The following is a 72,089-nucleotide window of genomic DNA, read 5'->3' as shown; positions in this document are numbered from 1 at the left end:
GTCTCAAATCAAGGTTTCGGATGTGATTTGATGCAACGTAAAAAGGTCAATGCATATGCATCTAGACAGTTGAAGAAACATGAGAAGAACTATACCACACATGACCTGGAATTAGGAGCCGTGGTATTTGCATTGAAGATGTGGAGACATTACCTTTATGGGGTTAAATTCATAGTATTTACCGATCATAAAAGTCTTCAACATATCTTTGACCATAAGCAATTAAACATGAGACAAAGGCGTTGGGTCGAGTTATTAAATGACTATGACTGTGAGCTTAAATATCACCCTGGTAAGGCGAACGTAGTTGCTGATGCCCTTAGTAGAAAGGATCGTGCCAAACCGATCCGAGTCCGAGCTTTAAATATACATATTCATACGAATCTTACATCTCAAATCCGAGAAGCACACTTGAGGCATTGAAGGAGGAAAATGAACAACTCGAGGGACTTAAAGGTCTCGAAAAGCAACTTGAACTCAAGGGAAACGGAACAAGGTATTTCAATAATCGAATATGGGTCCCAATCTCCGAAAATCTTCGAGAACTAGTCTTGGATGAAGCTCATAAGACTAGGTAATCTAACCACCCAGGCTCTAATAAAATGTATCACGATGTGAAGATGTTTTATTGGTGGCCTAATCTGAAATCTGATATTGCCGATTATGTGAGCAAGTGCCTTACTTCTTTGAAAGTTAAGGCCAAGCATCAAAAGCCGGCTGTTTTACTTCAACAGCAAGACATTCCGCAGTGGAAGTGGGAATGTATCACTATGGATTGCCCAAGACTTCTAGTGGCAACGATTCCATTTGGTCATAGTGGATCGTCTTACTAAATCTGCACATTTCTTACTAATTAAAGAAACCGACAAAATGGAGAAATTGTCATAACGTTACCTCAAAAAGATTGTCACACGTCATGGAGTCCCTATCCCTATCATTTCTGATCGCGACAGTCAATTTACTTCTAGATTTTGGAAATCTCTGCAATCTGCTCTTGAAACTCAACTCGACATGAGTACTGCTTATCATCCGCAAACTGATGGTCAAAGTGAGCGAATCATTTAAACATTGGAAGATATGCTTCGTGCTTATGTTATCGATTTTGGCAAAGGATGGGATAGACATTTGTCGTTAGCTGAATTCTCATACAACAATAGTTATCACACTAGTATTAAGGCTGCACCATTTGAGGCCTTATACGGATGAAAGTGTAGATCTCCATTGTGCTGGGATGAAATAGAGAACAGGCAGTTAACTGGTCCTGAAATCATTCATGAAACTACCTAAAAGATCGTTCAATTTAAGAAACGGTTGGAAACTGCTCATAGCCGATAGAAGAGCTATGCTGATAATCACCGAAAACCCTTAGAATTTCAAGTTGGTGATAAAGTTATGTTGAAAGTATCTCCTTGGAAAGGTGTCATTCGTTTTGGTAAGTGAAGCAAGTTAAGTCCGCGTTTCGTTGGACCTTTCAAGATTACTGAAAGGATTGGTCCTGTAGCATATCGATTAGAATTACCTTCTGAGTTTAGTAATATACACGACGTATTTCATATTTCGAATCTTAAAAAGTGTCTTGCTGATGACACACTCGTTGTTCCGTTGGACGATATTCGCATTGATGATAAAATGCATTTCGTAGAAGAACCGATAGAGGTTATGGATCGTGAGATCAAGCGTTTAAAGTAAAGTGATATTCCTATTGTTAAGATCTGTTGGAATTTACAAAGAGGCCCCGAGTATACATGGGAGCGTGAAGACCAAATGAAACGAAAATATCCTCATCTTTTCCCAACCGGTGATGCATCAAGTCTTCCTGAAACTTCGGGAAGAAGTTTAAATTAACGGGGAGGTACTATAACAACCCTCATTTTTCCATTATGAAATGACCAAATTGCCCTTAGGGTTTTCATTTGTCCTTCTGTGTATTCGATTTAGGGTTGTTATCCATTTACGATTAACGAACTATAATTAATACTTGTATTAAATGATCATAATTATTACTCTAACCCTAACCCTAAATATTAAATATAAACCCTAATTCTAATAATATTATTATAATTATTAAATGTATATATTATGTATTAATATGTAGATAATATATATATTAATATAAATAAAATGTAAATTAATATATAATTATGTGTATATATATAAAATGTATAAGTAATGTGTAATAAGTATAAAATTTATAAAATATATACTTGTACTTATATATGCCGAATATATATATATATATATATATATATATATATATATATATATATATATATATATAATAAAAAGATAGCAAAATGCAAAACCATTCTAGAATGTTCCAAAATAATTTTTATAAAAATATATATATATATATATATATATATATATATATATATATATATATATATATATATATATATATATATATATATATATATATATATATATATATATATATATATATATATGGGGAGGAGGAGTCGGTCGAAAAAGAGAAAAAAATTAAATTTGTATTTTTAAAAGGAATGTAATTTCTTGTTCACCAAGTATTTTCAAGTATAAATACTCCCCTAAAGCTCATAGTTTTCATTCACAAAATTTGAGAGCTCATTTTCTTCTCCCAAAAAATACCTTTGTAAGTTTTTTTTTATTTTTATTTTTTTCGGTTCTTTCTTTCTCTTTTTATTTATTTAACCGATTTATTTAGTTATTTATTTAATAATTTGGTTAGAATAATAATAATAATAATAATAATAATAATAATAATAATAATAATAATAAGTAATACTAGTATATGTATATATATGTATTATAATTATATAAAGTATATATATGTATATAAAACCGATCGAATATATATATATATATATATATATATATATATATATATATATATATATATATATATATATATATATATATATATAATCAAATTAAATAGCTATAATACATGAAAATTTGTAAAAATAATTTTTACAGAACCTATTACTCTTTTATATATTATATAAGTTGAGATATTAGTTTATAAGATGTATTGAGTATTTGTTTTCAATTAATATTATCGGTATATGTATATATGTGGGCAAAAATAAAATAAAATAGCTATGAACTATATAAATTCGTTGAAACAATTTTTCCAGAACCTAATAATGTTATAAAGATGATCTAAGTCAAAAACTATATTTTTATGATGAATTATATATTTATTCTAATTATATTTATCGGCTAGGGTTTATATAAGCTAAAATTAATAAAAAATAGCAAACGACTTCAAAAATTGAAACAAAAATTTTTGTAACTTCTTTTTGATGTATAAAGAGTTTTTGAATCAAAAACTTAATTTATATACTATCCTACATAATTATTATGTATTTAGTGTGGAAATCAATATACATATATGTAAAATATAGTAATAATTCGTTTAAAATTATAAGAACAGTAGGTTTTACATGAAAATTACTTAGAACAGGTAAGGAATGTGCAAAAATAATTTTTGGAAGTTTTGGAGTATTATTATTAATTATATTCGAATTATATGGTTAAACAATGCAAAATTCATAATAAATATTTTTAACAGAGAATAAAATATATATATATATATATATATATATATATATATAATTTTTCTGAGTTAATAAAATATGTAGGAATCGGTAAAAAATATAAAACTTAATATTTGAGTCGAATTGGTATTTAATCCATAATTAAACTCCTATTACATACTTACCAAAAATAAATACAAGATATATATTAAATAAATATAGGATGAAGATAAATAATTTTTGTAAAATTTTAATAAAGTTATACTAATTATAAAAGGTCTGTAAAAATTATAATTTTATTTATTTAATAATTATTTGATTAATTATGAATTTTGTGTAATATATATGTATAACTAATACCATGAATGTATAATACTAATTAAATATAATGTATAATATATTATATATGTATAACAATGATACTTATATACTAATATAATATCATAAAAGAAAGAGGTAATTAATAATTAAATACTTAATGTATTATAACTAATAATAAATAATACAAATTAATTAATATATAATATATAATGCAAATAATTAAATAATATTTATATATATATATATAATACTTATTATATGTATAACATGTATAAATTATATGTACAAGTAATCTATTAAGTGTTGTATTCCTATACACACATATAACTAGTGAATACTATAATCATAACGATAAACATACAACTTATACAAGCTTCCCCGATACCTACGGGCGTAAGAGAATGATGTCTAGGTTGCCATTATAGGATAAGGTTGTGGATCTCGAATGTCATGACTTAGTTTCTAATCAAGAGTCCTGGCCCTCGGTTACATCTGGTCATTCCAGACTTATCTGATAGCATCGTGGTTTGCTTAAGTTGTACAAGGTCTAAACTTGATTATGGTAGACATGCAACCACTTGTAAAACACTCTTAAGTTCATTTTGGGTTTTCATTGTCATTTGGACAATTTCTGATTAAGTCTATATATCTCTAGGTTGAAGACCTGATCATATACTCTAGTTCTTTTCATTCGTGGAATTATCTTCATCTTCGATTTAAGGTGAACTTCATAGCCCCGCTTTTACATATTTTAATGTATTTTATAAATCTTGGAGTGAGACACATGTTTGCTTTTGAAATGATTTACAATTTAGACACAAGTGTCTAAACTTTTTGATATGCAACTTCGTGAGACTTTTGTTATCTTGTATTCTTACATGCAAATCCCCACCATAATATCGTTAATTGCTGGAATTGAAATGTTACAAGTTTTATTGTGAGTAGGCCTATTAAGAGTGACGTCTCTACCCATTGACCGATCGTCAAGGGGGTACATAATAATGATTGCCGAAACACGCGCAGTGTCAGGGGTTTATGTTTAGCTCGATATTATAACTCATGGCATATTGATATTTTGATGTTTTGAACTAAATCTTGTGGTCTAAAAATTTATTATTGATTATTAAACCTATGTTGTTCACTCAACCATTGTGTTGATATTTTTAAGCATGTTTTGTCTCAGGTAATGATTAGCTTATGTGCTGATGATGATTGCTATATGTGTGCTGCCTTACATTGGAGTCTCGCATATTACATTTAATTACTTATTAAACATTTGACATTTACTCTTGGATTATGATGTAAAACTTTAATTCTTTTCCGCTGTAATACAAATCTCGTTTTTATAAAATGTCTCATATAGAGTCGTTCTCTTTATATACTTGTGTTGTGATATTGAAATGTCATATTTAGCCTCGGCCCTATTTGGGGGTGTGACATAAAATAATCTAGACCCATGGTATACATATTGTTTAGAATCAACCACGACCCATTGTATACATGTTTTAGACTCAATCATAACCCATGGTATACATATCGTTTTAAAATCAACCACAACCCATCGTATACATGTTATCTCGGAATTAACCAAGGCATTTTATATACATGGTGTCTTATGGTTAATCAAAACCTATATACATGTTGTCTTACGATTTATCAAGACTATAATATATTGTCTTAGAATCAACCAAGACTACTATATATTGTAGATTTACAAGGAAATAGTCATGACATGTTTAAATACATGTAGGATATAGGAAAATTTAGTTAGAATATGGTTAGTATAGATTTTATCAAATCAAAACCGTAGCTAAAACTAGCTATTTCTAACCAATATTGTTTTGCCCATAATTTCTTCGTTACAAATCGGATTTGAGTGAATCGAATTGCTATGGTTTTGTAATGAACTTAAATTTCCAAAACTAAGCTGTAAAAGTATAGGTTTTAAATCAAGGTTACAGGTTACATATCAATTTAAAAGAAGGTGGTCTTATCCGTCGCAAGAACGACATCTTGATGACCATTTTGATAAGCATACTTTCACTTTGAGTTTAACCATGATTATTGGATATGTTATCATGTCCATATGAAATAAATTTTTTCCAGAATATGAACTTCCAATTCAAAGTTTAAGATAGGTTTTAAATATCCAACTCAAAACAGTCCCCGATTTCTCTACGACAGCGTATGTTCATTTTAAGGTGTTCTTCATATATGCAAGTTATATATCTTTATGTTAGCATATAATACTGTCATAATAGATATATTTAAGTGTTTTAAGAGTTAATATAGAAGGATTAACTTTGTTTGCAAACAAGTTTAGAATTAACTAAACTATGTTCTAGTTGTTATAAGTTATATACTCCAAATAAGATAGCTATATAGATATGAATCGAACGAGATTATGAACAAGGCTATTACCTCAAGCTTATAAAGTAAAGCTACTGGAAAAGATAAGAAATAATCTTAAGCTTGAAGGTATCCTTGATAGCTTGGAAATCTTGAAGTAGAAGCATGGAATGAACAAAAGTTCAAGTAAGAATTTTATTTTGATTTAAAATAGTTATGATTATAGGGATTTAACCACAGTTTGAATATGATTATTACCTTGATAAAAAGGAGTAGAGTTGATGAGTTAACAAGGTGTTCTTGAAGCTAGTTTATGATCTTATTGATGAAGATTTGCTAGTACTTGAAATATGTGTTTAAAAAGAGTTTAAAGAGTAAGAAATGGAGAGAATGCTTATAGTTCTGGTGTGTGTGTGTATTACGAGAGTGAATTGTAAATAAAATTGAATTAAAATGAGTAAGAATGATGGTAGTAGTCGTGGTCTTTTATGGCTAAAAGATGATTAATAAGTTTTTGTAATGTTATGTAATAATTCATGATAAAATGGATGATTAATAAATTTTGTAATCTTGCTAATTAATTGATACTGGATTACAAAATGGTTTCCACATGTTTAAACATGTTTAGTAGTTAAATATGGCTGATCATTGGTATTTTCTATTGGTATATACCAATAGTAAATTCGTATAGAAGCTGTGTATTATACATGTATAAATACCGTATAAATACGAGTGGAATTTTTGATGAAATCGAATGCGAATACGAGTAGAGCTATCTTTATTGAGTATAAGTATGTTAACTTAAGTATTTAAGTCTGTTAAGTATATGTATTAATACTTCTTAATACAATACATATATATATTCATTTTAACTTAAGAGTTATTACGTCGTTAAACGTTACACACACCTATAAGTATTTAAGCATACTTTCACTTTGAGTTTAACCATGATTATTGGATATGTTATCATGTCCATATGAAATAAATTTTTTCCAGAATATGAACTTCCAATTCAAAGTTTAAGATAGGTTTTAAATATCCAACTCAAAACAGTCCCCGATTTCTCTACGACAGCGTATGTTCATTTTAAGGTGTTCTTCATATATGCAAGTTATATATCTTTATGTTAGCATATAATACTGTCATAATAGATATATTTAAGTGTTTTAAGAGTTAATATAGAAGGATTAACTTTGTTTGCAAACAAGTTTAGAATTAACTAAACTATGTTCTAGTTGTTATAAGTTATATACTCCAAATAAGATAGCTATATAGATATGAATCGAACGAGATTATGAACAAGGCTATTACCTCAAGCTTATAAAGTAAAGCTACTGGAAAAGATAAGAAATAATCTTAAGCTTGAAGGTATCCTTGATAGCTTGGAAATCTTGAAGTAGAAGCATGGAATGAACAAAAGTTCAAGTAAGAATTTTATTTTGATTTAAAATAGTTATGATTATAGGGATTTAACCACAGTTTGAATATGATTATTACCTTGATAAAAAGGAGTAGAGTTGATGAGTTAACAAGGTGTTCTTGAAGCTAGTTTATGATCTTATTGATGAAGATTTGCTAGTACTTGAAATATGTGTTTAAAAAGAGTTTAAAGAGTAAGAAATGGAGAGAATGCTTATAGTTCTGGTGTGTGTGTGTGTATTACGAGAGTGAATTGTAAATAAAATTGAATTAAAATGAGTAAGAATGATGGTAGTAGTCGTGGTCTTTTATGGCTAAAAGATGATTAATAAGTTTTTGTAATGTTATGTAATAATTCATGATAAAATGGATGATTAATAAATTTTGTAATCTTGCTAATTAATTGATACTGGATTACAAAATGGTTTCCACATGTTTAAACATGTTTAGTAGTTAAATATGGCTGATCATTGGTATTTTCTATTGGTATATACCAATAGTAAATTCGTATAGAAGCTGTGTATTATACATGTATAAATACCGTATAAATACGAGTGGAATTTTTGATGAAATCGAATGCGAATACGAGTAGAGCTATCTTTATTGAGTATAAGTATGTTAACTTAAGTATTTAAGTCTGTTAAGTATATGTATTAATACTTCTTAATACAATACATATATATATTCATTTTAACTTAAGAGTTATTACGTCGTTAAACGTTACACACACCTATATATATATATATATATATATATATATATATATATATATATATATATATATATATATATATATATAATTATTACAAGTTATGATTGATCAAGCATAGAATAATCGGGTCGGGTTCGATCCATGCTTGACATCAATGAAGAGGGATTTAAGGGTCAACTGATTTTAACTCTCTGGTCCGGAGTACCTTGAATAACCCCCTGCGAGATGAGGATCTCAGCGGGGGTGGTTAAACATAGACCCACCATCGGCGGGTAGTCCGGTTAGCGATGGCTCGCGCTAAGTCGTAGGGTTCGTGTTCATAGAACGTTACCTGTATATCAAGAATGTCTAGTGAAATGCTATAAGTCCGGTAGCACGGGTGTAATTGCGTTATGTGCTGCTGTTGTTAGAGTATATGTGTGTGAAGTGAATTCTGGATCCCTCAATGTTGTGGATGAAGTCCTTTATTTATAGGGCAGCCCTTCTTGTCTTTTATCGCCACATAATAAGGTTAAAAGGATCGTGGCCTGCCAATAGTACATCTTTGAGTAAGCTGGGCCGACAAAAGCAAAAAGTGTTCTTGTCGGACTTGATCTTTTGTCTGCCAGATGTCCTCTTTCAGCTACATCATCGCCTGACATGTGTATTCCACCACCGCGCATGTATGGGATTGGCGCCATGGCTGTTACTATAATGCTATATGCCTTAGCGCACGCCCTGGAATCCTTGTGGCGGTGTTGTTTGATGCTTTACACTAGCTGATCGGGTATGCGTATCATTAAGTCCCCCCAGTTCAATGGTATACGCAGGAACTACGCATGGTGTTGAACTCAACTTGTAACCACCGTCCATCCATTCTTTTTACACGCGCCTTCACTTTCTTCTACTTGTTTTCGAACAAAATTTTTTTGTCCTGCTGCATTAAATGCAAGGAAATCGAGGCGACGTTTGTCAGTTGCTACAGTTATCATTCTGCCATTTTCGCCGCCCTGGTTTACCTCGCACTTCTTCCTTTCCTGCTTTTGACACGTGGCTCCATCTCTGCCTTTCATATTTTAACCGCCCTTTTTCAACTTCTCTTGAGGCCTCTTCTGTGTTTTTACTTCCCTATAAATACCTCATAATCATCTCTTTCACTTTTTACTTCATCTGTGCTCTCTAATCCTGCGCAAATCTTCTCAGCTTATTACTTCGACCTCGTCTTTTTAGCTTTTTCAGGTTAGCGCACGTTTAGTCTCTTTTCTTACGATCTTTTTAATTATTTGTTAATAGATGGCATCTTCTTCGTCTACTTCTGAGCCTCCAAATTGCGAGGTTATTAGGTCTGTTATGACAAGGTGCAAAATCGCGATGTTGGTGGACTGGTACCCACCTTTAGTCGATTTGAATCCTATAGCACCCCTACCTTATCAGCACGCAGATGATGTTATTGAAGGTAAGGTCACTGTATATCGACAAGTCATGGTAGAAGGGAATGTGTGCTATCCTCTCACTTCTTTCTTCATGGAGGTTCTTAGCCATTTCAATATCGGTATTGGCCAGCTGCACCCGTATAGCGCGTATCGCGTTACCGTCTTTGAGATGATTTGCCGCCACTATCAATTTCCTCCATCGCAGGATTTGTTTAAGAACGTATTTTCCTACCGTAAAAACCAACAAAGTTGGTATTCTTTTAACGACAGGATTAACTTTGTGAAGCACCTGAAAGCCGGGGTCCGCAAGAAGTGGAAGAACTCGTTCTTCTACATCGATGATTATTTTATCCCTCTTGTGTATAGAAATATTTGCGCATGGCACACAAAAGCTACAAATGCGCGGCTAAACGTTAGGTCTCCCCTTTCCCCAGATGATCAGCGGAGACTCAAGCATTTTTACAACCGCGAACTCCCCATCCGCCAATATAGCTCGGATGTTTTATGGATTGCTAATATGTGCCCCTATCCGCCTGCCCTGCCAATTATCAAAGATGCCGATGATAATGGTAGGCGGCAGATGGGCGTTATTTTTTGTACTTGTTTTCTTTTCATTACTTTCGTCTAACTTAACTTGTTAAATTTGAAGAGATGCGTCTAGACAGGCTCCTTGCTTCTCGCGATATCGAGGGTGTTTACACCGAGACGCCCGAAGTGGAGAACGAGGGCGAGCAGGGTTAGGACGCTGATGCCCTAGCTCAGGGTGATGCTGCTGTCGGTGCCGGTGGTTCCGGTGACGCCGACCAATGCGAGGGTCATACAGGTGACGACTCTCACCAAGCGGATGCCGAGGGGGCAAAGGTGACTGAGGCCCCAACTGAGAGTGGGAATAAGCATAAGCGCCCTAGAAGGGCAAAAGGTAGTTTCATTTTTATTTAAGTGTTGGACGATCGCGCTACCTATTATGTTACTTAATCAGTTATCTTCTCGTTTGCAGAGGCTCGTCTACAATTTTACGGTATGAATGATTTGATGTCGATACCGGAGGCCACAACGACTTTCCAATCCAATTTTCTAGAGAGTATCAAACTCCCCAATTACTTCACGCATATATCACCGGAGGCGGAATGGTGCTTTCATGTTCAGCTAGCTATGTTGAACTTGATGTGTTCCCAGTTTTGCCAGCGTCGCGAAAGGGCTCGTCTGGACGGCGCTGGATCTTCTACTCCGGGCTCGCTGACCGCTGATCAGATGTATGACCGCAATGTTCACCTGAACTCACTGCTCGAGGAGTCAGAAAAGGCGCACAAGGAGGCAATTAGCGCTTCGTCTGCTCTAGCCGCGGAGAAGACGTCTTTAGTTTCTCAGGTTGAGGGTTTGACCGAAAAGGTCAAGTCCCTTGAGTCTGAAAAGAGTTCTCTGGTAAAAGAGCACGAAGATCTGGCTGGCTGTTTGTCTACTTGTAAGGTCAATCGTGATGTGGTTGTGCACCAATTCGAGACCCTGAAGTAGGGTCTTCCTGTGCTAGTTGCTCGTGCTTGCGATTCCAAATATGTGAGCGATCTGCTTGTTGATGCCATTCTTGCCTTTAAGGGGGAAGATAAGCTTTCTTTCTGGAAGAAGATCCAACATCACGTTCAATCTTCTGAGGCTCTAGATGCAATTGTTACTAAGGAAGTAGACCCTCTTGTAGTGCAAAAGAGCAAGGTGGTAGCGCCGACGCTGGTGAACATCATGGTCCCTTCGTTGGTAGCTTTGTCCAATGACCCTACTGCTGATGTGCACTGCTTGTTAAACGAACAATTGTAATTTGTAATTTCCTTCACGTATGTAATGACTTTGATGGAAATAAAATATTTATCTTATTTCCTTTTCTTTGTTGTGGATAACGTTTATGTTATAAAGTTTATGAATGTGCGCTAATGATTGGCACTTTGGGCAGATTTTATCATTGTTAGTCATAGATGATATACGTGCGCTAGATATGATCCTACCCTTTGTGATTTGCATGTTTTTGTTCAATCGCCGGTTGCTAAGTATTTGTATGACCAGATACATGGGTTTTGCTCGTAGTTATGGTGTGATCCTGCGCGTAAGATCGTTTGTAAACACATTTCTTTCGGCTAAGTTCTAGTTGATTTTAATCGTAATTATACTCGAGGCATGTCAACATTTAACTTATCACATATATTGTTGTGAACACAATATATGCTTAAGTTAAGCATCCGTGTGTGCACATCGGGAGTCTTCTAAGTGCGCCAACACTTAAGATTAAGGTCAGGCGCGACCAACACCTTTGTTTATAGTCATGACTTGCAGATCTCGAGTTCTGCGCGGGTAGGTGAGGTCAATCCAATGACGCTTAACCGTCCGGTTATAATATACTAGCTCGTCACCAAACGAGCTTCTGCCGCACGGGTGCCGGAGAAATTAACCCTTCAAAGGCAAGAGTGCGCTGCCTAAAAGATTGTACGTACCATTTTCAAGTTATAGAACTACTTTACATATAATGGTACAAAGATAATTGTAGACAATAACTTGGAGACAATAATTAAGCATGGATAGATAATGTGCGTAAAGCGCTTAGAGATTGTCATCATTACAGATTTCAAATACGTGCTAAACAGGACACGCGTAAAAACTTCCAATCATTTCAATAACAAAACATAGGAATAACCACCCTGATCACAACCGTACTACCACGACCTCTCCCTCAACTTCTCATCCTTGTATTCTTTGAACTCGTAGTTCACGCCGGCAATTTCATCTCCCTCATCATTTCCAGCTCCTGAAGAACTGGCCCCATCTTTCTTTGCCTTTGCTGCAGCTTGAATACTTCGGATCTGTGGATACCAGTCAAATAGTGTTACAAATCAACGAATGCGCGAGTATGTGTGCAAACGCACTCTAATATGCGTCTTATGTTTTAGATTATGTAAGATTGTGCTCATTTTAATGCGGTAAGCGCACAGACTGGTTGCGAGTTTGTTGCATTCCATCCGGTTAAGTATGCATTTACCGATTTTATTGTTACGTGGTTGCGCGTGATCCGTAGTTTTAATTTGCGTTTCACGATTAGTTATATATGTTTACGTGTACCTATTGAAGTCGATAGTCCTCCGCTGTCACTTTGGACTTGAGCGTGGCTTTCCCTAGTGGGTTAGGTAGCGTTATGATGCCTTGATAAAGGCAGGTGCTGATAGAGAAGTGTGACAGCTCCAGTTGCCCAAGGATAGCGTCGTATTCCAATTTCGCGCGTATCACTTTGAAGTCAACCATCAGCGTGTGCTCCCTTTCCCTGTCGTGATCATCCCGTAAGGTCAGCGTTGCTCCTAGTATCCTTTTTGACCATGCGGGGTCACCACTAATTCCTCTAAACTGTTGCTTCACCTCCCTTATGATGCACTTCATTCTGTAGGACAAGTCATCAAAGCAGTGAAAGAACATAACATTAACGCAGCTGGCAGTGTCGATAAGAATATTGTTAATGTATTGACCGCACTCAGGCAATTAACCCTCCACGACCAGTGGAGCACATTTCCTTTCGTAAATAGGCTCGCATGGAAGGTGCGCCTTGAGGGTTTCATATGGCAGCAATGGTTCTTTCTCGATTTCTTTCCTCCTCTCCCACGAAAAGACATAGATAACCTTGTCCTTCTCACCTCCTTCATTCTCCTTCTTGTATCCACCCGACTCATCCTTCCCTGGCTTCAAGTGTTTCAGCTCTCCTCGCTTGAGGCAAACGACCACCTTATCAACCAGTGCTTTTGCAGCGATTGGTCTCATGTCCGAAATCATCGTGAAAGTCGAAAAATTTAGACTTATCACGTCGCGCATACTCGGACATGCGCGCGGGTTTCTCAAACATTTTTGAGATGGGCTCAGTTACGTAAATCTCCTTTGGGCTCTTGGTGAGGCTTCTGGTCAAGGCTTGCTTGTTTTCCCTCGTGTCGCTATCCCTATTCCAATGATGTTGCTGGTTGTTGTTGTTGTTCCCTTGATGTTTTCATTGGTGCTTCCTATCACTGTGATGATTGTTACCATGGTGGTGGTAGGGGCTGAAGTCTTGCGGGTTTCTCCCAAAACTGCCCGACTGGCACCCACCCCTTGGCGAATCGTAACCGTTGCGCCGACCATTTCCCGAACCTCTGTAACCCGAGCACCTGGTGGTGTATTCTTCAATGCGCATGTGTTCGTGCACTTCTCTTATTGCTTCTGCTAGTGTCTCGGGAGGGCGCTTTCTAAGTTTCTGCCATAATGTTAGGTGGCGCTCTCGACAGATTCCATGTATGAAACCGGATACCTTCAATGATTCGGCGTAGTTAGGGATTCTGGCTACCTCTTGGTAGTATCTATCGATGAACTGTCCCAAGGATTCTCCTCGCTCATGCTTGATGTCATGACACTCGACATGCGTCCTTCTAGTTGCATGCATGTTAAGGAAGTTAAGCAGGAAACGTGTTCGGAGGTCATCATAACAGCTTATAACGGGCACCGGAAGGTTGTTGAACCACTGCCGAGCCACACCTTCAAGCAGCGAAGGAAACTCCGTGCATTTTGTCTTATCAGCCCAGCGCTGGTTTCGCGGTATTCCTTCATACTTCTGTAAAAAGTCATCAGGGTCCGAGAATCCGTCGTAATACCCCACGGTTAGCGGTATCACGGGCAGTGGCGTCAAGACGTGATTCAGTATGTGCACTGAGAACTTTTCTCCCGTAGGAGCAGTTTCGAAATAGGGTTTGACGGGTACTCCTTTCATTCCTGCGTACAGGTTTTTGATCATAAGTTCAGCCTTTCTGGGCTGTTCAAATTCATGCACCATGTCGTCTGGCGCGGCATTAATCAAAGCATAGATTAGATTGGCTTGGCTGAGAGCGCGTTGCTCGTGCATTCGAGTCGATGATTCGGTGGGGGCGCTCCTTCCTGCAGGAAAAGTTCCTTATGCGAAAGTAGTAGCGCTAGATTCGGGAGTCGTTGGAGATGCATCCCTTCGCGGTGAAGGCAAACGACTTGCACTTTGTGAGCCGGAAGGGCAGCTAGAGTGACTAGGGCTATTGCGTATGGCTTCTAAAATTGGGTAGATGGGGGTGAACCCCGTGCTTATGGTGTTCGAGGCCCAGGGTATCGGCCTGATTGCTTCCGGGGTCTTGAAAGATGACGTGGGCGCACCAGGGGGAGGTATCTGGGTAGCTCTTGGTGGCGCATTGTCGGAGGTTCCTGCAGGTCCTTTGATGGATGGCTTAGGTCCTGTGGGCGAGGTAGCTCGCGCTTGTTCAGCTTTAGGTAGTTCTTGCTTGCTAGTCATTTTAACACAAGTTACTGTATCAAAAAGAAACAAGCGAGTCGTTTGATCAATCCATAATTAATGAGTTACTTAATTAAGGATTGAGTGCAATGAGATTAAGATGGAGGATGAGATGTTTGATGATTATTTTGGGCCATGATGATCGTCTTTCACTTTAACAATCAAGTGATCAACCATCCCGACCCGGTCTTGATTGTTAATTAGCATGATTCACCTTAACACAATGTAAAATTCCTTGGGCAAGATCACAAGAGAAAATTGCAAAGGTCCAGGCAAATGGCAGAGAATCAACAACCCATAAATGATAGGCCAAGCTCTCTATTTATAGTATCCGAAATATTCGCAGTCTGCGGATTGTCTAATCATCCGCGCAATCTTAGCGAAATAACACGCAATCTTTTATTAATGCGGCAACTGATCCGCTATCTTTATTTTTAGCGAATACTTCAAACCTCTTGAATACACTTTGCGTAACTTCTGGTTCTAACCTTTAATAAATAAAATATACATATACAATGCTATGTATATGATCAAGTCCCCCCAGTTTATTATGATACATTTTACAAAGTAAATGTATCATGATAAACTCTAAAAAGTTTGCAGTTATTCATGACCGCTATCGGCATTATAACATTTTCGCTATGCCTTTGTTACCGTTACATCAAACAAAGTTCCTGTTTTTATCCGTTGGCGAAAATATTACCGTTTAAATGGAATTGATTAGCACTCTTACTTTCCCTATATATATACCGGTGTCCACAATCATAAAATTCCTACTCGCAATTCAGAACATCTTACAATTAATCGAATATTCAATCAACCTTTGCAACCACTTTCTTACTCACAACTTCTTTTCAATTAATAATGAGGATCGACGAAGTTGACAGCAAGGTTAACCCAAAAACCTTAATTACCAAGTTATTAACAAGCCCTGAATCCAAATCGACAGCGTCATCTGGAAAAGAAAAACGATCAATTCCAGTTGTTGATTTAACTTCCAAATCTCCTCCTACTAAACCGAGCCCCGCCAAACGACCAAACCAGACGCCGCCATCGTCGCAGAGCAAAAAGCTGAAACAACGCAACTCTACCCTTTATGATAACCCGATCATATCCGATTATGAGGGTGATCAACAAATGGGTAAGTCCTGAATATTATTTCATAAATACAACATTTGCGATGCTTATATTTCTCCGCTAATTTATAAATTGCGTCTCTTTGTAGGCGAATCAACCGGTGATCCAATTTTTCCCAGCTCGAACACTGTTGACCAAATAACTGAGTTTTTTCGCACTCCACCCGACTCTTATGGGGTGAAAGTTGACGGTTTATCGGGATATACTTGTGCTACTTCTTCTGTGGTGCTAGATCAACGCCACCAGATGAAGCTGGCAATCCCAAACGAGCTTCGCCGTGAGTTCTTGAAGCTTTCTGCACTTGATGCACATAACAGCTTCGTGCAGAATTTTTATATGGCATCTAATACTGCATACGACATGATTTACCGCCAAGAACAATTCTTCAATGTTCTTGAGGCTGAAAAAGCCAAATATTTGACTGAGAAAGCCAAGGCTGCAGACAGCGAAAAGCGCTGTGTTGATCTATCTTATGAGCTCACCGCAGCAAAAACCGTCATTGATGATTTAAAATAACAAGTTTCTACTGTGGCTGATAAAGAAAATAACCTTCAAGCAACTGTTAAGTCGCTAACAGAGGAGGTTACAAAGCTGACTGCAGAGTGAGACAATGTTCTAACTGCTAAAGCTTCTGCAGAGCTTGAGTTTACAAAGCTTCGCCAACATTTACCAGAGTTGGCTAGAAAAATTCTCAACTTGCAACCTGTTTCCGCACTATTTTCCACGTATGCTGCTGCACTACAACTGCGCGAAAGAGTGAAATTCATGGATCAGATCGCCACCCACTGCCCTCTACCAGAGCCACTGCCATCTGCAATAGATGGCCGTTTATGTTCTTTAACAGACGCTCAAAATGCGTTTGCTACTGCAAAAGAGAACATAGCAGATATTCCTATTCTAAAAATTACAGCAATAAGCGAGCAGGATGATGCTACTGCAGATGACATCATCAAGCTTGATTTATCTAAGTAATAAATGTACAGTGTAAAATTAGCATGCAGCTATCTTTGCGCTGTCATTAATAAAATTTTCGCATATTCGCATATTCTGCAAGTACTTTTATTTATATAGCACTTTTTATCAGTAATATTCATAACACAGACTTGTCCTCTGCAATTTTCAACTTTTATTATTGTGCACATAATAAGTATGTACTTTTACGAAACAATATGTATGCACGCATATTTATACGTTATGAATCTTCTAAGTCCGCCAAAACGATCCTTAGGCAATCAATTAGCACCGCGAAGCATCTAAGTATGGCAAAATCAAATACTTAGGAAATTAAATTCCTTTCGCGATAATTAGTTTCTGCGTAAGTGGGCAATTTCATTACTACACGACGTAGCCTTTGCGAATCATACCAGTATTATAAAACACAAATATTATAGAATATTTCATAAAGTCTAAGCATTCCACAAAGTATGATTATGTTTGTCAATACAAACAAACTTTTTCGCATATTCTTACAAGTGTTTGCTTTTCATATTCTTACAAGTTTGATCAAGACTTGTAAAAATAAAAATGAAAACACATTGAAAAATACCAAACATAGGCTTCTCATCTCATTTTACACTTTGAATACGCATGCGAATTGGCCAACACTTTATTTTTACTGAGTTATGCATAATATCACTTTAATAAAGCAGCATGCCACGCATTAGGGAGAGTTCGCCCTTCTATGTCTGCAAGTTTATATGATCATGCTGCATTAATTGCCTTGATAAGTGAAATGTCCCGTTCTTATTGATTAAAAACGTTCCATATTAATTGATTTCGTTGCGAGGTTTTGACCTCTATATGAGACGTTTTTCAAAGACTGCATTCATTTTAAAACAAACCATAACCTTTATTTCATCAATAAAGGTTTAAAAAACTTTACGTAGATTATCAAATAATGATAATCTAAAATATCCTGTTTACACACGACCATTACATAATGGTTTACAATACAAATATGTTACAACAAAATAAGTTTCTTGAATGCAGTTTTTACACAATATCATACAAGCATGGACTCCAAATCTCGTCCTTATTTAAGTATGCGACAGCGGAAGCTCTTAATAATCACCTGAGAATAAACATGTTAAAAACGTCAACAAAAATGTTGGTGAGTTATAGGTTTAACCTATATATATCAAATCATAATAATAGACCACAAGATTTCATATTTCAATACACATCCCATACATAGAGATAAAAATTATTCATATGGTGAACACCTGGTAACCAACATTAACAAGATGCATATATAAGAATATCCCCATCATTCCGGGACACCCTTCGGATATGATATAAATTTCGAAGTACTAAAGCATCCGGTACTTTGGATGGGGCTTGTTGGGCCCGATAGATCTATCTTTAGGATTCGCGTCAATTAGGGTGTCTGTTCCCTAATTCTTAGATTACCAGACTTAATAAAAAGGGGCATATTCGATTTCGATAATTCAACCATAGAATGTAGTTTCACGTACTTGTGTCTATTTTGTAAATCATTTATAAAACCTGCATGTATTCTCATCCCAAAAATATTAGATTTTAAAAGTGGGACTATAACTCACTTTCACAGATTTTTACTTCGTCGGGAAGTAAGACTTGGCCACTGGTTGATTCACGAACCTATAACAATATATACATATATATCAAAGTATGTTCAAAATATATTTACAACACTTTTAATATATTTTGATGTTTTAAGTTTATTAAGTCAGCTGCCCTCGTTAGTAACCTACAACTAGTTGTCCACAATTAGATGTACAGAAATAAATCGATAAATATTATCTTGAATCAATCCACGACCCAGTGTATACGTATCTCAGTATTGATCACAACTCAAACTATATATATTTTGGAATCAACCTCAACCCTGTATAGCTAACTCCAACATTCACATATAGAGTGTCTATGGTTGTTCCGAAATATATATAGATGTGTCGACATGATAGGTCGAAACATTGTATACGTGTCTATGGTATCTCAAGATTACATAATATACAATACAAGTTGATTAACTTATGGTTGGAATAGATTTGTTACCAATTTTCACGTAGCTAAAATGAGAAAAATTATCCAATCTTGTTTTACCCATAACTTCTTTATTTTAAATCCGTTTTGAGTGAATCAAATTGCTATGGTTTCATTTTGAACTCTATTTTATGAATCTAAACAGAAAAAGTATAGGTTTATAGTCGGAAAAATAAGTTACAAGTCGTTTTTGTAAAGGTAGTCATTTCAGTCGAAAGAACGACGTCTAGATGACCATTTTAGAAAACATACTTCCACTTTGAGTTTAACCATAATTTTTGGATATAGTTTCATGTTCATAATAAAAATTATTTTCTCAGAATAACAATTTTTAAATCAAAGTTTATCATAGTTTTTAATTAACTAACCCAAAACAGCCCGCGGTGTTACTACGACGGCGTAAATCCGGTTTTACGGTGTTTTTCGTGTTTCCAGGTTTTAAATCATTAAGTTAGCATATCATATAGATATAGAACATGTGTTTAGTTGATTTTAAAAGTCAAGTTAGAAGGATTAACTTTTGTTTGCGAACAAGTTTAGAATTAACTAAACTATGTTCTAGTGATTACAAGTTTAAACCTTCGAATAAGATAGCTTTATATGTATGAATCGAATGATGTTATGAACATCATTACTACCTTAATTTCCTTGGATAAACCTACTGGAAGAGAGAAAAATGGATCTAGCTTCAATAGATCCTTGGATGGCTCGAAGTTCTTGAAGCAGAATCATGACACGAAAACAAGTTCAAGTAAGATCATCACTTGAAATAAGATTGTTATAGTTATAGAAATTGAACCAAAGTTTGAATATGATTATTACCTTGTATTAGAATGATAACCTACTGTAAGAAATAAAGATTTCTTGAGGTTGGATGATCACCTTACAAGATTGGAAGTGAGCTAGCAAACTTGAAAGTATTCTTGAGTTTATGAAACTAGAACTTTTGGAATTTATGAAGAACACTTAGAACTTGAAGATAGAACTTGAGAGAGATCAATTAGATGAAGAAAATTGAAGAATGAAAGTGTTTGTAGGTGTTTTTGGTCGTTGGTGTATGGATTAGATATAAAGGATATGTAATTTTGTTTTCATGTAAATAAGTCATGAATGATTACTCATATTTTTGTAATTTTATGAGATATTTCATGCTAGTTGCCAAATGATGGTTCCCACATGTGTTAGGTGACTCACATGGGCTGCTAAGAGCTGATCATTGGAGTGTATATACCAATAGTACATACATCTAAAAGCTGTGTATTGTACGAGTACGAATACGGGTGCATACGAGTAGAATTGTTGATGAAACTGAACGAGGATGTAATTGTAAGCATTTTTGTTAAGTAGAAGTATTTTGATAAGTGTCTTGAAGTCTTTCAAAAGTGTATAAATACATATTAAAACACTACATGTATATACATTTTAACTGAGTCGTTAAGTTATCGTTAGTCGTTACATGTAAGTGTTGTTTTGAAACCTTTAGGTTAACGATCTTGTTAAATGTTGTTAACCCAATGTTTATAATATCAAATGAGATTTTAAATTATTATATTATCATGATATTATCATGTATGAATATCTCTTAATATGATATATATATACATTAAATGTCTTTACAACGATAATCGTTACATATATGTCTCGATTAAAAATCATTAAGTTAATAGTCTTGTTTTTACATATGTAGTTCATTGTTAATATACTTAATGATATGTTTACTTATCATAATATCATGTTAACTATATATATATCCATATATATGTCATCATATAGTTTTTACAAGTTTTAACGTTCGTGAATCACCGGTCAACTTGGGTGGTCAATTGTCTATATGAAACATATTTCAATTAATCAAGTCTTAACAAGTTTGATTGCTTAACATGTTGGAAACATTTAATCATGTAAATATCAATCTCAATTAATATATATTAACATGAAAAAGTTCGGGTCACTACAGTACCTACCCGTTAAATAAATTTCGTCCTGAAATTTTAAGCTGTTGAAGGTGTTGACGAATCTTCTGGAAATAGATGCGGGTATTTCTTCTTCATCTGATCTTCATGCTCCCAGGTGAACTCGGGTCCTCTACGAGCATTCCATCGAACCTTAACAATTGGTATCTTGTTTTGCTTAAGTCTTTTAACCTCACGATCCATTATTTCGACGGGTTCTTCGATGAATTGAAGTTTTTCGTTGATTTGGATTTCATCTAACGGAATAGTGAGATCTTCTTTAGCAAAACATTTCTTCAAATTCGAGACGTGGAAAGTGTTATGTACAGCCGCGAGTTGTTGAGGTAACTCAAGTCGGTAAGCTACTGGTCCGACACGATCAATAATCTTGAATGGTCCAATATACCTTGGATTTAATTTCCCTCGTTTACCAAATCGAACAACGCCTTTCCAAGGTGCAACTTTAAGCATGACCATCTCTCCAATTTCAAATTCTATATCTTTTCTTTTAATGTCAGCGTAGCTCTTTTATCGACTTTGGGCGGTTTTCAACCGTTGTTGAATTTGGATGATCTTCTCGGTAGTTTCTTGTATAATCTCCGGACCCGTAATCTGTCTATCCCCCACTTCACTCCAACAAATCGGAGACCCGCACTTTCTACCATAAAGTGCTTCAAACGGCGCCATCTCAATGCTTGAATGGTAGCTGTTGTTGTAGGAAAATTCTGCTAATGGTAGATGTCGATCCCAACTGTTTTCGAAATCAATAACACATGCTCGTAGCATGTCTTCAAGCGTTTGTATCGTCCTTTCACTCTGCCCATCAGTTTGTGGATGATAGGCAGTACTCATGTCTAGACGAGTTCCTAATGCTTGCTGTAATGTCTGCCAGAATCTTGAAATAAATCTGCCATCCCTATCAGAGATAATAGAGATTGGTATTCCATGTCTGGAGATGACTTCCTTCAAATACAGTCGTGCTAACTTCTCCATCTTGTCATCTTCTCTTATTGGCAGGAAGTGTGCTGATTTGGTGAGACGATCAACTATTACCCAAATAGTATCAAAACCACTTGCAGTCCTTGGCAATTTAGTGATGAAATCCATGGTAATGTTTTCCCATTTCCATTCCGGGATTTCGGGTTGTTGAAGTAGACCTGATGGTTTCTGATGCTCAGCTTTGACCTTAGAACACGTCAAACATTCTCCTACGTATTTAGCAACATCGGCTTTCATACCCGGCCACCAAAAATGTTTCTTGAGATCCTTGTACATCTTCCCCGTTCCTGGATCTATTGAGTATCTGGTTTTATGAGCTTCTCTAAGTACCATTTCTCTCATATCTCCAAATTTTGGTACCCAAATCCTTTCAGCCCTATACCGGGTTTCGTCTTCCTGAATATTAAGATGCTTCTCCGATCCTTTGGGTATTTCATCCTTTAAATTTCCCTCTTTTAAAACTCCTTGTTGCGCCTCCTTTATTTGAGTAGTAAGGTTATTATGAATCATTATATTCATAGATTTTACTCGAATGGGTTCTCTGTCCTTCCTGCTCAAGGCATCGGCTACCACATTTGCCTTCCCTGGGTGGTAACGAATCTCAAAGTCGTAATCATTCAACAATTCAATCCACCTACGCTGCCTCATATTCAGTTGTTTCTGATTAAATATGTGTTGAAGACTTTTGTGGTCGGTATATATAATACTTTTGACCCCATATAAGTAGTACCTCCAAGTCTTTAATGCAAAAACAACCGCTCCTAATTCCAAATCATGCGTCGTATAATTTTGTTCGTGAATCTTCAATTGTCTAGACGCATAAGCAATCACCTTTGTTCGTTGCATTAATACACAACCGAGACCTTGCTTTGATGCGTCACAATAAATCACAAAATCATCATTCCCTTCAGGCAATGACAATATAGGTGCCGTAGTTAGCTTTTTCTTCAATAACTGAAACGCTTTCTCTTGTTCATCATTCCATTCAAATTTCTTCCCTTTATGCGTTAATGCAGTCAAGGGTTTTGCTATTCTGGAAAAGTCTTGGATGAACCTTCTGTAGTAACCAGCTAGTCCTAAAAACTGGCGTATGTGTTTCGGAGTTTTCGGGGTTTCCCACTTTTCAACAGTTTCTATCTTTGCCGGATCCACCTTAATACCTTCTTTGTTCACTATGTGACAGAGGAATTGAACTTCTTCCAACCAAAATGCACACTTTGAAAACTTAGCGTACAATTCTTCCTTCCTCAATACTTCTAATACCTTTCTCAAATGTTCACCGTGTTCTTGGTCATTCTTTGAGTAAATAAGTATGTCATCAATGAAAACAATGACAAACTTGTCAAGGTATGGTCCACACACTCGGTTCATAAGGTCCATGAACACAGCTGGTGCATTAGTTAAACCAAACGGCATGACCATAAACTCGTAATGACCGTAACGTGTTCTAAAAGCAGTCTTTGGAATATCATCTTCTTTCACCCGCATTTGATGATACCCGGAACGTAAGTCAATCTTTGAATAAACAGACGAGCCTTGTAGTTGATCAAATAAGTCGTCGATTCTCGGTAGTGGGTAGCGGTTCTTGATGGTAAGTTTGTTCAACTCTCGGTAGTCGATACACAACCTGAATGTACCATCTTTCTTCTTGACAAACAAAACAGGAGCTCCCCACGGTGATGTGCTTGGTCGAATGAAACCACGCTCTAAAAGTTCTTGTAATTGGCTTTGCAGTTCTTTCATCTCGCTGGGTGCGAGTCTGTAAGGAGCACGAGCTATTGGTGCAGCTCCTGGTACAAGATCTATTTGAAATTCAACGGATCGTTGTGGGGGTAATCCCGGTAATTCTTTCGGAAATACATCGGGAAATTCTTTTGCAATGGGAACATCATTGATGCTCTTTTCTTCAGTTTGTACTTTCTCGACGTGTGCTAGAACAGCATAGCAACCTTTTCTTATTAGTTTTTGTGCCTTCAAATTACTAATAATATGTAGCTTCGTGTTGCCCTTTTCTCCGTACACCATTAAGGGTTCTCCTTCTTCTCGTACAATGCGAATTGCATTTTTATAACATACGATCTCTGCTTTCACCTTCTTCAGCCAGTCCATGCCAACTATTACATCAAAACTCCCTAACTCTACGGGTATCAAATCAATCTTAAATATTTCGCTATCGAGTTTAATTTCTCGATTCCGGCATATATAATCTGCTGAAATTAATTTACCGTTTGCTAATTCGAGTAAAAATTTACTATCCAACAGCGTCAATGGACAACTTAATTTAGCACAAAAATCTCTACTCATATAGCTTCTATCCGCACCTGAATCAAATAAAACGTAAGCAGATTTATTGTCAATAAGAAACGTACCCATAACAAGCTCCGGGTCTTCCTGTGCCTCTGCCGCATTAATATTGAAAACTCTTCCGCGGCCTTGTCCATTCGTGTTCTCCTGGTTCGGGCAATTTCTAATAATGTGGCCCAGTTTTCCACATTTATAACAAACTACATTGGCATAACTTGCTCCGACACTAGTTGCTCAGCCATTACTCGTTCCGACACCATTTGTTCCTTTCGTTCTATTAACCCCTGGTCCATAGACCTCACACTTCACCGCGCTATGACCATTTCTTTTACACTTGTTGCAAAATTTGGTGCAGAACCCCGAGTGATACTTTTCACACCTTTGGCATAGCTGCTTCTGATTGTTGTTGTTGTTGCAGTTATTATTGTTGTTGGGATGATTGTTGTAGTTGTTGTTGTTGTTGTTGTTGTTGTTGGGCCGTTTGTTGTAGTTGCGATTGATGTTGCGATTGTTGGGATAATTATTGCGATTATTGTTGTAATTGCTGTTGTTGTTGTATTGGTGATTCTTATCACCGTTTTCCTCCCACTTTCTTTTGACTTGCTTCACATTGGCCTCTTCAGCAGTCTGTTCTTTAATTCTTTCTTCAATCTGGTTCACTAGTTTGTGAGCCATTCTACATGCCTGTTGTATGGAGGCGGGCTCGTGTGAACTTATATCTTCTTGGATTCTTTCCGGTAATCCTTTCACAAATGCGTCGATCTTCTCTTCCTCATCTTCGAACGCTCCCGGACACAATAGGCACAATTCTGTGAATCGTCTTTCGTACGTGGTAATATCAAATCCTTGGGTTCGTAACCCTCTAAGTTCTGTCTTGAGCTTATTGACCTCGGTTCTGGGACGGTACTTCTCGTTCATCAAGTGCTTGAATGCTGACCACGGTAGTGCGTACGCATCGTCTTGTCCCACTTGCTCTAGATAGGTATTCCACCATGTTAACGCAGAACCTGTGAAGGTATGCGTAGCGTACTTCACTTTGTCCTATTCAGTACACTTACTTATGGCAAACACCGATTCGACCTTCTCGGTCCACCGTTTCAATCCGATCGGTCCTTCGGTTCCATCAAATTCCAAAGGTTTGCAGGCAGTGAATTCTTTGTAGGTGCATCTTACACGATTTCCTGTACTGCCAGATCCAAGGTTATTGTTGGTATGTAGTGCAGCCTGTACTGCGGCTATATTTGAAGCTAGAAAAGTACGGAATTCCTCTTCATTCATATTCACGGTGTGTCGAGTAGTAGGTGCCATTTCCTTCAAAATAGTCAAATGGAACAAGTTAATCATACAGAATATTAAGAGTAGTTAATAGTATTTTGTAGCATAATATGAACTCATTTATAAAAGCTTTTTCTTCATATTAGCGTTTTATAAGTTTAAATTCGGGTAGTACCTACCCGTTAAGTTCATACTTAGTAGCTAATATACAATTCAACTACTACAATTCTATATGAAAAACTGATTATAATAATATTTCGCGTTTAAACTTTTACACAATATTTTACAAACTTACAATACCGCTTATTTTACATATAGCATGAAATATAGCACACAATAAATTTGATACAAGATGGTTGTGAAGATAATTCTAGCTAGTACACAAGTCGTTCAGCAAAGGCAATAAAGACACGTAATTCATACGTCCAGAAACAAGTCATGCATTCTGGTTTTACTAGGATTACTTCCCATCCATGGTCTTGTGGAACATAACCGTTATGGCCGTTGATAAGACATCGTGTTGTAACATCGTCAAAGGGACGAGGGTTACGTAATGTCCAACAGTCCCGTAACAATCTAAAAACCTCATTTCTTACCCCAATTACCGACTCCGTCACTTGTGGGAACGTTTTGTTTAATAGTTGTAGCCCGATGTTCTTGTTCTCACTTTGGTGAGAAGCGAACATTACTAATCCGTAAGCATAGCATGCTTCTTTATGGTGCATGTTAGCCGCTTTTTCTAAATCATGAAGTCCTATATTCGGATACATTGAGTCAAAATAATTTCTTAACCCGTTGCGTAACATAGCATTTGGGTTTCCCGCAATATATGCGTCAAAGTAAACACATCGTAACTTATGGGTTTCCCAATGTGATATCCCCCATATTTCAAACGAAAGTCTCTTATAAACCAAGACATTCTTGGAACGTTCTTCGAATGTCTTACAAACTGATCTCGCCTTAAATAGTTGTGCCGAGGAATTCTGACCGACTCTAGACAGGATTTCATCAATCATGTCTCCGGGTAGGTCTCTTAAAATATTGGGTTGTCTATCCATTTTGTGTTTTTAAACTGTAAAATAGACAAGAGTTAGATTCATAAAAAATAAATACTTATTAATACAAGCAATTTTTACATATATCATAAAGCATAAGCACACTATATTACATATATTACACCACACGAATACAACTATCTTATTCCGACTCGCTTGTTTCTTCTTCTTCGGTTTTGGTTCGTTTTGCCAAGTTTCTAGGGATATATGATGTTCCCCTAATACGAGCCGTCGTTGTCCACATTGGTTTAGAAAAACCTGGTGGTTTAGAGGTTCCCGGGTCATTGTTACAACTTAAGGACTTCGGGGGTTGATGATACATATAAAGTTCATCGGGGTTGGAATTAGATTTCTCTATTTTTATGCCCTTTCCCTTATTATTTTCTTTTGCCTTTTTAAATTCAGTTGGGGTAATTTCTATAACATCATCGAAATTCTCGTCAGAATCTGATTCATCGGAGAATTGGTAATCCTCCCAATATTTTGCTTCCTTGGCGGAAACCCCATTGACCATAATTAACCTTGGTCGGTTGGTTGAGGATTCTCTTTTACTTAACCGTTTTATTATTTCCCCTACCGGTTCTATTTCTTCTTCCGGTTCCGATTCTTCTTCCGGTTCCGATTCTTCTTCCGGTTCCGACTCTTCTTCCGGTTCCTCTTCGGGAACTTGTGAATCAGTCCACGAATCATTCCAATTTACATTTGACTCTTCATTATTATTAGGTGAGTCAATAGAACTTGTTCTAGAGGTAGACATCTATCACATAATATCAAACACGTTAAGAGATTAATATATCACATAATATTCATATGTTAAAAATATATAGTTTCCAACAAAAATGTTAAGCAATCATTTTTAAAGAAAACACGGTCGAAGTCCAGACTCACTAATGCATCCTAACAAACTCGATAAGACAAACTAATGCAAATTTTCTGGTTCTTTAAGACCAACGCTCTGATACCAACTGAAATGTCCCGTTCTTATTGATTAAAAACGTTCCATATTAATTGATTTCGTTGCGAGGTTTTGACCTCTATATGAGACGTTTTTCAAAGACTGCATTCATTTTAAAACAAACCATAACCTTTATTTCATCAATAAAGGTTTAAAAAGATTTACGTAGATTATCAAATAATGATAATCTAAAATATCCTGTTTACACACGACCATTACATAATGGTTTACAATACAAATATGTTACAACAAAATAAGTTTCTTGAATGCAGTTTTTACACAATATCATACAAGCATGGACTCCAAATCTCGTCCTTATTTAAGTATGCGACAGCGGAAGCTCTTAATAATCACCTGAGAATAAACATGCTAAAAACGTCAACAAAAATGTTGGTGAGTTATAGGTTTAACCTATATATATCAAATCATAATAATAGACCACAAGATTTCATATTTCAATACACATCCCATACATAGAGATAAAAATCATTCATATGGTGAACACCTGGTAACCAACATTAACAAGATGCATATATAAGAATATCCCCATCATTCCGGGACACCCTTCGGATATGATATAAATTTCGAAGTACTAAAGCATCCGGTACTTTGGATGGGGCTTGTTGGGCCCGATAGATCTATCTTTAGGATTCGCGTCAATTAGGGTGTCTGTTCCCTAATTCTTAGATTACCAGACTTAATAAAAAGGGGCATATTCGATTTCGATAATTCAACCATAGAATGTAGTTTCACGTACTTGTGTCTATTTTGTAAATCATTTATAAAACCTGCATGTATTCTCATCCCAAAAATATTAGATTTTAAAAGTGGGACTATAACTCACTTTCACAGATTTTTACTTCGTCGGGAAGTAAGACTTGGCCACTGGTTGATTCACGAACCTATAACAATATATACATATATATCAAAGTATGTTCAAAATATATTTTCAACACTTTTAATATATTTTGATGTTTTAAGTTTATTAAGTCAGCTGTCCTCGTTAGTAACCTACAACTAGTTGTCCACAATTAGATGTACAGAAATAAATCGATAAATATTATCTTGAATCAATCCACGACCCAGTGTATACGTATCTCAGTATTGATCACAACTCAAACTATATATATTTTGGAATCAACCTCAACCCTGTATAGCTAACTCCAACATTCACATATAGAGTGTCTATGGTTGTTCTGAAATATATATAGATGTGTTGATATGATAGGTCGAAACATTGTATACGTGTCTATGGTATCTCAAGATTACATAATATACAATACAAGTTGATTAAGTTATGGTTGGAATAGATTTGTTACCAATTTTCACGTAGCTAAAATGAGAAAAATTATCCAATCTTGTTTTACCCATAACTTCTTCATTTTAAATCCGTTTTGAGTGAATCAAATTGCTATGGTTTCATTTTGAACTCTATTTTATGAATCTAAACAGAAAAAGTATAGGTTTATAGTCGTAAAAATAAGTTACAAGTTGTTTTTGTAAAGGTAGTCATTTCAGTCGAAAGAACGACGTCTAGATGACCATTTTAGAAAACATACTTCCACTTTGAGTTTAACCATAATTTTTGGATATAGTTTCATGTTCATAATAAAAATTATTTTCTCAGAATAACAATTTTTAAATCAAAGTTTATCATAGTTTTTAATTAACTAACCCAAAACAGCCCGCGGTGTTACTACGACGGCGTAAATCCGGTTTTACGGTGTTTTTCGTGTTTCCAGGTTTTAAATCATTAAGTTAGCATATCATATAGATATAGAACATGTGTTTAGTTGATTTTAAAAGTCAAGTTAGAAGGATTAACTTTTGTTTGCGAACAAGTTTAGAATTAACTAAACTATGTTCTAGTGATTACAAGTTTAAACCTTCGAATAAGATAGCTTTATATGTATGAATCGAATGATGTTATGAACATCATTACTACCTTAATTTCCTTGGATAAACCTACTGGAAGAGAGAAAAATGGATCTAGCTTCAATGGATCCTTGGATGGCTCGAAGTTCTTGAAGCAGAATCATGACACGAAAACAAGTTCAAGTAAGATCATCACTTGAAATAAGATTGTTATAGTTATAGAAATTGAACCAAAGTTTGAATATGATTATTACCTTGTATTAGAATGATAACCTACTGTAAGAAATAAAGATTTCTTGAGGTTGGATGATCACCTTACAAGATTGGAAGTGAGCTAGCAAACTTGAAAGTATTCTTGATTTTATGAAACTAGAACTTTTGGAATTTATGAAGAACACTTAGAACTTGAAGATAGAACTTGAGAGAGATCAATTAGATGAAGAAAATTGAAGAATGAAAGTGTTTGTAGGTATTTTTGGTCGTTGGTGTATGGATTAGATATAAAGGATATGTAATTTTGTTTTCATGTAAATAAGTCATGAATGATTACTCATATTTTTGTAATTTTATGAGATATTTCATGCTAGTTGCCAAATGATGGTTCCCACATGTGTTAGGTGACTCACATGGGCTGCTAAGAGCTGATCATTGGAGTGTATATACCAATAGTACATACATCTAAAAGCTGTGTATTGTACGAGTACGAATACGGGTGCATACGAGTAGAATTGTTGATGAAACTGAACGAGGATGTAATTGTAAGCATTTTTGTTAAGTAGAAGTATTTTGATAAGTGTCTTGAAGTCTTTCAAAAGTGTATAAATACATATTAAAACACTACATGTATATACATTTTAACTGAGTCGTTAAGTCATCGTTAGTCGTTACATGTAAGTGTTGTTTTGAAACCTTTAGGATAACGATCTTGTTAAATGTTGTTAACCCAATGTTTATAATATAAAATGAGATTTTAAATTATTATATTATCATGATATTATCATGTATGAATATCTCTTAATATGATATATATATATACATTAAATGTCTTTACAACGATAATCGTTACATATATGTCTCGATTAAAAATCATTAAGTTAATAGTCTTGTTTTTACATATGTAGTTCATTGTTAATATACTTAATGATATGTTTACTTATCATAATATCATGTAAACTATATATATATCCATATATATGTCATCATATAGTTTTTACAAGTTTTAACGTTCGTGAATCACCGGTCAACTTGGGTGGTCAATTGTCTATATGAAACATATTTCAATTAATCAAGTCTTAACAAGTTTGATTGCTTAACATGTTGGAAACATTTAATCATGTAAATATCAATCTCAATTAATATATATAAACATGAAAAAGTTCGGGTCACTACAATAAGGACCTTCCCAGTTAGGTCCTAATTTGCCAAGTTTTTCTGCTCTACTCGCATCATTGTTTCGCAGCACCCATTCACCTACACTAAAAGACAAAGCGCGTACACTTTTGTTGTAATATTTGGTGATTTGCTGTTTATTATTTGCCTCTCTGATAGCAGCCATTAACTTTCGATCTTCTATAAAATTCAAATTTTCGCCCAATGCGCCTTCATTTGCTTCCTCATCAAAGTTAGCAACTCTATGCGTTGGCACAAGAATTTCAGCGGGTATTACTGCTTCAGAGCCATATACAAAACTAAAGGGTGTTTCCCCTGTGCTCTTCTTGAAAGTGGTACGATGTTCCCATAATACATTGGGTAGCTCATCCACCTAACCAGTTCGCCCTCTTTTTAATACCGCTCACAATGTCGCGATTGGTTACTTCACACAAGCCATTAGCCTGTGGATGCACCACTGATGTAAACTTTTAGATTATATTTAAATCAATGCACCATGTTTTAAAAGGATCTTTCGCTATTTGAGCACCATTATCGTTGACCAACTCCCGTGGAATACCAAATCTGCAAACAATATACTCCCATACAAAATTACGCACTTGCACTCCAGTGATAGTGCGAATCGCCTTTGCTTCAACCCATTTTGTAAAACAGTCAATTGCCACAATTAAGAATTTGACATTTCCAGGACCTGCGGGAAATGCTCCTACAATGTCAATAGCCCACTTATGAAATGGCCATGGCGAATTAACGGGGATCATATCATGCCTTGGCATCCGATTCTGTGGAGCATGCCTTTAGCAACTTTTGCAACGCTTAACAATCCTTGCAACATCGCGGTATAAGGATTGCCAAAAGTAACCCATTCGCATAATTTTTGCCGCGATAGTTTTATAACCTGAATGCAATGCGCAGGAACCGTTATGCACTTCATCAATTATCATTTCTGCTTCAATTGGGCCAACACACCGCATCATTGGACCACAATATGACTTACGATACAAAATGTCATTTTGTATGATGTACATTGGTGCTCGTTCTCTAACTAAACGAGCTTCGCGGTTATCATTTGCAAAACACTATTGCGGATATATTGCAAGATTGGTTCCATCCAATTTGGCTATTCTTCGACAACGGACGCCACCATTAAATCATTATCTATTGATTTATTTGACAATTCCTCAACCCAAACTTGCTTTTGAAAGTGCGAAAACGTTAAAGCGGCCAGCTTACTTAACGCATCCGCCTTCTTATTTTGACTCCTTGGTACTTGTGCGAGCTCAAAATGCTCGAACCGCATAGCTAATTCTTGCAACAATTTCAAATATTTTTGCATTGAGGAGTCGTGTGCTTCAAAAGAGCCATTAAACTGATTTGCCACTAACTGCGAATCTGTAAATGCTCGCAACTTGGTCATATCCATTTTATGCGCTATATTTAAACCTGCAAGCAACGCTTCATATTCCGCTTCATTGTTTGTTACATCAAAATTGAAACGTAACGCATACATATGCTCCTCACCACTTGGGCTTGCCAAAACTAAACCCGCGCCAGCACCTTCTGCACATGAGGCCCTATCAGTAAATAAATCCCATGTTTCCCCCTGCACTGGCTTCAATTCTATTTGCTCATTAATCACCTCTAACTCCCCAGACATTTCTGTGAGGTAATCCGCCAAAACTTGACCCTTTATAGCATTACGCGGAAGGTAAGAAATTTGATAAGCACCTAACTCTACCGCCCACAACGCAAGCCTATCGGATATTTCTAGTTTTGTTAACACTTACTTGATTGACATGTTAGTTAGCACATGCACTGGGTGCCCTCGAAAATATCTTCTTAACCTTCGCGATGTTAATATGAGTGCATACACGAATTTTTTAATGGGCGCATAGTTTATTTCGCTTCCTGTAAGAGCTTTACTGACAAAATATACAGTTTTTGTATTTTATCCCTTTCCGTAACTAAAACTGAACCAAAAGCTTCATTTGCCACCGATATATAAAGGCAAAGAGTTTCGCCATGAACTGGCGCTGTTAATGTAGGCAAAGTCTTCAATAACTTCTTCATTTCCTGAAACGCGGTTTCAGCCTCGCTTGTCCAAACAAAGCTTTTTTGTTTCAAGCAGCCTTTTAAAGTTTTAAAAAATGGTAACTACATTTTAGCGGCTTTAGACAAGAAACGCGTTAATGCGGCTAACTTTCCTGTCAAACTTTGCAATTCTTTAACCATCTTGAGCGCAGCCATATTTTCGATAGCCGCGATCTTCTTTGGATTAGCTTGAATACCCTGCTCAGTAACAAGATATCCCAAGAACTTTCCTTCAATTTTGCCAAAACTACACTTTAGCATATTAAGCTTCATATTTATTCTGCGCAATGTATCAAATGTTTTCCGCATATCGTCTATAATACGCTCTTGCGTTGTGCTTTTAATTACCAAATCGTCCACATAAGCCTCAAGATTACGCCCAATTTGGTTTTCAAACGCAATGTCAATTAAGCGTTGATATGTCGCACCCGCATTGATCAAACCAAAGGCATCATTATGTAAGAAAATATGCCTTTGCTTGTATGGAAAGCGGTTTTATCTGCGTCTTCCCTAGCCATTGGGATCTGATGATATCCCCGCGCCGCATCTAAAAAACATTTATATGGAAAAGCATGTAATGATTCCACTTTCAAATCAATTTCTGGAAGCGGGTAGTTATCCTTAGGGCACGCTTTATTTAAATCCTTAAAATCAATGCACATTCTCCACGAGCCATCAAGATTTTTCACCAAAACTGGATTTGCAATCCATGATTGATATTGAACTTCGCATAAAATACCAGCTGCTACCAACTTTGTTACTTCTTCGCATAGCCATTTAGCGCAATCTGGAGCCATCCCTCGACGCTTCTATACTACAGGTTTTAAAGCAGGATTTACATTAAGTCTGTGTTCCGCAATATAACGCGGAACACCAGTCATATCGTTTTCACACCAAGCAAAAACATCCATGTACTGTATGAGTAACTGCACAATTTGTTTTTTGGTATCTGCACTAACATTGCATCCCACTTTAATTTTTTGATCGGGATATTCAGGATTAACCACAACCATGTTATCCACAACATCAACGGTTTCTTGAATTGCACTTTTCACATTAACAGCCGCACAAATAGGCATGATACTCGCTAATCTTATCGTCGCAACGCCTTTATGCGTTGCAAATTTAATCATACCATGAATGGTAGATGGAACAATTCCGAATTTTCCCAATGCAGATCTGCCCAACAGCATGTTATAGCGAGAAGAAGTTCGAAAAACATAGAAATCAAGCCGTGCTTGACGCACTAAACTAGCATCATTTGCATTAAAAAGCTCAACATCTAAAGGCAATACTCCTGATAATGCTAAAAACGAACATATATTTCATAGCATTATTCCTCAAGAAAGACAAGCTTTTAGTTGCAATTGTTCTATTTACAAGTGATATTCGTTTAAATAATAAAAGGTGAAGACAGAAGACAGATTCGACGATTTGAAGACGCAAACGACCAAAAAGCTCAAAAGAACAAAAGACAATCAAAAAGGTTCCAATTATTGATAAGAAACGTCTCGAAATCACAAGAGTACAAGATTCAAAACGCAAAGTACAAGATATTAAATTGTACGCGAGGACGTTCGAAAATCCGGAACTGGGACCAGAGTCAACTCTTAACGCTCGATACAACGGACTAAAAATTACAAGTTAACTATGTATATAAATATAATATAATATATAATTAATTATATTAATTATATATATATTATATATATATATTAAAAACCGTCGGCAGCAAGAAACTCCAAGGGTGTGAGCTGTAAATACATCTCCGCGACTCGCGGAGTTTTAAGGGCATTTTGCCGCGAGTCGCGGAGCCCCAATTTTCAACTCTGGCTATAAAGCCAACCGAATTCTGATCAAATTTCATCATCTTTTTTCCTTCTCATTCATACGAGTAATATATATATAATTTATATTTTAATTTTAATTTTAATTTTAAATCCTAATAATAAGGGTATGTTAGCGAATGTTGTAAGGGTGTAAGTCGAAATTCTGTCCGTGTAACGCTACGCTATTTTTAATCATTGTAAGTTATGTTCAACCTTTTTATATTAATGTCTCGTAGCTAAGTTATTATTATGCTTATTTAAAACGAAGTAATCATGATGTTGGGCTAATTACTAAAATTGGGTAATTGGGCTTTGTACCATAATTGGGGTTTGGACAAAAGAACGACACTTGTGGAAATTAGACTATGGGATATTAATGGGCTTTATATTTGTTTAACTAAATGAAAGTTTGTTAATGTTAATATAAAGATTTACAATTGGGCGTCCCTATAAATTACCATATACACTCGATCGGACACGATGGGCGGGGTATTTATATGTACGAATAATCGTTCATTTAACCGGACACGGGAATGGATTAATAGCCACTAGAATAATTAAAACAGGGGTGAAATTACATTCAAGGGTAATTGGTGTAATTGTTAACAAAGTGGTAAAACCTTGGTTTACACGCAGTCGATAACCTGGTGTATTCATTAAACAAAGTATTAAAACCTTGTTACAATTCGAATCCCCAATTAGTTGGAATATTTAACTTCGGGTATAATAATAATTTGACAAGGACACTTGCAATTTATATTTATGACTGATGGACTGTTATGGACAAAAACCAGACGGACATATTGAATAATCCAGGACAAAGGACAATTAACCCATGGGCATAAAACTAAAATCAACACGTCAAACATCATGATTACGGAAGTTTAAATAAGCATAATTCTTTTATATCATATTTAATTTCCTTTATTTTATATTTAATTGCACTTCTAATTATCGCATTTTATTAATTGTTAATTTATTTTATCGCACTTTTAATTATCGTACTTTTTAATTATCGCAATTTTATTTTATCGCATTTTTATTATTCGCAATTTCATTATCGTTATTTACTTTACGCTTTAATTTAAGTCTTGTATTTATTTTATATTTTACATTAGGTTTTAACTGCGACTAAAGTCTTAAAATCGACAAACCGGTCATTAAACGGTAAAAACCCCCCTTTATAATAATAATATTACCTATATATATATATTTGTATTTTTATAAAAGTAAACTAATATAGCGTTGAGCTTTGTTTAAAGATTTCCCTGTGGAACGAACCGGACTTACTAAAAACTACACTACTGTACGATTAGGTACACTGCCTATAAGTGTTGTAGCAAGGTTTAAGTATATCCATTCTATAAATAAATAAATATCTTGTGTAAAATTGTATCGTATTTAATAGTGTTTTCTGCTAAAATTTAATAGTATTTTATACCCCTCTGCTTTGACATCAAGTATTTTTGGCGCCGCTGCCGGGGAAACACTCTTAAAAGCCGGAAGCGCAACGCTAATATATAAAAAAAAAAGATTTTTAGTTACTTTTATTAAAAGTCGTTTTTGTAAAAATACGTTTTAAATATTCGAAAATATAAAAAAGAAAAAAAAAAACAAAAATATAAGCATTTTTAAGATTTTGTTAAATATTTAAGTTTTATAAGTTTCTTTATTTCTATTTTAGTTTATAAAAATATAAGTTTTATTTTAAAATCGTTTATTTAAATTAAAAACAGAAAATAAAAAAAAAATAAAGAAAACGCGTAAAAATTATCAGCTGTCAACAGAATTTCTGAACCCCGCGACTCGCGGGGTTTTCTTCAATAATTGCCGCGACTCGCGGAGACCTTCTGACAGGCGACAGGAAGCCCTAAACCTGCATTAATTACGGTTATTATTAATTAATTATTATTAAAACCTAATTATTATTATTATTATTAGTTTTAGTTTTATTTTTACTTTTTATTTAATTTGTTGTATTTAGTATAAATTAGTTTTATTAAATTGTAAAATTAGTAGTTTTATTAAATAATTAATATAAAAATAATATTTTTTATAAAAATTGTACTTTTTACAACTTTTTGTATATTTTTATATTTTGTACCTTTTTAATCGTTGTAGCGTAATATTTGTATTTTTTTTAGCTCATTTTTAATTTTAAACTTAGTTTTTGCTATAGTTATTTTTACTCCTAGATTTTTAGGCTTTGCCGTAGAATTCCTTAAGTGCTTTTTCTTTAGACTAAGATTTAGGTGCTTTAGAATTTTGCGACGCCTTTTTAAGTTTTAGTTTCTTTTTAAGTTATTTCCATTTGGGATTTAGTTTTTCCTGTAAGCTTTAATATTTTTAGACCTTTTACTATGTATCAATTATCATTCCAATTAGTAATTTCAATTTGCGATTATAATTTTAAGTTAGTTGTAGTAATAAGGTTAGGTTAGTAAAGTATTTTTAAGTTTTTATAAGTTTCTTTTATTTTTCCGTCATCTTTTATTTTTCAACCATTTTTTTTCTTTTTCAACCCTTTTCGACGAACTCTTTTTCTCTCTTATTTCTCGCTATTCTAGTTTTTAGGACTTCGAATTTTTTTCTACTTCTTATCTAAATTTCTTAAAATTACGAAAATTTATTTTAAGTGGTTAAATTGATAGACATCAAAATTTTCTGGTTCGTAGTAATAGTTGGATTTGTACGTGGACCGGGTTATTGGAGCCAAACAGTCCTCAATTATATTGAGACCAAACGAATCCTGCCCCTCTGCTGCATCTTTTGGCTATTCGAAACGTGGGCAAAATCAGAAAAGTCTATTGATTGGATAACTTATTATAATTTTTCTTTCCTTTTAAAAACTAATAGGATATTCAGTGAATGCACCGAGCAAGACGTTCATCACCTTTTGTACGTTCACCACCTGTAACTCGATCAAGACATCGTTTAACAAATATAACCGCCGTTGATTTTTCTTTAGAATCGTCATCCAGTCGACCAAGTACTTCAGTTCAAATTTCCGATAATCCATTTTTTGAACCCAACCTCACAATTGAGAATCCGGAAAATATTCAGGAACGGTTCATAGATCCTGAACCACTAAACTTTCCTCCGGAACCACCAATCATTCAAACAGAGATTGTTGAGGAACGAACCATTAAAACAGAATCATCTAGTGATACCGATTCAACAAATTTAATTATGGAGAATCTGGAACCTTTAAGTATGGAAGACCGAATGAGAGCTAAACGCACTGGCCAAGGTCACGCAATTACTCATCCAGACATTAATGCGCCAGATTATGAAATCAAAGGACAAATTCTACACATGGTGACTAATCAATGCCAATTTAGTGGTGCGCCGAAGGAAGATCCAAATGAACATCTACGTACCTTTAATAGGATCTGCACACTATTTAAAATCCGAGAAGTGGAGGATGAACAGATATATCTCATGTTATTTCCCTGGACTTTAAAGGGAGAAGCCAAAGATTGGTTGGAATCGTTACCTGAAGGGGCGATCGATACATGGGATGTTTTAATTGACAAATTTCTTAAACAATTTTTTCCTGCATCTAAAGCCGTAAGACTTCAAGCAGAAATTGTTACGTTCACACAGAAGCCAAATGAAACTCTATATGAGGCGTGGACTAGATATGGAAAGTTGTTAAGAGGATGTCCGCAACATGGTTTAGACACCTGTCAAATAGTATAAATATTCTACCGAGGATGCGACATCACTACAAGAAAAGACATAGATATAGCAGCTGGTGGTTCTATTATGAAGAAAACCGAAACTGATGCTTACAAAATTATTGATAACACTGCTTCCCACTCACATGAGTGGCACCAAGAAAAAGATATCATTAGATCATCTAAAGCAGCTAGAGCCGATTCTAGCCATGACTTAGATTCCATTTCCGCAAAGATAGATGCTTTCGAGAGACGAATGGAAAAAATGACTAAGGATATTCACTCAATACGAATTAGTTGTGAGCAGTGTGGAGGACCACATTTGACAAAAGATTGTCTCAGTATTGAATTAACAATGGAACAAAGAGAGAATATTTCATACATAAACCAAAGGCCTGGAAATAATTATCAGAATAATTATCAACCGCCAAGACTGATTTACAATCAAAACCAGAATTATAACCGAAATATTCCATACAATAACCAACAAGGTCCTAGCAATCAACAAGTATCCAATAATACTTACAATCAGCAAAGACCTAATTTTCAAAACAAACCACCACAACAAACCGATGATAAAAAGCCAAATTTAGAAGATATGATGACGAAGCTAGTTGAAACTCAAACGCAGTTTTTCACATCTCAAAAACAAACCAATGAACAAAATGCTCAAGCATTTAGAAATCAACAAGCTTCTATTCAAAATCTAGAACAAGAAGTAAGTAACCTAGCAAGGTTAATAGGTGAAAGAAAACCGGGAAGTCTACCTAGCGATACAAACGCTAACCCCCGGAATGAAACAGCTAAAGCTATTACCACAAGAAGTGGTACAACACTTAAATCACCTGAAATACCTGTAACTTCTGATGAAACTATTCCTACTCCACAAGAACCACAACCTGATCAAGATAAGGAAAAAGAACCGGTAGTTGAAAAGGTTAATGAAGATAACACAGTTAAGGATAAACCTTATGTTAAACCATACCAACCACCACTTCCTTACCCGAGTAAAATGAAGAAGGAAAAACTTGAAGCCGAGCAATCCAAATTCTTGGATATGTTTAAACAGATAAATGTAAATCTTCCTTTCATTGATGTGATTTCAGGAATGCCAAGGTATGCTAAATTCTTGAAAGATCTAATCACGAATAGAAAGAAAATGGAAGAACTCTCGGCTGTTACTATGAATGCCAATTGTTCAGCAGTACTGTTGAATAAGATACCAGAAAAACTATCTGATCCAGGAAGTTTCACAATTCCATGTTTTCTGGGTAGTCTTAGTTCAATAGAAGCATTGGCAGACTTAGGTGCTAGTATAAATCTAATGCCGTATTCACTATACGCTAAACTAGACCTTGGAGAATTAAAACCAACCAGAATAAGCATACAACTAGCCGATAGATCAATAAAATATCCTAGAGGGATAATGGAAAACATGCTAGTTAAAGTTGGTACTTTAGTATTTCCAGTAGATTTTGTTGTTTTGGACATGGAAGAAGATTCTCAAGTTCCTCTCATATTAGGAAGACCATTCTTAAACACGGCTAAAGCAATGATAGACGTGTTCGGTAAGAAATTGACCCTAAGTATAGAGGATGAGAGTGTTACCTTTTCAGTTGATAGAGCAATGCAACAACCACAATCTGCAGATGATACATGTTATTATATTCAAACTATAGATGCACATGCAGAATTATTAGAAGAATTTCCAGAATTATAAGGAACAGGAGAATGTTCTTTAGGAGAAGGTAATGAACCAATTGATGAAGCTGAAATGTTAGCTACACTTATAGCTAATGGATATGAACCAACAACAGAAGAAATTCAAATGTTAAAAGAAGAAGACAGATATCGATACAAATCATCGATAGAAGAACCTCCGAAATTAGAATTAAAGCCACTTCCAAACCATTTGGAATACGCTTATTTACATGGTGAATCTGAATTACCTGTAATAATATCGTCTTCTCTTACTGAAAATGAGAAATCACAGCTCATTTCTGTGTTGAAAGCTCATAAACCAGCCATTGCATGGAAGATTCATGATATCAAAGGAATAAGTCCTTCGTATTGCACACATAAAATCCTTATGGAAGAAGGTCATAAAACGTATGTGCAACGTCAACGAAGACTAAATCCTAATATGCAAGATGTTGTTAAGAAAGAGATTATTAAACTGCTAGATGCAGGTTTAATTTATCCAATCTCTGATAGTCCATGGGTAAGCCCAGTTCAATGCGTGCCTAAGAAGGGTGGCATGACTGTCATTACAAATGAGAAAAATGAGCTTATTCCTACTAGGACTGTAACAGGATGGCGTGTATGTATTGATTATAGAAAATTAAATGACGCCACCAGAAAAGATCACTTTCCCTTACCTTTCATAGATCAAATGTTGGAAAGATTAGCCGGAAATAGTTACTATTGTTTTCTAGATGGATTTTCCGGATATTTTCAAATTCCAATAGCACCCGAAGATCAAGAGAAAACCACATTCACGTGCCCTTATGGTACTTTTGCTTACAAACGCATGCCATTTGGACTTTGTAACGCCCCTGCAACCTTTCAAAGGTGTATGATGGCGATTTTTCACGACATGATAGAAGAATGCATGGAAGTATTCATGGATGACTTTTCAGTCTTCGGTGATACATTTAAATCATGTCTAGTTAATCTGGAACGAATGCTAATTAGATGCGAAAAATCAAATCTAGTACTTAATTAGGAGAAATGCCATTTCATGGTTAAAGAAGGCATCGTTCTTGGACATAAAATTTCAAAAGAAGGAATTGAAGTGGATAGAGCTAAAGTAGATGTAATTGCTAAACTTCCACATCCCACCAATGTTAGAGGAGTTAGGAGTTTTCTAGGGCATGCCGGTTTTTACTGACGTTTCATAAAAGATTTTTCAAAAATTGCCACTCCTATGAATAAACTCCTAGAAAAGGATGCGCCGTTCATCTTTTCAGATGAGTGTATCAAATCTTTTAATATTCTTAAAGAAAAACTCACTAATGCGCCGATCATGATAACACCAAATTGGAATCTACCATTTGAACTAATGTGCGATGCAAGTGATTTTGCAATGGGAGCCGTTTTAGGACAAAGGATTGAAAAACGATTTCAACCTATATATTATGCTAGTAAGACGTTACAAGGAGCACAAACGAACTATACAACTACTGAAAAAGAACTCCTTGCTATTGTCTTTGCTTTTGACAAATTTCGATCATATCTCGTTCTAGCAAAAACGGTGGTCTATACCGACCATTCTGCTCTTAGATACCTATTTTCAAAACAAGATGCTAAACCAAGATTAATCCGTTGGATCTTACTCTTACAAGAGTTTGATATTGAAATCCGAGATAAAAGAGGAGCAGAAAATCTCGCCGCTGATCATCTTTCTCGTCTTGAAAATCCCGAATTAGAAGTTCTGAATGAATCGGCCATACAAGACAACTTTCCTGATGAATATCTATTGAAGATAGATTATAAAGAAATCCCATGGTTTGCAGACTATGCAAACTACTTAGTTTGTGGATTCCTTGAAAAAGGATTATCGTACCAAAGACGAAAGAAATTCTTCAGTGATATAAAACACTATTTCTGGGAAGATCCACATCTGTTTAAAAGTTGTCCCGATGGAATAATACGCCGATGTGTATTTGGAAATGAAGCTAGTAAAATTTTAAACCATTGTCACACAGGACCAACAGGAGGGCATTATGGGCCTCAACTAACAGCAAGAAAAGTTTATGAAGCTGGATTCTATTGGCCTACAATTTACAAAGACGCACACCTTCTTTGCAAATCCTGTGATGCATGTCAAAGGGCCGGAAAAATAAGTCAACGTGATGAAATGCCACAAAATGTCATCCAAGTATGTGAAGTATTTGACATTTGGGGTATTGACTTTATGGGTCCATTTCCAAAATCTCATAATAATCTATATATACTCGTAGCCATTGATTATGTATCTAAATGGGCGGAAGCACAAGCTCTCCCAACTAACGATGCACGAGTTGTAGTAAACTTTTTAAAACGTCTTTTTGCAAGGTTTGGAACACCGAAAGCTTTAATAAGTGATCGGGGAACTCATTTCTGTAATAATCAACTTGAGAAAGTTCTTAAAAGATATGGAGTAACTCATAAAATCTCCACCGCATATCATCCACAAACAAGTGGACAAGTTGAAAACACCAACCGAGCTTTAAAACGTATTCTAGAGAAAACCGTAGGATCAAATCCGAAGGAATGGTCCATTAAATTGGAGGATGCACTCTGGGCTTTTAGAACAGCCTACAAAACTCCAATTGGAACCACACCTTTTAGACTTGTTTATGGAAAAGCATGTCATCTTCCAGTAGAAATTGAACACAAAGCATTTTGGGCTTTGAAGATATGTAATCTTGATTTACATGAAGCCGGACGTCTACGATTAAGTCAACTAAACGAATTAGAAGAATTAAGACATGAAGCATACGAAAATTCGTTAATCTATAAAGAAAGAACGAAGAAATGGCATGATAAAAGAATCAGAAGTTCAAAAGAATTTAAAGAAGGAGACAGAGTTCTTCTTTTCAATTCACGATTCAAGCTATTTCCTGGAAAATTGAAATCAAGATGGTCTGGACCATTCATAGTCAAAAGAATTTTCCCATACGGAACGATAGAATTAATAAATTCAAATGGGATTGAATTTAAAGTTAATGGTCACAGAGTTAAACATTACATACATGGTCCGATGGAAGTCGACAACGAAGTTAATCACAATTTCGACACCACAGCTAACTAAGTGTGGGGAGAATCAAGTCTTTAAAGGATAATATGTATTTCTGTTAGAGTTAGATTGTCTGTTTTCGTGTAGTTCTCGAAAATGGAACACGTATGGTCTTTCCCTAGCAGACCCTAAAGAACTAGTCTTCTCCCCCCATTCTGAATTTTTATTTTTTTAGGTTTTTACAAAATGAAGACTGCCTGTGAACTAAACCATGGTCTAATGCTACACGCTTTGATCACTAAAAGAAATAATGACATACTACCGAGCGAATTAGTATCAGTAATCAGAGAAAGAATGGACGGAGTTAGAAAAGGATCCAGATGCGAAGATAATAAGTTACAATTTGGTAAAGGAAAATCAAAATCCGCAGCGAAAAGAAGAGCACGACACCTAGAACGATGTCACAAATGCGGAAAATGGTCACATGGAGGTAAATGTTCAAATAATCAAACCTATTCAAATACCGAATTTGTTACTTTATGCAGAGACGGACCGTTCATATGTTTAGAAGAAAAGACAATGAATGCTCGAGGTTACGCCTATGCAGCCATGGAAAACCAATTAAACCGACTATCTTATGAATATAATAGATCATATAACTAAGAAATCTATTTCACAGGTATGTCTGTATAGTTTTTATTTTTATTTTTAACCTTTTGATAATAAACGCTAATTTGTTCGCTAAAAAGTATTAAATTGGTATTAAATAAAATTAGGTTTGGCGACCGAAATTATTGATATCATTCAAAAATTTATTACATCACTGCGAAATTTAACGTTTATTCTTAAGGTATAAATATCTTTAATCAATCAACCCAAAATATTTCAAAAATTCGTCATGAGTTAAATTAGGTCTTGGAACCGAAATTACTTTACCGAAAAGAGGGGCGCATATTTTTGATAATATTTGATTGATTAAAGTGGGATAAAAAGACAAAAAGATTTTTAATTTGTTTTTTTACCATGTTTTTAAAATTAATATTTAAATCTTAAATTAATATTGTAAACTTTGTAAAAACAATATTTTTAAAATTGTAAATATTTGAAAAATTAATATAAGTTTGGTATGAATTTATGAATTTTTAAATTAAGTTTGGTGTGAATTTTTAATTTTTAAAATATGAAATTTTAATTTTATGCATTTCAAAATTTTAAGTTTGGTGTGAATTTTTAATTTTTAATTTTTAATTTTGAATTTTATATTTAAGTTGTGTGAATTTAAAAACAAAAATTTACTTTATCTCATTAAGTTAAGAATATGATTTTTAAAATTCGTCGTAAGTTGAAGACTAGGTCTTTGAACCGAAATTGCTTTACCCGAGGGAGGGACGAGAACTTTTATTATCATTATTTTTAATCTTATTGATTTAAAGTATGCCAAAAACATTGAAAAAACCCAAAAATCTTAGCTTTTAAAACAATCGCTACAAAAAGACAAATTTTAAAATTTTGTCGAAGGACGGACTAGGACATCGATCCGAAACGACCTCGTCCTAAATAACAAGGGAAACAAAATTTTAAAATTAAATACTTAATTGATTTATAAGTTAAAGATTATAAAAAAAAAAAAAAAAAAAAATACCAAACTCCGCGACTCGCGGAGTTTGCAGTGAAAAACCTCCGCGACTCGCGGAGGGACCAAAACTCAGAAAAAAAATAAAACGCAAAAACTGATCAGTTTCATTCCCCCACACACAAACACACTGCATAAACACTCGAAACTGCACCCGAAAACCACCGAAAATCACCCCCAAAAATCTCAATTTTTAACCGTTAATCACCAAATTTTTTGCTAAAATCATGTTGAGAAGGATGATATCTAAGAATTACTCAAGAAAAACGGTAAATTTCTACACCTAAACACCATTAATTCGAAATTAGGTGTTCTTGAGCTATTTTTTCCCAATTTGATTTTGATGCTTTTTAGTGTAATTAGACTTAAATTGTTTATGTATTATGCTTGTATAACCTAGATTGATGCTGTTTAACATGATTAGAAGCCTTAAACTTCAAATTTTGAATAATCTAGGGTTTGTGTTCTTGAGCAATTTGGGGCTTTTTGATATAAACAGGTTATGGCCGATTTTTGTCATGAATTGTTGCTAAATTGAGTAGTGTAACATGTCTAGGTAGTTAAATGATCCAAACTTTGAGCCTAAACATGATTTTGAGAATTAAAGTGGAATTTTTCAAGTCTAAAATTCATGAACTTGATTTTTGAAAGATAATGCCATTTGAGACTTGTTTATTTGCTAGTAATGATTATTTTGACATGTTATTTGAGTTGAATGCTTATGAACTTGGCGAAAATTTTCGTATATGCTTATTTGAAAAAGTATAGATTTGATAAAAATGTGAAAATGAGCTTAAGTTTGATATAAATTGATAATGTCATTGTAATTATTTTGATTGATGATTTTGCTGACACTAATGCATATTTGGATGCACAAAAATTGTGTTTGATGTGTTTTGCAGAATGAAAGGGGTGAATCTTCATCCCAAGCCCGCCATGCTCCTGCTGAGAACTTGGAACAACAGGAGGTAGATAACTACTACAAGCAGGATGTACCTCATCCAGTCATGACCTTTTCCGATATGCATTTGGAAGAGTTGCACCCAAACCTGAGATTTGACAGACTTTGGATAGATTATCCAAAATATCAACGGGGTTTGCATACTCTTCATTCCAAGGTTGTTGAGGTACCGAGGGTCATAGAATGGGGACCCTTGGAAGCTGTAGAATTGGCCGGGCCAATTAGGGAATTACTTGTACAGAGGTATGGTAATTCTTCTTTTAATGACTGGATATGTTTATTCACCATACGCAGACCTGTATATAAAGTATGGTGTGAAGAGTTGTTATGTAGTATAGAGTTGAATGATCGGGTAGCTAGTTTAACCGATCGTTCTTTTATTAGATTTTTGTTAGGCGGTTCGATGCGCCACATGTCTTTACTAGACATGGCTCAGGCTTTACGTATATATACGCCTGAGGAGTTAGCGTCTGCCGATTGTAGAGGATTGATACTAAACGGTAGAAAGATAGATGAGAATTTTGATACACACGGTGTGTGGAGTCAAATGACAAGCCATCACCGTTTCAAAGGGGGAAACTACTCTTATTTGGATATAGATAGAGCCGAATTAAGAGTGATACATAGGTTTTTAGCCAATTCGATTACACAAAGGGGTAAGAACAAAGAAAAGGTAAATGAACAAGATTTGTTTTACCATATGTGTATTCGAGACCCACAGAGCGCTGTAAGTATACCATATTGTGTGGGTTATTATTTATCAGCTATGGTTCGGGGGATGCGTCCACATAGCATAATAGGAGGTGGTATTTTTATTACTTTGATTGGTGAATATCTCGGTGTGGATATAAGTCGGGGGGGATTATTACTAGAAGAGCCGGAACCCCGCGACACTATAGGTTTAAATGTATACCATGGTGCGAAAGTTTTGAAGCGGCGAAATAACGCCGCAGTACGATACCATGGTAGACATCCACAGGTGGAGAGAAACCAGGAACAAGGTAATGTAGGAGGGGGGAATGAGATGCAAGAAATGCATAGGTTTATAGCTTCTCAGGAATACGACAATGCTAGACAGAGAGCATTTGAAGATTGGCAAGTTCATCAGAACCAGATCATAGCGCATTGCCAACATATAGGTAGAAACTATATTCCTACACCGAAACCCGTCTTCCCTCCTTGGTCGATAGAGATGCAGCCACCATATCCTACGTATGACCCTGCCGAAGCATTCTATAGCACTTATGGTTATGCGTGGAACCCCTATTGGTACCAATATCATCCTTAGTTTACTTATTATTATTTTTTTATTTTGTAATTTGTAATTGTTGATACATTTAATATTTTTGTTAATATTGTAATCATTTTTATAATTTCTAACTTTTATTCTTAGACTTTAATAATTTTTGAATGTGGGGTAATAAACCAAACTTCAAAAATATGTATATATGTTTGCAGTTTATCTTATGTACACAACAGGGTAAAACAACACATTTTCAAAGACTGGCATTAAGTTCAGCAAAAGCAACTAATTTTGACGACAAGATGCAAAATATGTGTGAAATAACAACAAGACGGAATGAACAAATGATGTGCACCATTTATCATTCAGCAAACAAACGCCAATATATTTGGAAACTTTGGTAAAAATTTAATCATTTTCACACAAATCACCCTCAATAATTTAAATTGTTACTGATTTCTTGCAAATGAGGGCATTGCAAGATCTTAAGTGTGGGAAGGGATTAAATTCTTTCGGATTTTAAAATTTTTTATATTAAACACTTGATTACCATTAAAAATACTAGTAAAGCAGTAGTTGTATTAGAATCTAGTGCTCTCTGATAAAAAAGAACAGCCCTAGTCTTATATACTAACTACCCAATTCTAGTAAAAAAAAAAATTTTCTAAATTTTCAATTAAATGAATTCAAAATCATGTTTATACATATTTATGAACGATAAAACTAGGTTTTAACACCGAAATTATTGTTACCTCGGAAAGGACATAAATTGAGAAACAAACTAAAATGTTAAAATTCATTTAAAATGGAATAGAGGACGATAAAAAGAAAAATAAAAAGCCAAGTGTAGGAAAATTTACCAAGTTATTTTAAACATATGTCACATATATCTGTAACAAATAACTGAAAATACTTTTGCTTTGGACTAAACTAAACTGTTTTACCCGATGAAAGAAAAGAAGAGATGGATCTACACGATGAATCAATTCCATCATTAAAAGGAAGTAAAGTCTTCCGAAAAAGACACGCGCTTCTTGATTTAGGTCATGAAGTTGTCGTCCAGACCAGCTGTAGGTTGACGAAAAATCTAGAAAAGTCATCACTAAAATCAGCAGGAAATCTACGAACCTCAGCATTAAACAGGGTCGCCAAGTGGTCAGATTTATCCTAACCATGAGAAGGATTTATCTCGTACAATGGGGGAGCACCGTGCAAATTAGCTGGATAAGACTAATGAATCAGATCCCCAGAAAGGATAATCTCCTTAAAGATTAAAAATCAGCTTTTAAGACTGATATTACTCAATCCTAGAGATTGACCTTAAAGATTGAGAATTCAAACTCATGGAATTCAATGATATCTAAACTCGAGCTTAAACGAGAAAATATTTTGATCAAAAATTACAAACCGATTTGTTTTCTGAAAACCCTATTTTCAATGCGTTCATTACCATTGAACGTAAAATTCTAGGAATTCACCTGAAATTCATTAGGTCACCTGAACTAAATCGGGTGTCAACCGTAAGAACGGTGGTTGCATAGTGGTCAAAGACAGGACCTTGTGCCAGACCGAAAAAATTATAAGGGTGAGCTTTACTATTGCTCCTACCAAGGATAGTAATTGCGTCCGACACGTTATAGACCATAATCAAAAGCATGTCACGGGACATTGCCTTAACAGTTGCTTGTTCAACGCTTTCCTTTACAACCGGACGGTAGTTTACCGAAAGGTAATATACGGGACAAGTAAACTGGACGTGTTGCTTTCCAAATACAAGGTTAGCAAGTGGGTGACACAAAACCGCAAGTTTTGAGCTAAAATTTTCAAATCTGAAACCCACCAAACCCACAAAAATATTTTGCAAACACCGGTAAAGGGTTATTCCGGAAAACTTATCTAGGGTAAAAACTAGATTTAATTTTCAAAAGATCAAATGTTTTCATAAAGATCCAATTTCCTTAATGGATCTAAATTTTTATAGTCATGTGGGACTGTAAACCATATCGTTACTACCATTGTTTATACCGCCATATAGAAATCACTGATGTACAAAGTGTGAAGAATAAAGAAGTGATTCTGGTATTTCAAGACAATATTGCTTGAGGACAAGCAACGCTCAAGTGTGGGAATATTTGATAATGCTAAAAACGAACATATATTTCATAGCATTATTCCTCAAGAAAGACAAGCTTTTAGTTGCAATTGTTCTATTTACAAGTGATATTCGTTTAAATAATAAAAGGTGAAGACAGAAGACAGATTTGACGATTTGAAGACGCAAACGACCAAAAAGCTCAAAAGAACAAAAGACAATCAAAAAGGTTCCAATTATTGATAAGAAACGTCTCGAAATCACAAGAGTACAAGATTCAAAACGCAAAGTACAAGATATTAAATTGTACGCGAGGACGTTCGAAAATCCGGAACCGGGACCAGAGTCAACTCTTAACGCTCGACACAACGGACTAAAAATTACAAGTTAACTATGTATATAAATATAATATAATATATAATTAATTATATTAATTATATATATATTATATATATATATTAAAAACCGTCGGCAGCAAGAAACTCCAAGGGTGTGAGCTGTAAATACATCTCCGCGACTCGCGGAGTTTTAAGGGCATTTTGCCGCGAGTCGCGGAGCCCCAATTTTCAACTCTGGCTATAAAGCCAACCGAATTCTGATCAAATTTCATCATCTTTTTTCCTTCTCATTCATACGAGTAATATATATATAATTTATATTTTAATTTTAATTTTAATTTTAAATCCTAATAATAAGGGTATGTTAGCGAATGTTGTAAGGGTGTAAGTCGAAATTCTGTCCGTGTAACGCTACGCTATTTTTAATCATTGTAAGTTATGTTCAACCTTTTTATATTAATGTCTCGTAGCTAAGTTATTATTATGCTTATTTAAAACGAAGTAATCATGATGTTGGGCTAATTACTAAAATTGGGTAATTGGGCTTTGTACCATAATTGGGGTTTGGACAAAAGAACGACACTTGTGGAAATTAGACTATGGGCTATTAATGGGCTTTATATTTGTTTAACTAAATGAAAGTTTGTTAATGTTAATATAAAGATTTACAATTGGGCGTCCCTATAAATTACCATATACACTCGATCGGACACGATGGGCGGGGTATTTATATGTACGAATAATCGTTCATTTAACCGGACACGGGAATGGATTAATAGCCACTAGAATAATTAAAACAGGGGTGAAATTACATTCAAGGGTAATTGGTGTAATTGTTAACAAAGTGGTAAAACCTTGGTTTACACGCAGTCGATAACCTGGTGTATTCATTAAACAAAGTATTAAAACCTTGTTACAATTCGAATCCCCAATTAGTTGGAATATTTAACTTCGGGTATAATAATAATTTGACAAGGACACTTGCAATTTATATTTATGACTGATGGACTGTTATGGACAAAAACCAGACGGACATATTGAATAATCCAGGACAAAGGACAATTAACCCATGGGCATAAAACTAAAATCAACACGTCAAACATCATGATTACGGAAGTTTAAATAAGCATAATTCTTTTATATCATATTTAATTTCCTTTATTTTATATTTAATTGCACTTCTAATTATCGCATTTTATTAATTGTTAATTTATTTTATCGCACTTTTAATTATCGTACTTTTTAATTATCGCAATTTTATTTTATCGCATTTTTATTATTCGCAATTTCATTATCGTTATTTACTTTACGCTTTAATTTAAGTCTTGTATTTATTTTATATTTTACATTAGGTTTTAACTGCGACTAAAGTCTTAAAATCGACAAACCGGTCATTAAACGGTAAAAACCCCCCTTTATAATAATAATATTACCTATATATATATATATTTGTATTTTTATAAAAGTAAACTAATATAGCGTTGAGCTTTGTTTAAAGATTTCCCTGTGGAACGAACCGGACTTACTAAAAACTACACTACTGTACGATTAGGTACACTGCCTATAAGTGTTGTAGCAAGGTTTAAGTATATCCATTCTATAAATAAATAAATATCTTGTGTAAAATTGTATCGTATTTAATAGTGTTTTCTGCTAAAATTTAATAGTATTTTATACCCCTCTGCTTTGACATCAACTCCCATAGGCAATGAAGATTCTCCCGCAAAACCAGTTAACGAGGCCACGGTTGATTGTAAATTTGCCCTAATACTCTCTGGCAGCTGAACAAAACATTGCTCATACACAATGTCAACACTGCTATCATTATCAACATGAACCTTCATAATTACGATTCCAGTTTGCGCGATTTTGCGTGATATTACTATCAACATTTCAGAGAAATCGTCGCATTGCATTGTTGGAAAACTTATCAGCACGGATTGCCAATTTTGATACTTTTTAGCTGATTTTCGCTTTCTTCCCCGTTTATGGGCATTTGCTTGCATAGCGACAGCAATATCGCGATCAATTCCCTTATCTGTCATTACTTCAATTAAACAAGCAATTTACCACAAATTATGAATGTATTCACCTGTGATTCATCAAAATAACACACGATTAGAATTAAACACGCCAATTAATTGTTTGATAGCACAAAACAAAAAATTTTGAGTTTAATTCCATAACGTGTCCCATGGATGGCGCAAATTGATCAATCCATAATTAATAAGTTACTTAATTAAGGATTGAGTGCAATGAGATTAAGATGGAGGATGAGATGTTTGATGATTATTTTGGGCCCTGATGATCGTCTTTCACTTTAACAATCAAGTGATCAACCACCCCGACTCAGTCTTGATTATTAATTAGCATGATTCACCTTAACACAATGTAAAATTCCTTGGGCAAGATCACAAGAGAAAATTATAAAGGTCCGGGCAAATGGCAGAGAATCAACAACCCATAAATGAGAGGCCAAGCTCTCTATTTATAGTATCCGAAATATTCGCGGTCTGCGGATTGTCTAATCATCCGCGCAATCTTAGCGAAATAACCCGCAATCTTTTATTAATGCGGCAACTGATCCGCTATCTTTATTTTTAGTGAATACTTCAAACCTCTTGAATACACTTTGCGTAACTTCTGGTTCAAACCTTTAATAAATAAAATATACATATACAATGCTATGTATATGATTATAACGACCCTCATTTTTTCATTCTATATTTTTCCAATATTAAATGCTCAAACAATATAATTAAACTTAACGATTAAACTTTAATCAATAATTGTTAAGAGTTAAGAATTATAAAACATAATAATTAACTTTGTGTAATAAATGACAAGTTAATAAAAGATAAAAATAATGAGCTAATAAACTTTCGCGAACAAAATATAATACTCTAAAATTTGTAGCCTTTAAACAATTAAATTAGAACATTTAATGAGCCATTTAAGCTAATCTAAAGTACAAGGACTAAAACAAAAAATCTCCAAACTCTTACTTGCTAAACCTTAGCCGAAATTTAAAAAAAAAATAAATGAAATGCCCAAAATACCCCTCCCAAAATCGGCCCACTTAGCCTCCTCCACCTCCTCATATAACCTAACTTGCTCTCTAAGCAAAACTTAACCTAAACCTAATTCTAGATCATTCCATATGCATCTATAAATAGGGACCTAAGCTAATGCAAATTTTGTACCAAATCATTCTTACAATCTTCTCTCTCAAAAACACAAAATCTCTCCCCCCCCTCTCTTGGATTTTTGACCAAGAACATCACCACCACCATCTTCAAGTGATCTTCAAGCAATCTTTTAGTGATCTTCATCGCTTTCTTCGTGTTCATCAAGATCTTCAAGTGTGTTCATCAATATTCAAGTGTTTTGATCTTCATCTTCAAGTCATCTTCATCTTTTTCTTATTAATCTTCATCATCATTCATCAAGGTAAAAACCCTAGATCCAAACTTTTAAATTCTATCTTGTTAATTCATGTTTATGTTCATAATCATATTCATGTTCTTGATCTTATTCATAATCATATTCATATTATTCATGTAAAAAAATAATATATATATATATATATATATATATATATATATATATATATATATATATATATGCATATACATACACGAAAATATATATAAAAAAAGAAACTTTTGTTTGATCTTTAAACCCTAGAAGATTTGTTAGAAGATTTGTTAATAGTTAAAAAAAGAAACAAATAAATATATACCTAATATATATACATATACGATTCTATACATATATATATATATATATATATATATATATATATATATAAAATAATTTTTTTTTAGTATATACACACACATATATATATATATATATATATATATATATACGGTTAGATATATATAAAAAATAAAAAAATAAAAACTATATATATATATATACATATACACGATACATATATATATATATATATATATATATATATATATATTAAATACTTAATTAAACCTAACCCTAATTATTAAACCCTAATTTACATTAGTAAACCCTAAACATTTATTTATATAACCCTAATCAATAATACTACTATTAAACATTTATTACTTAAACCCTAATACAACTTATACTACTATCTAACACTTATACACTTATACCATTACTAACACATATACTATACTACTTATATTATAAGATTTACAATAGTCATTCACGATAGCGTGAAATTACTTGAACGTCGACGCTGCTTAAGGCCTAGGGTGATCCTTGGTGCCACTATGGGACGCTTGTGGATTTTGAATGCCAAACTTAGATTTTGGTCGAGAAATCCTGGGCCAACCGGTAACAATTGGTTATTCTAGTGACTCGGCAGTGGCATAGTTGTTTGGGTATGATGCACAATATCAACCCGACTATAGTAATCAAACACTTAGTTACTTTCACACTTAATAAGTGGTAGACTCATTAAGGACAACTCACTAGTGTTCAACACTAACTTACTATAAATGGAAACTTTCTAAACGTGGAAACTATCTAAACATGGAAACTTACTAAAAGAGGAAACTTACTAGAAGTGGAAAACTTTCTAGACATGGCAACTTTCTAAATATGGAAACTTTCTAAAAATGGAAACTTACTAAGGATAGAAACTTAGCAAGATGAACTATACTTAAGTACATACATACTTAAACTTAACTTAAACTTGGGCAAAACATCTAAACTATTCTTAATGTCATTAGGTTGATATTCGGCTCACGATCATCCAACTCATTTATCTTTCTCTTCCAAGGAATTACTCTCTCATCTGCTTACTAAGGTGAATTTCATAGCCCCACTTTACTTTGTGCACAACTTATTTAATTTTTGGGGTGAGACACATGCTACTTTTACTATTTACAATTTAGACACAAGTACCAACTTTTAAACTATACTATACCCGGCTATGTTCGACTAAGTCCCTACAGTGATATTTTTAATTGCTCGTTAAATACATTCTTAAATATTGGGGGTAGGCCTATCGGGAGTAACGTCCCCGATACATTTCACCAAGTCATTGTATTACTTAATAATGAAATTAAACCGACAAGTATAGACACAACTTGTCATTGGGGCAAACTTTGAACGTTTAGTCTAAATATCACGAATTGGCATAACTTTTTGGTCCCTGCGAGATCAACTTTTAAGATCTTTGTGATCTTCTTTAACAACTAAAGATCTGTGTGATCTACTTATGAAAACAAATCTTGTGGTCTAAAAACAACGACATCTACTTTTGTTAAACCTATGATTTCACTCAACTTTTTTGGTTGACACTTTAGCATGTTTGTCTCGGGTGCTGATTGATCAAGCTTACTTATCTCCTACTTATGTGATGCTACTTGGACAAAGGATCTCAAGAACTGTCGTATTCATTATTATTGCATTTGAAACATTTACATCATTGTAATTTAAATTTTTGTAACGACATTCTATTTTCTTCCGCTGCGTTATCAATAAAGTTTATTTTTATCATATAGAATTGTTCTCGTATTATAATATGTTGGTTTATTTGATATTAGTGACGTTTTCTTCCAGACCCTATCTGGAGGATGTCACAGAGTGGTATCAGAGCATAACCAGGCTGTTATAGAGAACCAGGATTGCATCTTTATGTGTTCCTTACTTGTTAGCTAGGGTGCCTTAGCAATCTAGTATACTATAACCTTTTCTGCCTTAGACTTTAAAGCACTTAGGATTGCCTTGTAATCTTAAAACATATGCTTTACAATCTTATCTTAAAACTGATCAAAATCTCTTTTCTAATGTTGGGATGTCTAATTTTCATCAAGCGGACAAAATGACTCTTTTCGAGCTAACCGAAAAAGATACTGAAAGGTCTTCCACTGAAAGACCAGTCCAAAGCCCACCTTATGGCTTTGGTGGTCCTCCCTCACCAAATTATAGCCCAAATACTATTCTAAATTCACATGGGTATCCTGAATACTATCCAATCCCGAGAAATAAGGACAAGAGGAAACGTCTTGAAGAAACTGGCCCGTCAAAGAAAATATCCCGATCTCCTTCCTATGACGAAGTTGATGCCAAGTACGAGATCATGAATCTGCGAAAAATTACCGATGGCCTAATTTGCCATATTGCAAGGATCGATGTTCAAATGAAGGAAAAAGACCTAGCGATCAAGAAACTCATGGAGAAAAATGCTGAACTAAAGAAAGAGATAAAATTGGTGAAGTATGAAAGTGATAGAAATGCCCGATGGGGGAAGCAATCTCTCTCCTACCTAAGAGAAGATGTTGACCTTAGATTGAAGATGGATGAAAACCGCGTGAATGATCAACTTTCTATGAGGGACTACAAGTACCATGAAATCAACGATGGTGTTTCTAATCTTTATGATAATCTCGAGTTCCTGCATGAGAAACAAAAGGTGAAGAATGAGAAAGTTAAGAAGTTTATGAAGAAGGTTGAGGACGAGAAGAAGAAATATGAAGACTACTTCAATCTTAATATTCCCTAGTTTATTTTTTCAAATTTCTTATCTATGTAAAGGCTATGCCTTAAACTATTTCTATTTCCGAATCGTGTAATAAAAGGTTTGTTTAAAGCCTCGTTCTTAGAAATGTAGGGTATTTCGTTTATATCATATTCATCTTTATCCCTCTTAAAATTTTTCAAACTTATGACCTATCAGATTTATCAAACTTCTATACACCCTTATGTAGTGAAGAATCATGGTTCGTCCAACTGCACCAACTCTTACCACGATGTTTCATAACTTTCTCGTTTGACCACGTCCATTTCATAACTTTCACAACTTCCATAACTTTCAAAGATATGAAAGTTGACCAAGTCAATAAAGACTGCAACTAAAAACTAGTCAACCATAACTCGACAAGTTCGTAACTGTTTTCATGGATGACATTTCGATCTTCTCCAAGAGTGAGAAAGGACGTGAGCAACATTTGAAAATTCATTCTTGAACTCTTAAGAAAAACGACACTACGCAAACTTTTCCAAGTGCAAGTCTTGGCTTAAAACTGACATGTTGTCGATCCAGCTAAGATTACTGCTACCCTTAACACACTATATTAGAAATCATCATCGATCACATATCCTGACCTCATGGGGTGATATTGAAATGGAAATATGAATTAGTGAATTATAATGACGGTGGCCAACGTGATTATATTACGGTAATTCATAGAAATATTCTAATATCATGACGTATGGAATAGAAAGTGAATCAAAGAAAACTCTCAAGCTATCTGTTCAAAAACCCAAATGCAAGGGCATGAAAGGAGAAAAATGATCATCTTGATATTAGTAGATACGAAGAACTCATTCTAATCAAACTATATATCTATCTCATACTCATTTAACAAACTTTCATTTACCACAAAAGTTGTAAACAATCGAATCTTGAAATTTTACATTCATGTATCCTAAATGGATATCTCATGATCATTGATACTTAATCATCACTTTTTATATCCAAATCCTCTCTGTTATTACACTTTCGGTGTAAATTTTCATATGACTTTCAAAAACCCAAGTCATTTGAACCCTCGAACGTCGGTATTACAAACACCATGTCCAATATCACTTTATCTATGTCGAGATGATAAATATCTCATATGCATAATCTTTTGAAGGATGGAACCTCCATACGTGTATCGTTTTGACTATTATAGTCAAGAAACTTCTGTACTCGTACATCTACTTATAATAGACTACTTAGCACCATGCAAGTAATGGTGTCATACTCAAAAAATAATCGATCATTGTCAACTCGAAAATCAAAGGTGAAATACACTATCTCAAGTTGTGGCTTGAGCTAAACTCACCACATCCGAAAAACTACTGTAACAATTGAAATGATTTCATCATACTTTAACGTATCCTCCTCTCAGACCAACTAAGGTTGAATTCAAGCAATCATTACAAAGTTGAAAGTCACTGCTTTAGCATTTAATACTTTTCTATGCGACTGCCAGATTATTCATGCCGAGTTCTCGAACTCTCACTATCACTAGAATGATTCAAAGTTGCAAATCTTATTTGAAGTTCTTTCATACATAACTCTAAATCCGAGGGATTTACTCATTTGATGATAATCACATTATCATCCTTCTTACTTTAATGTTAACATTTTGAGTCCAAGAACTCATGCCGTGATAAAAGTCAATTCATTAGTTTTCACTACCTTGAAACAATTATTACACAATTATCCTCCGGAATTTTAAAATCTTCAATCAATTTTTCTCAAACAAATAAACTCTTAAATACAAATATCCTGTTTTCCAAATATTTCTTACACGTGTCTTTATTTTCAAATTATCCTAGAAACTATAAAGAAAATGGTTTTCACTTATGCGATTTATAAAATCTTATACATAAATTTAACTTTACGTACTTTGACTAGTACATATCAAATTATACTTTCGCTTCTACAAATTTCCACTTTGATTAAATCGAAATTACTTTACAAATTTTACGTAACCCTAGTTTTACTATGAACATCATTTTGTCACCTCCTCTAAAATTACTTTCACTAATTATATAAACACTTTGGCATTTTTATCAATTTACCTTTGTTTTATCAAATTAAACATTCTTTTAATCAACTCTTTTTCGTATTGTTCAAATTATTTCACGTAAAATAATACGTGTTGTACGTAACTCAAGTTTTACTAATAGCTTCACTTCGTTTATATTGACACATCAAACGTCACAACTATTCAAAAATTACTTTGGCTTATTATTTTTCGTATTGCTCTCCAATGTGTTTGGATCACCTCTATTCTCATTCTTCGTGCAAGAACGAGACTTACCTCTTTACGTACATCATCTCTTCCTTGCTATGCTAATCGTTAAGAAGTTTCTACTTCCGGTATTTCACGGCTAAACCACAACACCCTCGTAAACATCAATACTACGATCATTTGAACAAGGAAGAAAAGGTTCCTTCATGATAGAAACAATATCTTATAAACAATGATTCACATTTATTTGAATCCGCATTTAAACTCGTAAGTAAATAATAAACCGACTCGCCATTGGTGCGAAAACACTTTTCCTACTCTGAAGGAGTTACCTTAAATATTTATAAAGATACCCTAAACATTTCTCCCTTTTTGGTTTGCAACTAGATGTTATTTTAGTCAAGTTTTAATCTATGATTCGACATGAAACTGAAATCATAAATCTTAAAGCTACATCCTGAAACTATTTCTAAAGACAGGTTCTCATGTATACTGGACGATGTCTTTCATTTTATCACTCGTATTATCCCGAGGTCAATGAATTCTCAACTAACATCTCATTTGTCTATTAGACATCTTTTGAAAACTAAAGGTATTATGGTTACCTTTCGCAACTTGAAGCTGGTACTATCTCTAACAAACACCAGCCATACATCAAACTACATAACTGGAATATTTACGTACTCTACTCTATTTTATCTGCCCTACTATTGCGGCATAAACACTCAAGACTTTAATGAGCTCAACGACACATTTAATGCTGGTATAGCATCATCTTTCCTTTTAAAGGAAAACTAGTCAAACGACACTCTTGTTATTCCTTGGAAAATCTCCGCATTTAATGCACTTTGCAAACGATCTATTAAGGTTAAGGATCATGAGATCAAACGTGTAAACAAAGCAATATACTTATTGTTAACACTCATTCGAATTCACGTAAGGGCCCTGATTGTACCAGGGAACGTGAAAATTAAACTCTATTGTTAAAATCCATTGGAATTCGCGTAGAGGCCCCTAATATACATGGGAACGCAAAGACCAAAAGATACGAAAATACTTTCATCTCTTCTCAACTACTGATGCAAACGAGAGCTCTACCTAAAACTTGGGGACGAAGTTTCTAATAACGGGGAGGTACTATAACGACCCTCATTTTTTCATTCTATATTTTTCCAATATTAAATGCCCAAATAATATAGTTAAACTTAACGATTAAACTTTAATCAATAATTGTTAAGAGTTAAGAATTATAAAACATAATAATTAACTTTGTGTAATAAACGACAAGTTAATAAAAGATAAAAATAATGAGCTAATAAACTTTCGCGAACAAAATATAATACTCTAAAACTTGTAGCCTTTAAACAATTAAATTAGAACCTTTAATGAGCCATTTAAGCTAATCTAAAGTACAAGGACTAAAATGAAAAATCTCCAAACTCTTACTTGCTAAACCCTAGCCGAAATTTAAAAAAAAAATGAAATACCCAAAATACCCCTCCAAAAATCGGCCCACTTAGCCTCCTCATTTAACCTAACTTGTTCTCTAAGCAAAACTTAACCTAAACCTAATTCTAGATCATTCCATATGCATCTATAAATAGGGACCTAAGCTAATGCAAATTTTGTACCAAATCATTCTTACAATCTTCTCTCTCAAAAACACAAAATCTCTCACCCTCTCTCTTGGATTTTCGGCCAAGAACATCACCACCACACCACCACCATCTTCAAGTGATCTTCAAGCAATCTTCAAGTGATCTTCATCGTGTTCTTCGTGTTCATCAAGATCTTCAAGTGTGTTCATCAATATTCAAGTGTTTTGATCTTCATCTGCAAGTCATCTTCATCTTTTTCTTGTTAATCTTCATCATCATTCATCAAGATAAAAACCCTAGATCCAAACTTTTAAATTCTATCTTGTTAATTCATGTTTATGTTCATAATCATATTCATGTTCTTGATCTTATTCGTAATCATATTCATATTATTCATGTAAAAAATAATATATATATATATATATATATATATGCATATACATACACGAAAATATTAAAAAAAACTTTTGTTTGATCTTTAAACCCTAGAAGATTTGTTAGAAGATTTAATAATAGTTAAAAAAGGAAACAAATAAATATATACCTAATATATATACATATACAATTCTATACATATATATATAAAATAATTTTTTTTTAGTATATACATATATATATATATATATATACGATTAGATATATATAAAAAAAATAATATATATATATATATATTATATATATATATATATATATATATATATATATATATATATATATATATATATTAAATACTTAATTAAACCTAACCCTAATTTACATTACTAAACTCTAAACATTTATTTATATAACCCTACTTAATTAAACCTACCCCTAATTATTAAACCCTAATTTACATTACTAAACCCTAAACATTTATTTATATAACTCTAATCATTAATACTACTATTAAACATTTATTACTTAAACCCTAATACAACTTATACTACTATCTAACACTTATACACTTATACTATTACTAACACATATACTATACTACTTATATTATAAGATTTACAATAGTCATTCACGATAGCGTGAAATTACTTGAACGTCGACGCTGCTTAAGGCCTAGGGTGATCCTTGGTGCCACTATGGGACGCTTGTGGATTTCGAATGCCAAACTTAGATTTTGGTCGAGAAATCCTGGGCCAACCGGTAACAATTGGTCATTCTAGTGACTCGGCGGTGGCATAGATGTTTGGGTATGATGCACAATATCAACCCGACTATAGTAATCAAACACTTAGTTACTTTCACACTTAATAAATGGTAGACTCATTAAGGACAACTAACTAGTGTTCAACACTAACTTACTATAAATGGAAACTTTCTAAAGGTGGAAACTATCTAAACATGGAAACTTACTAAAAGAGGAAACTTACTAGAAGTGGAAAACTTTCTAGACATGGCAACTTTCTAAATATGGAAACTTTCTAAAAATGGAAACTTACTAAGGATAGAAACTTAGCAAGACGAACTATACTTAAGTACATACATACTTAACTTAAACTCGGACAAAACATCTAAACTATTCTTAATGTCATTAGGTTGACATTCGGCTCACGATCATCCAACTCATTTATCTTTCTCTTCCAAGGAAAAACTCTCTCATCTGCTTACTAAGGTGAATTTCATAGCCCCACTTTACTTTGTGCACAACTTATTTAATTTTTGGGGTGAGACACATGCTACTTTTACTATTTACAATTTAGACACAAGTACCAACTGTTAAACTATGCTATACCCGGTTATGTCCGACTAAGTCCCTACAGTGATATTTTTAATTGCTCGTTAAATGCATTCTTAATTATTGGGGGTAGGCCTATCGGGAGTAACGTCCCCGATACATTTGACCAAGTCATTATATTACTTAATAATGAAATTAAACCGACAAATATAGACACAACTTGTCATTGGGACAAACTTTGAACTTTTAGTCTAAATATCACGAATTGACATAACTTTTTGGTCCCTGCGAGATCAACTTTTAAGATCTTTGTGATCTTCTTTAACAACTAAATATCTGTGTGATCGACTTATGAAAACAAATCTTGTGGTCTAAAAACAACGACATCTACTTTTGTTAAACCTATGATTTTACTCAACCTTTTTGGTTGACACTTTAGCATGTTTGTCTCAGGTGCTGATTGATCAAGCTTACTTATCTCCTACTTATGTGATGCTACTTGGACATAGGATCTCAAGAACTATCGCATTCATTATTATTGCATTTGAAACATTTACATCATTGTAATTTAAATTCTTGTAACGACATTCTATTTTCTTCCACTGCTTTATCAATAAAGTTTATTTTTATCATATAGAATTGTTCTCGTATTATAATATGTTGGTTTATTTGATATTAGTGACGTTTTCTTCCAGACCCTATCTGGAGGACGTCAAAGAGTGGTATCAGAGCATAACCAGGCTGTTATAGAGAACCAGGATTGCATCTTTATGTGTTCCTTACTTGTTAGCTAGGGTTCCTTAGCAATCTAGGAAACTATAACCTTTCCTGCCATAAAATTTAAAGCACTTAGGATTGCCTTGTAATCTTATAACATATGCTTTACAATCTTATTTTAAAACTGATCGAAATCTCTTTCCTAATGTTAGGATGTCTAATTTTCATCAAGCGGACAAAATGACTCTTTTCGAGCCAACGGAAAAAGATATTGAAAGGTCTTCCACTAAAAGACCAGTTCAAAGCCCACCTTATGGCTTTGGTGGTCCTCCCTCACCAAATTATAGCCCAAATACTATTCTAAATTCACATGGGTATCCTGAATACTATCCAACCCCGAGAAATAAGGACAAGAGGAAACGTCTTGAAGAAACTGGCCCGTCAAAGAAAATATCCCGATCTCCTTCCTACGATGAAGTTGATGCCAAGTACGAGATCATGAATCTGCGAAAAATTACCGATGGCCTAATTTGCCATATTGCAAGGATCGATGTTCAAATGAAGGAAAAAGACCTAGCGATCAAGAAACTCATGGAGAAAAATGCTGAACTAAAGAAAGAGATAAAATTGGTGAAGTTTGAAAGTGATAGAAATGCCCGATGGGGGAAGCAATCTCTCTCCTACCTAAGAGAAGATGTTGACCTTAGATTGAAGATGGAGGAAAACTGTGTGAATGATCAACTTTCTATGAGGGACTACAAGTACCATGAAATCAACGATGGTGTTTCTAATCTTTATGATAATCTCGAGTTCCTGCATGAGAAACAAAAGGCGAAGAATGAGAAAGTTGAGAAGTTTATGAAGAAGGTTGAGGACGAGAAGAAGAAATATGAAGACTACTTCAATCTTAATATTCCCTAGTTTATTTTTCCAAATTTCTTATCTATGTAAAGGCTATGCCTTAAACTATTTCTATTTCCGAATCGTGTAACAAAAAGGTTTGTTTAAAGCCTCGTTCTTAGCAATGTAAAGTATTTCATTTATATCATATTCATCTTTATCCCGCTTAAAATTTTTCAAACTTATGACCTATCAGATTTATCAACTTCTATACACCCTTATGTAGTGAAGAATCATGGTTCGTCCAACTGCACCAACTCTTACCACGATGTTTCATAACTTTCTCATTTGACCACGTCTATTTCATAACTTTCACAACTTCCATAACTTTCAAAGATATGAAAGTTGACCAAGTCAATAAAGACTGCAACTTAAAACTAGTCAACCATAACTCGACAAGTTCGTAACTGTTTTCATGGATGACATTTCGATCTTCTCCAAGAGTGAGAAAGGACGTGAGCAACATTTGAAAATTCATTCTTGAACTCTTAAGAAAAACAACACTACGCAAACTTTTCCAAGTGCAAGTCTTGGCTTAAAACCGACATGTTGTCGATCCAGCTAAGATTACTGCTATCCTTAACACACTATATTAGAAATCATCATCGATCACATATCCTGACCTCATGGGGTGATATTGAAATGGAAATATGAATTAGTGAAATATAATGACGGTGGCCAACGTGATTATATTACGGTAATTCATAGAAATATTTCAATATCATGACGTATGGAATAGAAAGTGAATCAAAGAAAACTCTCAAGCTATCTGTTCAAAAACCCAAATGCAAGGGCATGAATGGAGAAAAATGATCATCTTGATATTAGTAGATACGAAGAACTCATTCTAATCAAACTATATATCTATCTCATACTCATTTAGCAAACTTTCATGTACCATAAAAGTTGTAAACAATCGAATCTTGAAATTTTACACTCATGTATCCTAAATGGAAATCTCATGAGGTCGTTATGGTTGACAACCAGAATATTTTCATGAAGAATACGAGTGGAATAAAAATAAAGTTTATCACGATTGAGTAATATGAATAAAACAATTCGGTTACACAAAGAGTATGAGTGAAGCTATCGCAATAGAGGGAAATGTGGAAAATAAAGGTTCGTCTTAACTTTTGACGTAGTCACGATTGATCTCCGAAATTCAAGGAATTTAAAGAAAATCTTCGTAATCTGTATAAGATTTAATTTTTTGGTAATTAAGGAAATTAGGATCCTCTTTAATTAAATGCGGTAATCTGCCTCGATTGCTATGTCTGATTTTCACTATAAATTTACCTCCTCCGTTTCCTTATTTTTTTCTCAACTCCTTTCTTTTCTTCCTCAATTCTTATTCCAAAGATTGTGAAAATACTAAATCCAACCCTGATCCTTGACCTTATCAAGATTATCACAACAATCATCCTTCTTTTTCAACTTCCACCGAAGGAATCTGTTTACTTTTACTATGCTCTAAGGATTGTTGTATTTATCATTCTCACGTGTCTTTATATTGTTATAAGCATTGATATACACGGTTTGTAATTTTTCTATGTGGTTGTTGTGCTTATATCCTCACTTATATTTTGAAGCTTCATGCTTTTGTTTTCTCTTCTCGACTTTAAGTAAAAACAAGTACAACGTCTCGAGTTTGTAGGTATGAAATTACAAATGATCATAACTAATGTTGTAAGCAGAAAGAAAATGTAATAGCACGATAAAATTAGCAAACTACTGAAATCACGGAAAAGATAGAACTATCAAGAAAATATTTTCTTGATATATTCAGAGGTTAAGTAGAATGAAAAAGTCATGTAATATGGCACATGGTGAGGTTAAAGTTTGTCAAGTATTACCATCATCACATCCCATGAAATTCAGCATGATTCATTGTAATATAACCACGTTGGTCGGACGTCATTATATTACACTAATTCATGCTTCCATTTCCAACACTACTCCAAAAACATTCATATTTTAAACTCGAATGTTACAGAAATTTAGAAACTAAAACAGTTTCCTTTATGATTTAATACAGATAGCGTGAAGATATCAATACTACGGACAAGAACGATTATAGAGATATCCTCCAGAAATGTTGAGGATATTTATAATGAAGGAAGATATGATGATATCTTGGAATTTGTAAATATTCAATATCGAAGAATGATAATAAAAATTTCTTCTTCAAGAAATTATAATACAAAGGAGGAAGATGTTCTCTAAGGATTTCATCGGACACCGAATCATCTAAATGCTTTTGTACCGATTTAGTCCTTGTAATTTGTTGACAGCCTCCTTCATGGTTTGTTCAATTCGTTTTTCAGTTTCAAATTTTCTCTTGGTCTTTTTCTGAGCTTTGCCAACATACCATTATTTATTATAAAACTTCTGTTCATTAAGACCATCTACAGCTTTTGCTGCTTCATCAGCATTCTTAAGGTTAACGTATCTGAATCAATGATTATCAATCTGAGGTGTTTTCAAGAATTTTGACCTGAAGTGTTTAAGCGCAGGATGTAGTCGTCAATATATAATGGTTGACATTACATATGTTCTAAATTTCAAAAGTAATGAATGATAGTTCCGGTGATTTAATATGATGATTCATCACAGGATACGAATGAATAAAAAATATGATTCCAGGAATGTAGTGATTTTTAGGGAGATAATACCTGCTAAAGTTTTACTTGGATTCTGGTACATCAAAATCAGAATATGTAATCGAGTTCGTATGAAAATCGTTGTCCTGATTTTTATGAAAGAATGTATATCGCTGTGAAAGTAATGAGTATAGTTGATGATTAATGAATCAAAATTTAAGAATGTACAGTGTAACATATTAATTGTGAACTTAAGTATTTCTCGAGTATTACCTACCCGTTAAAAAAATTTCACAAGTAATATTTTGTAGAAAAGAATTTTTATTACAGTCTTTATGAAAATATATGTATGTATATTTTCTTCAGATTTAATATAAATTTAATGAGTTAATATTATATTAATCTCATTTGGTTTACGGTTGGAACTAGAAATGATTAATCCCTAAAACTTTAGAGATTACATTTTCACCGCGGAATATTTCTTCAACGTAAATGAAATTATGAATCAATACTTCATCATTCATTATTATTGGTATTCCTTGGTGTCTATGGTGCGTATGATGTTGATGCTCGTGGTACAGATTATGATGTTAAGAAATATAGGCAATTTAGACCGTATACAGCTTCTTCAGCATCACTAATATTCTCAAAGTTAACAATTTCAAAACATTGTTTACCAAACTGAAGTGTTTTCAAGAATTTTGAATTTGAGTGCATAAATGCAGGATATAGCTGTATAATTATTTTGAATTTCACAAGGCACAAACGATGTTTTTCCGAGTTTTATGAATTAGGATGTTTCCTAGAAAGTTTCGAGTATATCAAAAATGGAAGTATACAATTAACATGTATTTGAATAATACACTTGGTTTATTATGGAATGGATTTTATTGAGTTGAAGCAGAGATTATAATTAACGATTTGTTAAGTCGTTAACGAAGAATGTACATCATAGCATATTAGTAATATGAATTAACCAAGTAGTACCTACCAGTTAAAGATTCACACGTAATAGCTTAGTACGAAAAGATTTATTATTGTTTCAAACTTCATAGACATATATAAAATATACGTATATAATCTGCAGGAAGAATTAGTTAATACATCATAACTCATTATTACTAATATTCCTTGGTGGTTGTGGTGTTGCTGTCTACAGTGATTACGGAGCTTGGGATGCTGCTGGTGCTGGTGATATTGCTGGTACTGGTGGTGCATGCAAATTTTGCACCATTTCTTCCAGGTTTTCTACCCTACCCTCAAGCCTATGAATTAGTCCTACCCATTCGTCTATGTTACTCATCAACACTTGATTATTAGCTTAAAGTCTCCTAACTTCTTCTAATAACCCCACTTGATTAGCACTTGGGAGCAGAGGCTGAACACTTGCTTTAACTACAGTGAGGCGACCCTTGAAGCAAAAAATCCTCGCCAAAAGAGTGAAAACGGTGTTGTGAATAGGTTCACCGGTGAGCGGATCGAGTACTCCAACACTAGGTGGTAGATTTGGTTCATTATATGGAGCACCTTCTTCATTTCTCCATCGAGTGAGTATATCAGGAACTCACCTCCATCTTCTCCAGAAATCACAGTAGTTGATCGGTTGGTGCCCTCCCGTCACACTGTCTTCAGAACTAGAGGAACTTGGACTAATTAAGGAATCCATCTTACGAGATCACAGAAAAGATTCTTGGTATGAAAAGATTGGTGATAGCAAATGATAGTTGGATGATATTCTCAATGCATAATATGCATAGATATATATAATAACAGGATCCCTTAAATTATGAAAAGCGCCAAATAATATTCACTGTACTAAACATGATGAGATATGATTCATTTATACACAGTGTATGAAATAAATGTAAAAACGTGTGTCAAGACTTAAGAGTAATAAGCATGAAATTTTATATTTTTTATTTTAGACAAAAATGATAAGCAAAACTTTTAATATGCAGACACGGTCGAAGTCCAGACTCACTAATGCATCCTAACAACTACCGGTTAGACACACTAATGCACATTCTGGTTTACTAAGACCAACGCTCTGATACCAACTGAAATTCCCCATTCATATCGATTATAAACGTTTCATATTAATTGGTTTCATTGCGAGGTTTTGACCTCTATATGATACGTTTTACAAGCATTGCATTCATTTTAAAAGACAAACTTTCATTTCAATGAAAGTTTATACATATGTATACCATTTTAAAGTATATACATTTCATACATATGATATAATCGTGTTTCCCAAAATATAAATTACTAATCTGTCATTTATGTAATAACAATATTTTTGAACTCAAATGATTTGAATGCAACGTCTTTGAAAATATTTCATGAACGATTCCATGTAATATCTTTATAATGAGCAAATGCACAGCAGAAGATTTTTTTAATACCTGAGAATAAACATGTTTAAAAGTGCCAACCAAAATGTTGGTGAGTTCATAGGTTTATCATAAACAATGATTTTCAATAATTTTAATAGACCACAAGATTTCAAATATTTAACCGTACACAATTCTCGTGTACAAAACCATACACATAACCTGTGTATAAAATCATTCTATCGATAAGTTGTCTGGTAACCGACATTAACAAAAATGCATATAGAATATCTCCAACATACAGGAATCACATCTGCATAAAATCGAAGTACTAAAGCATCCATATCCTGGATGGGGTTGTTAGGCCCAATAGATCTATCTTTAGGATTCGCGTCAATTAGAGCATATACTAATTCTTAGGCTACCAAGCAAAAATAGGAATATCCGGTATAACAATTCAGTCGAAGAATGTTTTAAAGTACTTGTGTCTTCTTCGTCAAACATTTATTAAACAACGCATGTATTCTCATCTCAAAAATATTTATAGAAAATGCTTGTAAAAAGGGGGACTATGAAAACTCACGTATCAATATTGTGGTTTAGTATTGCAGGAAAAATATGCAGACGCAACGGTAATAACAAGTGCAAGGTTGAACTTTGATTTACGAACAATACTCATAATTTCCTTAGCTAAAACCCACTTTAAACTTTTTTTGAAAATCACCCGAGCATAACTCCATCGTAGTATTTTATGTATACTACTAATACTAAATTGAATATTACACTAGAATTATTATGGAGTAAAAATATATGGAGTAAATATATATGTAAATATATGTGTGTGTTTTTGCATTCGGCTGAAACATATATAATTATATATGTATGTATGTATGTATATATATATATATATATATATATATATATATATATATATATATACTAAAAACATATTATAATAATTTAAATATAATAATATATTAATATAATTAATAAATATATTAAAATATATAAAGAAGAATCAAACGTGACAATTTAAGAGGGCCCCCCTTTTTGTCATTTTTTGACCCAGTGTTTTCACGGACTGGTATTTCGTGCTCTGTTGCTAAATAGTGACGGGTAAAAGTCTTCATAAAAATCCCATTTTTTATAATTGAATACATATATTTATTTCGATCTTAAGCTTTATAAAACTAGTCGTAAGAAGGTTTTCCGTCCCGTGTCCTCCGTCCCAATTAAAATATAAGTAATATAAATATATAAAATTTTTAGTTTTAATATAAAAAGATACTTCTTATATTAACTTAAAGTTTACATAATTTATTTACCAACCCCCCGTCTTATAACTCAAGAAAAATATAAGTTCGTTATTTAATACATTTAAAAAAATGAAAAGAAAAAAAATGAGTGTTACTATCTTTAATTTGAATTTTAAATATTCAACCTATTATTAATAATATTAACATGTCCAAATTCTTCACGAGAAATTATTTTCACCCTATCCACCTATTCGAATAGTAAATTTTAATAATTGGGTAGTGTACACGTCTCACTTTTCACTAATTCTTCATATAATAGTTAAATTCAAACTTTCTTTTGTAACGTAGTGGTAGTCAATTATTACGAGTGCAACCCGTATTAGTGCAATACGTTTTTGCATCCACAACTATATGTACATACGAATATATATTCATATATAAAAATATCTTTATAAGTTTTACTAACTCGCTATATATATATATATATATATATATATATATTTGAAAACTAATAAGTTGTAATATGAAATTGTACGTGTAATATGTTTTTCAAAACTAATTTATATAAATACGTGCTAAAAATAGATTTTATTATGTTGCAAATTATTTTACATATTTCATTTTGAAAATCAAATCGTTCTTATTAACGTGTTTCAAGTTATTATATATATTTATATATATACATATCTATTTATAAACTTGTTGTTCATGAATCGTCGGAATTGTCAAACGGGTGAATGAATGTATCAAACTCTTTGAAGTTTTAGAATGCAACATAACAAATTTGCTTATCTCGTTGGAGAATTTAAATCGTGTAAAGATTTGAATTAAAAATAAGTCGAAATTTTCCGGGTCGTCACATATTGTTTCTTTGACCACCGCTGCCACGATCACGACCATGACCACGCCATTACCAAAAGGATAATTTCTACCATAGTTATGGTTTTTGACATGATGATGGTATTGATTATTATAGCCACGACCTTGCCCACGTCTTTGTCCCGATTTATAAATTTCTGTTTCATTTGCTTCAGGAATTGCAAGTCACCAGCAGGACGGGATTGGAGAAATGCAATTCATCATTCTATTCAACAATTAAGAGAAATGCATTAAGTTCATGATATGTTTTGAACTTTTGCAATCTCAATTTCTTTGCAAAGTGATGTTTGCAACATTCATTGTGGAGAAAGTTTTCCTCAACATGTCAGCATCGCTTATTTCATATCCACAGAATTTAAGTTTTGAACATGTATTATACAGAGCTGAGCTGTATTCTTTTCTTAAAATCCTAAAACCTTAGTGTTCTCTATTGATCCATAGCAGCTGGAAGTAAAACTTCTATTTGATTATTAAATCTACTTTTGAGATCTTCCCATAAAACATGGGGATCTTTTGTAGTCACATAATTATTTTGTAGGCAATCATCAATATGTTGATGAATAAAGCAACATGCCGTTGCTTGCTCTTTTCCAGAACAAGTGTTATTTTCATTTATGGTTTCTAAAATGCCCAGTGATTTAAGATGCATTTTTACTTTTATAACCCATGGCATGTGTTGTTTTCACTTGATTCTAAAGGAGAAAATTTAAGCTTTTTCAGATTTGACATTTGCTATTATCAAAATTAAAACAAACAACATGATAAATTAGAATCAATTTAGATTCATAAGTAGCAAAAACAGAATAATGGCATAATTACAAATAATAAAACCACAAGGGAATGATAAAATAGATAAACTTCATCCGGTGGTATACTAAAAACAAGGATGACACATAGCATGACCAATACAATAGGGAAAATCATCATCGGGTGAATCATATTTACAAAACTTTTGAGAGTAGTAATATGGGAAAATTAAGATTGATTTGTGAAATGTGAAAACGGGGACGTTTAATGTATATTTGGAAAATATATAGTCGTTGTAATGTCGTCAGTTGACGTTAACAACCGTTATGTATATATGAGTGTTGTAACGTCATTAGTTGACGTGAACGACTGTTATGTATCCGTTATATTAAAAAATCATTTTAATAAAAGAATTTCATTAGTATAAATACGTTTATTATAAATACATTTAGTATAAATACGTTTAGTATAAATACAAAGATTAAGTGAATAAACGTATTATGCATAAATACTAAATTTAAGAATAAACGTTAGTATGCATGAAATAAATAGTTGCATAAGTAATCATAAATAAATGTTAAATAACAAAAGATATAAATGTTAGATAACATAAATATAAATGTTAGTATACATAAATAAATGTTAGTGAATATAATAAAAGTTATATAACATAAATGTAAATGTTAGCATACGTAAATAAATAATGTTAGGGTACGTAAATAAATGTTAGTAAATATAAATAATAAAAGTTAAATGTTAGAGTCCAAAATGTTAGTAGTCCAATTATCCTAGATGTTCAAGTTTAACGTTATAAGCAGTCCAAATAGTCTAATATTATCAATCTTAGTAGTCAAAGATATATATATTTATTAGTAGTTAAGTTTATTATTATTAATAGTTTCAGTAGTCTCTCATTTCTTCGATTGTATATGGTAATACATTTTAATCTTGTCTATGATCATAATAATATATAGCTTACTAATAAGTAAAACAAGATATCGTTAAAGAATTTATTACCTTGATTAGTGACATGTGTAACGACCCGACTTTTTCGACTTATA

General features: G+C 33.8%; 1 protein-coding gene across 1 annotated transcript; it reads right to left on the bottom strand.

The window, feature by feature from the left end:
• Positions 1-17,808: 17,808 nt before the first annotated feature.
• On the bottom strand, positions 17,809-31,765 carry LOC139868062 (uncharacterized). The gene is made up of 3 exons (XM_071856400.1): positions 31,604-31,765; positions 31,014-31,377; positions 17,809-17,861 (listed from the first exon to the last, which is right to left on the bottom strand). The coding sequence occupies exons 1-3, from the start codon at positions 31,763-31,765 to the stop codon at positions 17,809-17,811; spliced, it is 579 nt and encodes a 192-aa protein (XP_071712501.1).
• Positions 31,766-72,089: the final 40,324 nt, after the last annotated feature.

Source organism: Rutidosis leptorrhynchoides, chromosome 9 (assembly GCF_046630445.1).
Source record: "Rutidosis leptorrhynchoides isolate AG116_Rl617_1_P2 chromosome 9, CSIRO_AGI_Rlap_v1, whole genome shotgun sequence".
In the NCBI taxonomy this organism is placed as follows: Eukaryota; Viridiplantae; Streptophyta; class Magnoliopsida; order Asterales; family Asteraceae; genus Rutidosis; species Rutidosis leptorrhynchoides.
Note: the sequence above shows the minus strand (reverse complement) of the source record. Positions and strands in the feature narration are given on the sequence as shown.

Excerpts from the sequence above, each read along its gene's own strand:
- LOC139868062 (XM_071856400.1), bottom strand. The coding sequence starts at position 31,765 with ATGATCCCCGTTAATTCGCCATGGCCATTTCATAAGTGGGCTATTGAC. Across the intron at positions 31,378-31,603 it reads GCACTATCACTGGAGTGCAA|GTGGATGAGCTACCCAATGT; the intron begins GTGCGTAATTTT and ends CGAACTGGTTAG. Across the intron at positions 17,862-31,013 it reads ATTAGGACCTAACTGGGAAG|ACATAGAAGGGCGAACTCTC; the intron begins GTCCTTATTGTA and ends ATAAACTTGCAG.